Source organism: the organism of the source record quoted next, unplaced genomic scaffold, assembly GCF_019419815.1.
Source record: "Pyrus x bretschneideri cultivar Hongxiangsu unplaced genomic scaffold, Pyrus_bretschneideri_v1 Contig143, whole genome shotgun sequence".
NCBI classification, from domain to species: domain Eukaryota; kingdom Viridiplantae; phylum Streptophyta; class Magnoliopsida; order Rosales; family Rosaceae; genus Pyrus; species Pyrus x bretschneideri.
In genome coordinates, this window is record NW_025999439.1 from 41649 (window position 1) to 113737 (window position 72089).

The 72089-nt window shown below is 37.7% G+C and overlaps 3 protein-coding genes across 5 annotated transcripts; 2 read left to right on the forward strand and 1 right to left on the reverse strand.

Annotated features, from left to right (window-relative positions):
* The first annotated feature begins 14783 nt into the window (after positions 1-14783).
* Positions 14784-18343, forward strand: LOC125475373 (uncharacterized protein At2g39795, mitochondrial-like). Of its 2 annotated transcripts, XM_048580087.1 has the most exons (3): positions 14825-15167; positions 15779-16110; positions 16416-18343. In XM_048580087.1, the coding sequence occupies exons 1-3, from the start codon at positions 15081-15083 to the stop codon at positions 16582-16584; spliced, it is 588 nt and encodes a 195-aa protein (XP_048436044.1). In that variant the 5' UTR covers positions 14825-15080; the 3' UTR covers positions 16585-18343. The 2 variants fall into 2 exon arrangements, 1 of the variants encoding a protein (XP_048436044.1); XR_007256755.1 differs by lacking the exon at positions 16416-18343 and having other exon boundaries at positions 14784-15167; positions 15807-15942.
* A 3833-nt stretch (positions 18344-22176) lies between these two features.
* On the reverse strand, positions 22177-23670 carry LOC125475376 (zinc finger protein 1-like). The gene has a single exon (XM_048580094.1). The coding sequence runs from the start codon at positions 23588-23590 to the stop codon at positions 22670-22672; it is 921 nt and encodes a 306-aa protein (XP_048436051.1). The 5' UTR covers positions 23591-23670; the 3' UTR covers positions 22177-22669.
* A 13007-nt stretch (positions 23671-36677) lies between these two features.
* LOC125475374 (60S ribosomal protein L7-1-like) lies at positions 36678-39630 on the forward strand. Of its 2 annotated transcripts, XM_048580088.1 has the most exons (6): positions 36678-36843; positions 37100-37294; positions 37888-37985; positions 38074-38211; positions 39055-39157; positions 39271-39630. In XM_048580088.1, exons 2-6 carry the CDS (start codon positions 37109-37111, stop codon positions 39484-39486), a joined length of 741 nt encoding a protein of 246 aa, XP_048436045.1. In that variant the 5' UTR covers positions 36678-36843; positions 37100-37108; the 3' UTR covers positions 39487-39630. The 2 variants fall into 2 exon arrangements, with proteins under 2 accessions (XP_048436045.1, XP_048436046.1); XM_048580089.1 differs by lacking the exon at positions 38074-38211.
* The last annotated feature ends 32459 nt before the right edge of the window (positions 39631-72089 follow it).

The window sequence follows — 72089 nt, forward strand, 5'->3', positions numbered from 1 at the left end:
CTTTTTGCCATGTTTAGATACAATTGTAATTTCTCGAAAATCAATGTACAAGCTTTGTTTTATTCACTGTATTGGGTTGCCTCCCAAGTAGCGCTTTCTTTTACGTCTTGCAGCCGGACGAGACCTTCTTAGTCTCAATTGGAACCCACGACATGGAATTTATCTTTGAATGGGGGGTGATACTTGAGATGATCCGGTAATGGTTTAAATTCTAAAGTGGGTGCCTGGATCATTAACAGCATATCAGTATAAAACAAAATTGAAATTTGGGGAGGCAGCTTACCTGTGTGCTCCGACAAGAACTCAATGACAAACACCACTTCCTTGAAAGTTTCAGGGATATTGGACTTGGCCAGATTGCATGTGATGGTTATGACTTGCCCAATGTCGTCAAATTCAACTTCTTTGGGTTTTGTGGTTTCAAATATGTCCTCTTTGACGAATTCTTGATATTCCCCCGTCACATCTTGCTCTTGATTCTTTGGAAAGGATTCGAAGATGCCTTTCTCACCCTCTTCTTCCTTGGATTGCATGATCCTGCAAGGAATAGGGACATTCAGTGGAACGGGGTTAGAAATAATTAACTTTAGAACAACCTTACCTGAATTGGATGGCGTAGGAGCAATAGGTGCCTGCGGCAAAGGTGTTTCCTCTTCCTCAATTAGCAGCTCCTCATCCACTTCTAGGCTATGTTTGGACATTTTTAGGTCAGCTCCAACCTCCATAGCATTTCCCAAAGTGATAGCATTATGGATTTCAAAATCTTCCTTCGAGTTTTCAATAGTTGAGTTGGAAAGTTCACTTTGCTCTTGAATTTGTTTCATGAACCCCATAATCTGCCCAATTTGCTCCTCTAATTTACCCAACTTCTTGTCTTGATTTTGTTCGTCCTTGTTTTGAGTTTGGACTTCCTGCGTCAAAGTGGTAAGTAATTGAAAAATCGTATCATTATCACTTGAATTACTTACATTGCTTTGGGCAGGTTGTGGTGGCTGCATAGGTGCTGTATAGAACTCCTCATATGGTTGCCAATATTCTCCTTGTTGAGCCTCCTCGACTTGGTTTTGTGAGCCCTGCACCGAAGAAATTAATTCATTAAGAGCTTGATTATAATCTATTGACAAACCTTGGTTTGGTTGGGCATATTGTATATGAGGTTGTGGTGGATGCATAGACGTTGAATAAAACTCCTCATAGGGCTGCCAATATCCTTCTTGTTGAATATGTTGAGGTTCCCACCACGTAGAGTTTGAATGATCACTCCAATCCAAATTGTAAGTGTTGGAAAACACGTCGTTCCTTGATTGATTATGATCAAATGTACCAACTCTTTGCATTTGGTACTCTTCCATAAGCTGTGACAAAAGGGAAGCACTATCAAGTGCCATGTCTTGCGTCTAAAATCAACAAAATAAAACTAAAAATATATACACACAAACGAAAATAAAACAAACCAAGAGATTAGCAAAGTTGCTAATCCCCAGCAACGGCGCCAAAATTTGATGCGAGTTTTATACGCACACAAATTAAACCCTCTTTTTGTCAATTGTAGTATAAGTATAAGTAGGGATCGTTCTGGACCGGGGATTAGGAGGGATTGTTAATCACTTGGATTTTTTACTCAAAAAAGTAAAAACAAAATAAAACACTATACTAAACTCGAAGAATGCAAAACTAAAAATAAGAAAGATTAAGACTAAGACTAAACAAAATAAAGGGGGATTGGATTTGGACGAAAGTAAACTAAAATGGAAATTTGGAAATAAAAATAGATTATAAAGATGAACGTGATGGAATTGAATGGATGGGATGGCTAGCTAAGGGGTTCATCTCCACACATGTTATACTTGCATATAAAACGAATCTAATTGCTTTTCAATAAACCATGAATTCTCAACACCCCGGGTTAATTAGGACCGCTTAAATTAACCGTCAAGTTTTCCTTAAGTTAATGAATTGGATGATTGCATACGACAACCCAAAGCATTCCTCACAAGTTCCCTACATGAATTGCATAATAGAGATACAAGCAAGAATCATTAAGCACATGAAAACTATAAGTGTTGACGAGGCATTCGTTACTATGATTGCATGAAACTTATGCCAAGAATTTGTTTAACGCGATTGTTTATAAGCAACCTCCACTACTTGTGAATATAAGTTCATAACTATTACGTGAAACTCACTTATATTCTAGCGTCATATTCATGCATGAAAATTAAGCGTTCATTCTCAATAAACATAGATAAATAGGTTATCAATCAAACAGTTAAACAAATTGAATTCACGACTTATGAAACGTAATTAGAAGTACTCAAATCATATTGCAAGCATAAACATATATTTCGAATCACCCCCTAGCTAAGGGGGGTTTAGTTCCTCATACGTACAAAACAAAGAGAATTGAAATTAAACATTGAAATCAAAGAAATGCCTAAACATTCCAACAACTCAAACTTGAATTGTATGAACGTTTAGGCCCTCTTCTCTTCCTCTTCGTTGTAGCATAAGGTCTAAGGATAGTTTGATGGTGTGGATGGTTTGGGGAGTGGTGGAAATGGAAGAAATGGAGGAGAAGTGGAAGGGAACCCACGGCAACAACAAGGTTGCTGTTTTTGTGTTTATGTTGTGGTATTGTGTATGAAATGAGATGATGTTTGGGGAGTGAATGCAAGGGTATTTATAGGAGTAGTGGAGGGAACATGACAGCTAGGAAGTGGGTGGAAATGTGGCTGCAAGGTGAATGAATGATTATGAGTGAATGCATGTGGATGTGGCTGATTTGGAAAGCTGGAATTGTGTTGATTTGCACGGCAAAGGGTGGAGTTTCTGTGGCTGCATGTTTGGGTTTGTTTAAAGGGTGCATGTGGGTGAATGTTAGGTTGGAAAGCATGTGCAATGGCTGGAAATGAGTGTGTAGATGCTGGAAATAGGAGTGAAAGCCACGGCAAAAGGGATTTTTGGGTGTAAATGCATGTGTTTGTGGAGATGTAAAGCAAAGGATGTGCTGGAAATGCATTTGAAGGCATGTGAAAGCTGGAAATGGGAGGTAGCCCACGGCATGGAGTGTGGGATGAGCTGATTTGTGGTGCAATGATGAAGAATGCATGTGGAATGGATGCAATGATGAAGGAATAATCTGGAAATGCAAGGTGGAAAGCTGGAAGTGTGAGTGAAGTGCACGGCATGGGTGTTTTGGTGCATGTGTTGGCTGTTTTGTATTGTTGGGAAGGCATGTGGATTAGGTGGAATGTAGGTGAGTTAAATGATTAAAGGGGGTGGAAGAATGTGGCTGGGAAGTGAAGGGAAGGCACGCCACCAAAATGGGAAGTGTTGGAAATGCATGTGATGCATGGCAAAGGGTTTTGTAAAGGGGAAGATGGTGTATGTATGCATGTGTTGAATTGGAATGTGGTTGAATTAAAGAATGGGATTGCATGTGATTAAAGGGTGGAAGTGAATGGAATGCAATCTGAAATGGAAAGGCAAAGGAAACCCATGGCAAAAGAAAAGGGAGAATGTGTTTTGTGAATGATGGCAGATTTGTTTATTGGTTAAAGCTTATGAAAGCATGTGAATTAGGTTGGATTTGTGGTGCGTTGATGAAAGAATAATGTCAAGGTGTGGGATTGTTAAAGGGGGAAGTGCATGTGCAAGGATGAAGAAATGATTATGGATGCATGTGTGTTGGAAATGGCTAAGGGGATGCACGGCTAGGAAATGTGAGTGAATGATGTGCATGTGTGTGAATGCATGTGGAATAAAGAAGAGTATGGAAGTGAATAAATCATAATAGGGCTGCAAGTTTTGATAGGAGCATATTCATGCGACTTAAATGGCTTGTTCTCGTGCATTTACGTTATGTTTCTTTAGTTATTTTAGTCCTTTATGCCATTTTCGTGTGTATCTAGGTTCATATGGCTAAGGAAGCAAAAAGGTGCATTTTGGAGCATTTTGGAGCAAAATTGGGCTTGGAATGGATAGCTTACGTTTGGAGCAAAAGGAATGGACGAAATTGAAGAGGATTCCTAATCAAATGAGTTACATCCTTTCCTAAACTAAGTAATAAAGCCTTAGGATATTTTCTGCCCAAAATTCCCACCATAGCTGCACCCACATGCTCTCCCATCATCATCATTCACCCTAGCTTTAATTCACATGCTTTCCCAACAAATAAATCAGCCATTCCACATGCATTTCCACCCACATGCTTCATAATCATTCAACCAACTTTGCACATGCATTCATCATCATAACCTAGCTGTCATTCCACTTTAATCCACATGCATTCCCTTCATAAATCAGCCACATGCAATCATAATCATTCAACCAACTTTGCACATGCATTCATCATCATAACCTAACTGTCATATTCCCTCTTTTTCACCTATAAATAAGCATCCATTGCAGCCACAAAACACACACTCTTCCAATTCAGAAATTCATTCATTCAAACACACCATCCTTCCATTTCCACCACTCCCCAAACCATTCACACCATCAAACTATCCTTAGACCTTGTGCCACAATAAAGAGGAAGAGAAGAGTGCCTAAACGTTCATACAATTCAAGTTTGAGTTGTTGGAATGTTTAGGTGTTTCTTTGATTTCAATGTTTAATTTCAATACCCTTTGTTTTGTACGAATGAGGAATGGAAGAGAAGAGGGCCTAAACGTTCATACAATTCAAGTTTGAGTTGTTGGAATGTTTAGGCGTTTCTTTGATTCTCTTTGTTTTGTATCATGAGGAACTAAAACCCCCCTGGTTAGGGGGGGATTCGAAATATATGTTTATGCTTGCATTTTGATTTGATTACTTCTAATTGCGTTTCATAAGTTGTGAATTCAATTTGTTTAACTATTTGATTGATAACCTATTTATGTATGCTTATTGAGAGTTCACGCTTAATTTCCATGCATGAATTTGACGTTAGAATATAAGTGAGTTTCACGTAATAGTTATGAACTTATATTCACAAGTAGTGGAGGTTGCTTATAAACAATCGCGTTAAACATATTCTTGGCATAAGTTTCATGCAATCATAGTAACGAATGCCTCGTCAACACTTATAGTTTTCATGTTGCTTAATGATTCTTGCTTGTATCTCTATTATGCAATTCATGTAGGGAACTTGTGAGGAATGGTTTGGGTTGTCGTATGCAATCATCCAATTCATTAACTTAAGGAAAACTTGACGGTTAATTTAAGCGGACCTAATTAACCCGGGGCGTTGAGAATTCATGGTTTATTGAAATGCAATTGGAAATCCTTTTATTATGCAAGTGTAACATGTGTGGAGATGAACCCCTTAGCTAGTCATCCCATCCATTCAAATCCATCACATTCATATTTACATTCTGTTTTTAATTAGAATCTGTGCAATTAGTTTAATTTCGTCCAAAACTCAATCCCCCCTTACTTTAATGTCCAAATTAGTTAGAAATCAATTTAGTTTGTGTTTTTAAGAGTCTTGAGTCAAGTTACAACTTAATTTCGTCCAAATTTGGGTTTAGGGTCAGAAATTGCCTAGGTAGTGTTTTTAGGCAGTTTTGAGTCTTTTGAACTTGTTTTGAGTCCTTTGAGTCTTTGTATTGTTCAAATTAGTTAGAAAGTGTTTTGGTTTGTGTTTATAAGTGTTTTGATTCAATTTGTTACCCAAATTCGTCCAAAGTACTCAAAGTGCTCAAAACTGCCCAGAAAGTGTTTTTAAGGCAGTTTTGAGTGTTTTGGTGCTGTTTTGAGTCTTTTGGTTTGTTTTAGTGTTTTAAAGTTTAGTTTTGCATTCTTTGAGTCTAGTAGAGTGTTTTATATTGTGTTTTTACATTTTTGAGTGAAATCCAAGTGATTAACAATCCCTCCTAATCCCCGGTCCAGAACGATCCCTACTTACATACTTACTACAATTTGACAAAAAGAGGGTTTAATTTGTGTGCGTATAATTCTCGCATCAAGTTTAAAGGGATAGGGTTTAAGTACATAGAATGGGCCTAAAATAGGTTGGTTTTTGATGGAATGGATGGTTCTTTGCATGGCTATAAGGGAGAGAATAAGAGAGAATGGGCTAGGCCCTTTGTTGTAAGTCCTAAAGTGCATCAATGGCCTTCAATTTCGTCCATCCTTTTGGCTCCATGGATAAGCTATCCAATCCATGCCCAAAAATGCTCCAAATAGCCTCAAAATGCACTTTCTTGCTCCCTAAGCCCTTAGAACCTGAAAACACACAAAAGAAGCATAAAGGACTAAAATAACTAGAGAAACATAACGTAAATGCACGAGAACAAGCCATTTAAGTCGCATGAATATGCTCCTATCACGACTTAAATGACTTGTTCTCGTGCATTTACGTTATGTTTCTTTAGTTATTTTAGTCCTTTATGCTTCATTTGTGTGTTTTCAGGTTCTAAGGGCAAAGTATGCAAAAGGGTGCATTTTGGTGCATTTTGGAGTAGTTTGGGGCGTTAAATGGATTGCATATACTTGAAGCCAAGTAGATGGACGAAATTGAAGACCAAAGGAGGCCCTTTGTACCAGAAATTCACACCAACACATCCCATTTCAGATTGCATTCCAATCATTCCAGCCAAGCCACATGCACTCCCTTTAATTTATTCAACCCAGCTGTCAAAGCACATGCACATTCACCCTAATCATTCACATACCCAATCTGCCATCATTCACACATTCATTCCACATGCATTCATCAACATATCTAGCTGTCACTCACATGCATTCCCTTCATATAAATCAGCCACATGCACCCATAATCATTCAACCAACTTTGCACATGCACTCCCACCCTTTAATCACATGCATAAATCAGCCACATGCATCTCCTATCACCATTCCAGATTTCCACCAAGTTCCTAGCTGTCATATTCCCTCCTTTTCACCTATAAATAAGCATCCATTGCAGCCACAATTCATTCATTCTCATTCATTCTTCCATTTTCAGAAATTCACCAAAGAGAGCCCTTTGTGCCGTGAGTCTCCCTACCAATCCAAACACCACCAGAAATCATCCCATTGCCGTGGCCTCCCCCTTCCATTTTCACCACTCCCCAAACCATTCACACCATCAAACTAACCTTAGACCTTGTGCTACGACAAAGAGGAAGAGAAGCGGGCCTAAACGTTCATACAATTCAAGTTTGAGTTGTTGGAATGTTTAGGTGTTTCTTTTCCTTTGAATTCAATGTTTAATTTCAATTCTCTTTGTTTTGTACGTATGAGGAACTAAACCCCCCCTTGGCTAGGGGGGATTCGAAATATATGTTTATGCTTGCATTTTGATTTGATTACTTCTAATTGCGTTTCATAAGTTGTGGATTCAATTTGTTTAACTGTTTGATTGATAACTTATTTATGTATGTTTATTGAGAGAGCACGCTTAATTTTCATGCATGAATATGACGCTAGAATATAAGTGAGTTTCACCTAATAGTTACGAACTTATATTCACAAGTAGTGGAGGTTGCTTATAAACAATCGCGTTAAATGAATTCTTGGCATAAGTTTCATGCAATCATAGTAATGAATGCCTCGTCAACAATTATAATTTTCATAGAGCATAATGATCTCTCATTGTATTGCTTCTATGCATTCATGTTGAGAACTATTGGAGAATGATTTGAATTGTCGCATGCATCATCCAATTCAATAACATAAGGAAAATTTGAGAGTTAATTAGTGCATCACGGTTAACTTGGGGTGTTGAGCATCATAGTTATTGAAAAGCAATTGGAAATCGTTTTATATGCAAGTGTAAAATGTGTGGAGATGAACCCCTTAGCTAGCTTCCATTCCATTCATTAAATCCAAATTCGTTTTAAAATCTGTTCGTTTTACAAAGTTTTAAGTTTTGTTTTCAAATTCGTCAAAAACTCAATCCCCCTTTGCTTTAGTGTCCAACTTAGTTAGAAAGTGTCTTAGTTTGTGTTTCTAAGTGTTTTGATTCATTTTATTACCCAATTTCGTCCAAAGTAGTCAAAGTGCTCAAAACCGCCCAGAAAGTGTTTTTAAGGCAGTTTTGAGTGTTTTGGGTGCTGTTTGAGTCTTTTGGTTTGTTTTAGTGTTTGAAGTGTTTAGTTTTGCATTCTTTGAGTCTAGTTTAGTGTTTTAAACTTTATTTTACGTTTTTGAGTCAGTTTCCAAGTGATTTTGCAATCCCTCCTAATCCCCGGTTAAGAACGATCCCTACTTATACTTATACTACAATTGATAAAAAGAGGGTTTAATTTGTGTGCGTATAATTCTCGCATCACGGAGCACCATTGATTTTCGTCAACTTTCGTGGCCTCAAACCGCCTCATACCATGGTTAATGAAGGTGGTTTTTTGGTGGGTTTTGTAGAGGGGAATGAGAGCTTCAAGATGGTGGTGGTGGCATCAAAAAACTCCACCGGAGTTGGCCGGAATCGGCCTCGGAAAATAGACCCACGGTGGGTGCGGGTGGACGGGAACCACCTTTTTTTTTTTTTTTTTTTTTTTTTTCTTTCTTTCCTCCCTCCATTTCTGATTGGGTTTGTGGGGATTTAATTTAAATAAACACTAAACCTTGAATAACCAATTTCGAACGTCCGTAACTATACCGTTATAATCCAGACTCGCAAACGGCTTTCGCCTATACGTTCGTACCAATGAGTACTACGAGGATATGCTAAAAGAATAAGTTCCACATCTCTCAAGTCGATGGTCAACGGAAGTCAAAGTCCTTGCCTCTAGGGCAATTTCGTAAATTCACGCTTTTAAAATAAAATAAAAACGTAAAATTTGGAACGGGTTGTCACAATCTACCCACCTTAAGAAAATTTCGTCCTCGAAATTTAAAATCATCAGTCAAATGTAGAATACTCAAAATTAAAGAGATACATGCATGTAAATACATACACAAGGAAGACATCAAGTTATAGCGACTACATAAAAGAGGATGACATTCCGTCATTATCGGAGTGTTATGACTCTTCTTTCATGCCTCCAAATTCCTACTTTCCTTCTCTTTTACATAAACGTGTTCAAAGCGTAACGCACTTTGAAATTTAGCATGTAGTATTTTTGGGTCAAGCCTAAACAACAATTAACGAATTAAATAAGTAAATACAAATATTAACGTAGAATAATCTACTTGTTTACTTGCTTATCAACCCAACGAATAAGTTATTAATATTACGGTCTGCACCCCGCAAAACTGACAATTCACTATTGTCTTGATAAGCAAGTAACAATTCCCGAGGGTGCAATATTACCATCTTGCCCCTCAATGGGAAATACACATACCAGCCTTGATCGTACTCATTCACTACCTTTTGAGGCAACATCGTCAATAACATAAATTTTCTACATCACAATCTCAATCAAATATTTGTTTGCAGCAATCTGCTGTAAATCACGAACTGCACATACAATATTTGTATTATATTTCGAAGGATACCATACTCCTAAACAGGAATGTAACCGTAGTTACCCATAATTCTAACAAAAGTATGCGTCCATTAAATATGCGCTGTGTGTAAAATCTTCATACATCAACCCCAATGATACCATAGTTAACCCGAAATTGTAACCGTGGTTACAAGTGACTAGAATGGAGGTAAGGATATACTGCAACCATGCTACTGGTGGGACAAACAAGATGCAACTCATCCATAAAGGTCTGAGTAACTCATTTCAAACTAATCATTAATCTAGGGTTAGAAATGCGATACTAAACAACTTCTAATACTCAAAACCTTCATAACGACTTCCAAAGGCTTGGAAGTGAAACATGTAACATGATGAAATATAAATACACCAAGATGATAATCTTGTCAGGTTTCTGTTTGCTGAATTTGTATAGAAGTCTAGGAATAGTTTTCTCAAAAAGTCATCGTCCTCTGGACGCAATTAGAAAATTGTAGTTGCCCAAGGAAGTTTGAACTCTATATCCTCAATATCCCCACAACATTAATCAAAAGCAAGGTCCATCTAGAGTGAGGATTCCTTTAAAACACATCAAAGGAAGCCTCGATTTTTATCTCTTCCCTACTTCCACTTTTGATCACGTCACAAAGAGAACTTCTAAATCACATCACCCGAAGAGGTTGACTACATCCCACTTCTATCTTAGTGGTCTTCACAAGTGTCTTGTTGTTGAAATTTCAACACCCATTTTTAGGAAACAACTATTGTCAATACTTCAATTTTTAGAGCAAGAAGAATATTGTTTTATACTTAAGTAAACAACCACCAATTGGAACATCATATAAGCGTATCATTGGTTTAGCATCACGATTAATGAATTTCACATTCTTTACATATACCACATATCTCGAACTGCGCATATAAAAAGATACTTCCTAACTCCATTCATACAAAATGATTAAAATCATTTGAACCATTTCTTGGTAGATTAAAGGTAACTCTATATCGATACTCATACTTCCCAATTAAATAAAAAAAGGACAGGCTGGAAGTGTGCGAGAGTAGATACACAATAGTGCACTCATAGATGCCAATTTAATTCTACTATTGCCTCTGACAAAACTTAGCTTGTTCCAAAAAGTAAATGTAATAAAAAGTTCGAATATCAATGAAGATTTGGACACATTTTTCTACATAAAAGTCCCAATCAATATTCCAATAAAATTAGAAATTGTTAATTCTAGGTCATAAGTATGATGGTTCATCTTTAGCGGTTCTACCACCGAGAAACATAAGCGTTAACCTACTAAGAAAGTCTGAATCCGAATTGACTTGTCACATCAATCGACAATCACTATGCATCATCAAAATCTCCACCGAGAAGTGTCATCTAGCCTTTGAAATAAGGTGATGACTGTTGACTTTAGGTCAATGAATAAGATGGTTCGTTTCAAACGGTTCTAATCGTGAAAATAAAAGCAATACTCTGTCATGTTGCCATACCAACTTAACAATGTGGTGGTATCCGCGGTAAGATTTTTGAGATATGACGCCAAAAGTATACGTCCTCAAATTTACAGTACTACTAACCAACTCTACGACACGAACTAAAAGGTCTTCACAATTTTCCTCGACACTCATAACAATCTAACAGTGAGATACCATCCTGCATTTCGATTCTAATGTCTACCTATGGAAGTGATCGAGAGGTGGTTAGTCAAAGGATTTTCGTTTACCTAGATAAGTGATAGGGTGAAAACAACAATCATGAGTTTACCGTCCTATTGCAAAGCTTATTCCTAAGCTTCCACGATCCTAATTTATTTGGCTCAAGCGAAGTAGTTCATTGATCCTAGGAGGATTTAATGATTGCTTTTCGGATTTCTACAACTCCCAGGATATGACAACTTACATTCGCAAGCCTATTCTCACCCATTTAATAAGTACAACTACGAAAGCAAAAATTTGGAATAGTGTTGATTGAAAAATCCCAATGCTAGAAAAAGACCTTGCCTAAGATCTACTTTCAAAAAGACTTCATCGACAGTCGATCTTCCTCCTAAAGATCCAACATGAACCCAAGTATGCTTGAAGATATTAGTGCTAATAGGGACCGAACAATAATTATCCCTCAGATGATCTTCCGCGAAATGTTACTAAGAAATCAAGACTAACGGCGGTAGGACAATGATAGAATTATTTGGTAATATCTCTGGCGATACATAATTATCAAAACATTTACTTATGCCATCAACTCGCCTCACTTTTATACCTTTCCTCCACAAGGAAAATCTTCGTTTTAATTCTAAGGACAACCGCCAAAATGATTTTATAAAATGTCGTGAAGACAACATAATTGTCCAAAACTTAAGAAAAGTTAGCATATTTTTCCATATTCGACGAGGTGGCATCATTCGAACGTCAAACACAAAAACCAAGAGTGCTCACATCACGCGTGTGATGAACACAATACTGCCCAACATATGCTCTGATACCAAACTGACACACCCCGACCTAGAAAGTCCACTTGGACCCTGAATCGAGTTGTGCTGGTCGACACCTGGAAGGTGACGAAGCCATAAAATGTGATAGTGTATAAAAAGTGAATGAATTTGATTCCAAAAGTGTCTAAATACCAGAGTGCGCTACGAGTGGGAGCGAACCCATTTCACGCGCGATGTCAGAGCATAAGTAAGGTACAGTAATGTGAGTAAGAATCATACCCTCAAAAATATCCATCAATACTAAGATTCGCCACAGATTCTTGTCGATACAAACTCAGCAGCTAAAACCTAGAGGGTACCAAACAGAAGGTGTGAGTAATCAATAAAACCAAGCTTCCCAAAGTTACTACCTCTCTAAAAGTAATGCCCCTAAATGTAAAACCCGTATCGTTTTCCATAAGACAGTACAACATATATACATATATCCAAACCATACTCGGAAATGACCAAAACCACGGTTTGCCATCAAATCCACCATACATTAATAAGTAGGCCAAATGAAATAAATCAATACAAAGTGATACATCAATCAGAGTCATCTAAAATGACATGTACAACTTAACCGTATCTCGTCAATCATGGTTAGTATATAAGTCGGAGTCACCTATAGTGACCTGTACGACTTATCCATATCTCGTCAATCCTGGTTAGCATGTAAGTCGGAGTCACCTATAGTGACCGGCACGACTTATCCACATCTCGTCAATCATGGCTAGCCAATAGCTCAATAAGTATACCTGCACACGAGTCGGAACCATCTAAAGTGGTCTGTACGACAGGACTGGGTGTAAATAAATACGCTCAAGTGCTACGATCACGTGAAGACTGGGCGAATAATCGCGGGTCACCTATGAGTCGGAACCACCTAAAGTGGTCTGTACGACAGGACTGTGCACCTACCTTGGATCCAAGGTGAGCATAAGGTGCGGGAGGTGAACATCACGTGAAGGACTGTGCCCTGGCCACGGGCGGGAGCACTAACACAGGGGTGCAGGTTTATGAGCTCTCAATGCATCTCAATATAACATATGCAACTCATGGCAACCAGTACGACAATATCGAAGTTGCCTAACACATAACTATAGTCATGCTATAACGCAATCGATTCAACTAATATCATAACTCACCTGAACTTACCTGGGTGTCCTGCGTTCACCTTTGCACTTGAAAGCATTCTCAATAATTATATGCAAGTAATATACATATGGATATACCATGATGCAATCTAATACTGAACCATGTCGTAGCATTTTCAATTATAAACAATATGGTGTGAAGTGTACAATCAGTAACGCCCTACTCCCAAACTACTTATTTTCGGAGATAATTATCCATGACAACTCAATTAACACTAATTTAACAAACTAATTCATAAACTAAAACTTGCCTTTACCAATTTCCTCCGCATTACTCAATTTCCCAAGCAAGGCTTTTGTCTCAAATATTTTATGGCTGCATCTAACGTCTCGTTAGACTGCCTACGTACCCTAGACAGGGATCAAGCCATTCGTAGTTCATATAGGTAATTCAAGCATTCACAATAATTATACGAAGGTAATGTACCTAATCAATTTAAAAGTGTCGATGGAACTCTCAATAATATGCACAATAAAAAGGAAAAGATCCACTCACCTGGAGTCCACGCTATACTTCTCTAGCACGCGCATCGAGGCATCCTGAATGATCGGTCCCTGCCACAAAGTCCAAAAATGGACGGAAGATGGTCAATTTTGCCCACGAAGCCGGCGGGTGCCTAAAACTTCCCGACGTCGATTCGTCGTCCACGGTGGTCCAACGGGGTCAAGGTTGGTTGGGTTTTGCTCCTAGGATGATGGGCTACAAAGCCCAAGTGGTGGCATCGGCCATTGCTTTGCCGATTTGCCGGAAAATCGAAAAGGGTGGCCGGAGCACCATTGATTTTCGTCAACTTTCGTGGCCTCAAACTGCCTCATACCATGGTTAATCAAGGTGGTTCTTGGGTGGGTTTTGTAGAGGGGAATGAGAGCTTCAAGATGGTGGTGGTGGCATCGAAAAACTCCACCGGAGTTGGCCGGAATCGGCCTCGGAAAATAGACCCACGGTGGGTGCGGGTGGACGGGAACCACCTTTTTTTTTTTTTTTTTTTTCTTTCTTTCTTTCCTCCTTCCATTTCTGATTGGGTTTGTGGGGATTTAATTTAAATAAACACTAAACCTTGAATAACCAATTTCGAACGTCCGTAACTATACCGTTATAATCCAAACTCGCAAACGGCTTTCGCCTATACGTTCGTACCAATGAGTACTACGAGGATATGCTAAAAGAATAAGTTCCACATCTCTCAAGTCGATGGTCAACGGAAGTCAAAGTCCTTGCCTCTAGGGCAATTTCATAAATTCACGCTTTTAAAATAAAATAAAAACGTAAAATTTGGAACGGATTGTCACAGTTTCTGTTTGATTTATTCAATTTAACAATTAGAAATAAAAAATAGAAAAGAGCTAGACTTTTTATGATTAAGGTGAAGTTCCCTCAAATACTTCGTAGCCTATCACAGAACTTTTTACTTATGATAAGAACCTTTAATATTATAATCACTCTATAAAAATCATATATGCAAAAAATCAACTAAAACTAAGATTAATCAGTTTTATTAAGTAGATAGACGGTTTATAATGCTTTTACAAATCTCTTCATATTTTTTTATATAATTCGATGATTAAACGATCTAAATTTTAATTGATTTTTTGTAGGAATGATTTTTACTTAATAATTTATAATATGAACAATTTTAATTACAAATACAAAATTCTATACATAAGCTAGGAAATATCTTAAGAAGGAGTTTCTCCTCAATCCTTAAGGAGTCAATTCTTCCTCTAAAATATCACCGCTGTCTAGAACATGACAATAATTGGGCTGGACTTTTACAAAACGGCCGTACCGAAGACAGTAAGCCCTAAAACTGGTTGAAATGAGGACCTACCTTAAACCCTAAAAACCTCTGAAACTGCAAACTATTCCAAACTCTCCTTTCATGGCGCGCCCAATCCGATCCCTGCGAAAATCCTTTCCTTTTTCTTCATCTTCCAAAATTCTAATTCAGTAAACACCCACTTTGCATTTGGCACATGAAAAACAAGTCTCTCTCATAAGCCCTTCGCTCCAACCACCGCAATGCCGACGAACTTACATCTCCGAAATGCGCAAATCGGCCTTCGAAGGCAACATTCTCAGACTCCTCCGCAATGAAATCCAGTACAAGCTCGATCACTCTCCTGCCACTCAGGTACCTACCTGTGAAAGGAATGTCTTTAGGATTTGTTCGGTTGCTGAGAAACCGAGGCAAAAGAAAAAATTTTGGAATTGTGTATGGGTCTTAGGGTTTGTTTCGAGAATTGGGTTGTTGGGAAATTTAGTTTATGTGGTGTGTGATGGGGGAGTTTTATCAACCTGACAAATTCAAAAGCATTCATATGTTTTGGGGCAAAAATGGTTACTTGTTAAGAAAATGGCACAATCCAAAAACACAAATGAAATGTATTCCAAAGTCTGTTAACTTTTCCTTTCGAATAGGTTTCCGGATACTGAAAGTTGCATGGGGGAGTCAATTCAATTGGTGTCTGGTAAAATCTAATAAAATATAATGACAAGTTTTCGTTAATTGTGAATTGCAATCCTCAACGTGAGATCATAGATTGTATTCAAGATGTTGTTATTTCTTCCTGAGATAATAGATAATGGGGTTAAGAGGCCGAATATAAATATCCTTCCCTCCAAGGACCGTACGTAGATTCGACAATCACAAGTTTATGGTCAGTGCTTAGTTTTTGGAATTAGGAATTTAAGTTCTCTTAAATAATCTCTAGAAAAAAATTCCTGATTCCTTCTGCTTTTCAGCAAGTTACAAAATTCAAGTTGTTTACAGTTGACAACCAGCCTGGTGAGCAATGGATAAGCTTGAAGAGAAACTTTGGAGAGAAAGAGGACATTAAGATTGAAGCCACCATGTTTGATGGATCTGTTACTGCTCCAAATTCCAAAGGTGTTGCTGGCCTTGGAAAAGATGTGCAGCTTCACATTACAATTTGTGTTAATATCTTCAAGAAGGAAGGCGGCAATGTGTTGGAGATCATGTGTTCAGCTTGGCCAGATAGTATAGAGATCAACAAGCTTTCCATCCGAAAACCTGAGAAGGTGCCAGCTCAGCCTTATGTGGGTCCTGAGTTCAAGTATGACATTCTATTTAATCTCCTATTTATATATTACTATCTGAGGAACATTAGTAACATAAAAAACTGTTAGAGGTTGAGACAAATTCTTGGATTCATCTAAATTTTGTGGAACTCTTTTGTGTCTTGTCCCTTTTCTCCCATCTTTTGTTTTTGTTTGTGGTTGTCGTTCTTTTTCCTTTTGTATATTTTTTTCTATATTTATAGAGTATAGAGTCTGAAAGCTGACTTATACTTGGGTTTCAAAATATTTTCTTCTGCTTGCTAAATATTACTTTTTATTTGTTTTTGTGGTTCGTTTACAGGGAACTTGATGATGAGTTGCAAGACTCACTTTATGAATTCTTGGAAGCGAGGAGTATGAACAATGATTTTGCTATTTTCTTGCACGAATACATGAAGAACAAAGATAAAACTGAGTTCATTAGATGGATGAGAACCGTGAAATCATTTATTGAAAAGAAAGTAGAGTGATTGATTGTGCAACATTTTGAATGACCTTAATTTATCAATCCTATTTGCGTTGAGTAATGAAATTTCAACCTGGTTGCAATATTGGCTTTGCACATGATATTAGGTCATCCAAAAAAGTAGAAGAGCCTTCTAGTGGTGGTATATGCCAGCTGTTTAGGTTCTAAAATTTGTTAAAACTGTCTTTCCTCAATTAATTCCAAGATCCATGCCTTAACATCTAAAGCTCTACTTGTCAGTCTCTGTTGTGAGGTTCTTCACCATGGTTTCTGAGTCCTACCATGTTTTAGGTAGATCTACTTAGGTTCAGTAAAACATAAAGTCATAAAGTTGGGATCAAGCTATTTTTATAACTTTGGGGAGGTTATTACTTAATAGAGGTGTAGTTAAAAAATATTATTTATTGACTTATTTGTTCTTAATGAATGTTGTGTTTACTAAATAGGATTCTTGAGGATGACTATGGATACCAAAGTTTCGAAGCTGTAAACATGATTGAGAAGTTAGAAACATTTTAGCTTCAACAAGAAGGTTCCATCTTGACGAAATATTACGTACCCGCAAGCTCAAAGACGTGATATCAACTAAAAAAACTTAAAAAGCACTGTCCCAAACAACTTTAGAGAAATATTTTAGTTCTATCTTAAACTTTTATTTGTGATATTACATATAATTTGTACTCATTGACAGTTATTATTATGTGGACGTGTGTTTTCTTAAGTTGGGACCTAGAAAAGTTATAACTTATTACAATGTGGAGTTTATTCCTATACGTAACTAGTCCCAAGCTAGGACTAGAATTTTTTTTATGAGTTTAAGGAGGTTATTTCTTTATAGAATATTACTTTAGGGAGGTTATACTGTAGTAGATTTTCGTTATGTGACCTTCCAGCAATTTTCGAATCCCTTGGAAGATTTGTGATATTTCGATAGTTTCTGTCAGCTAGACAGCTGCTTGCAGCATTGTGACACTACTTGCTGCTGATTATGCATTGAAACTAACAGGATAAAGTATACACATACCATATGGCTAAGAATTATGCTGGTTCTTTGATGATGAGATTTCTGGAGCAAAAGAACCATCTTTATTAGTTAGAATTTAGTAGCAAAAAGTGTATTGTGCTCGTACCATGACAGATTTTGCTATTTCTTTGATTGAAATATAATTTCTTTAAATTAAGCGGAAAGTTTGCATTTACTCTCATGTTACTTTCTGTCTGGTTTTGTCATTATATTCATCCACTCGATCACTTAACACATTACATGACTTTTGCTCTAGCTTCTTTCTTACTAGCTTTTGCCATCTTTTCTTTTCTTAGACACTAATTTCATGTTGCAAATGTGCTTCTGCTACATGTAAAAACAATTATTCAATTTTGTTGTAGCTCCATAAAATTTGAACATTCAGTTTGAGATAAGATACGATCTTGGAAAGTGGAAACGAGCTGTTGCACGTCGCAGTCATATTCAAGAATATTGGTGGCGTGTAGATGGATTATGCTCCTGGATCATGCTGCTTGCTGATGTTGTGGCCAGAATTCCATTCTCACAGAACGTCTGCATCCACTCTTTCCAGTCATCTCAACAAGTATCAATGTAACGTCTGCGTCATTTCCCTTCTCTTTTTAGTCTTAACCATATATTCTTCTTTTCTGCATAATTGATATCGGAACTGAAGTTCATAGAGTAATGTTTGTTTTTAGATTCAAAGTATGAACTGAATTGCAATCAAGTTGAAATTATGGATGTCTTCGTACGTTAATATCTCGAACTTGTGGTCCTGGCTTTATGAAAGATGCTCTATAGTAGTAAGTACTCTTAGTGAACTTCACAGTCCACTACAATATGCTTCACCATTGCTAGACAGACATACCAATGGTGTGCATTGGTCAAACTCTGGATAAGATGAAAGTCCTATCCTCTTTAGTTTTGAGCAACATCAGTTCAAAATCTGATGTCATGTTATTTTGGGTATCTTTTCTGGTCTACATCATACTTTCTCACCTCTAACTCCTGAATTAGCTTGAACTATAATTCGTTCCATTGGATTCGTTCCATCTTCCGAATAGTAGTCTTATGTTCTTAACCAGAATGAAGATGCTACTGATTACGACACTTCAAGGCACGAGCACCGTAGGAAATGAGGATTGTAGTGCCGTGGTCCACTAGAGTGTCGTACTAGTCTCTTAAATTTCGATGTCCCTTGCTAGTTTCGTCTGTCGATTTGTTGATCTTAATTTCAAACATCATTTTGAAGTTTGATTTTCAGAGACTGGTTATTCAACTTTTAGTTGTTTGAAGTGGTTTTTGTGTAGAAACTCTGTCATTTGGAAGATTGTAAACATTGTTGAGAAAAACAATCGATTCAAAAACTAAATTGTGGAGACAAATGGTTCATATGATTATCTCTTTTTAAGTTTACCATGTAGACTTTGAAATCATAGGTAATTACAGGCCTAGGCTTAGCCAAGCTGGTTAGAGGAATGTGCTCATCCTACTGCACTTGAGTTCGAATTTCCCACCCTGTAGTTCAGACTAATTTAATGTAGAATATCGCTTTTATAAAAAATAATTGAAATCAGAGGTAATTATATTTTCAAATTTGCACCAACTTTTGCTTGACCTTGTGATGGTGATTCTACAACAGAGTATTTACTTTTCATGGTTCTGTACAGCCTGCATAGCAGCAGTTTAATCCTAATGGAGAAAGATTTAATTTACAAATTTTATGGTTGAGGATCCTCTCAGGATCCTCTTTGTGGGAATCACCATACATCGTAGGGTCAGCTTTTGCTAGATACTCTGTGTGTTTAATTTTAAATAAAAAAATTTAAAATAATTTCTAGCTGTATGATGTACGATGAACAAATAAAATGTGAGAAACCTTAAGATTTTCACAAAAAGAATTCCGATGAGATGCAAATCCAAATTTGATTTGTTGGAGAATTATTTTGTACACAAATTGTAGTGAGAGCACAATTTTCAATAATTTCAAGAAAGCGATAGAAAGAGAAATATGCGCATATATGATTCTTAAACTGAGATCGATGATGGTTTTGTATTATCCCTCTCTCTTTTCATTGAATAGGACAAACTTGACTTATACCCCTACTAATCAAGTTTTAAACCAATAATATTCAAATCTTATAACGACAAGTAATCTCTTCCTTAATTATGATAAGATCCTAATGGAGAAAGACTTATTTTTTGGTTTAATTTTTTCACCTAACCTCAGCAACATGAAAGCTCCACATTCACATGCATTCTCTTTTTCCAACTTTGTTCTTGTTAAGTGTTTCTTAATTTGGAGGCAAAATGAAAGCTTTTCAATATTTTAATGCCCAAATGATTGAAGAATGAGGCATTTTAACACAACTATATGGACACCCCAACTGATTTGCAGCAAATGGCAGAAACCCAAACTTATGCTTTCATTTGTATCCCATGATGACCAAAACACCCTTTTTCGTTTTGTACACACTTCTGTTTAATCTTATTCGTGAATTCTGTTTGAAATATTTAATCTGATGACAAGAAATAAAAAAGATCGTATCGGAGAAAAAAAAGTATGTGTTGTGATTGATTCGTTTTGTGCATTCTCCTTCCACCTTCTTCCTTCACCGTTCACATCATTTATGTCGTAGGATGATCAAATATGTTGATTATGTAGGTAAAATCTGTCGAGAATCAATTATTGCAGAAGTTCATCCACACTAAATTTGTCTTATTTTACAATTGATTTGGTTGATTTCTCATATAGACATGATCTTTAATGGATTTACCTGAAAGATAGATAGTTTTGAACATTAAACTGCAATATGTGGTGAGAGCATAATGAGAGAAGAGACCTAGCATAGCCAACTTTACATTTCATTTTCGAAAGCTATGTGACATCTTGTCTTCCTATCAAAACCCTTTGTTAATCAGAGATTTCAATGACAGTTAACTGTCACAGTGAACAAATTTCAATTACTATTACATGTTAATTCTAGGATAATCATGGTGTATTATGACTAATATGATATAGTAAACATCAAATAGATCTGGACCCACAAATTAGAAGGGGCCTAATTATGGAAGAGAAATTGTAGCTAAGAAATCAAGGCAATCAACATTTACCGACAATATATATATATATATATATATATATATTTTTTTTTTTTTTTTTCTTTTTTTAACAAATGATAGTATTTACATTAACAAGGTAGGGGAGTAGACTAAACCTTACAATGGTTTGTTATAATAATGTGGTTCAACTTTATCTTTGGTGATAATCGAATCTAAGACATTTCACTATTATACCGTAATACTAAGTAGAAGATTTTTCAAACATTTAATATTGAGGAAAAAAAAATTGATGGGGGTAGGAAGGGTAGCTATTAGATGGGGTGATTAATCATTATTGTGTGTCTTTCACATGGCTTGTTACACTACACCTAACCCTTTGATCCCAATAGCAATGGCAATAGAGATTGTCTATTACTTCAACTGCAGGTGGGTCAAAGTCCATGTCATTTAAACCATCATGTCAAATTAATAGTAGAGGAAATGACAATCATAAGATTGCAAAATGTTGCACGTTTTGTGGACCTTACGGACAATAGTTTAAGATAGACATATGACATAACATCAAAAAATCAAATACTAATACATATGACATAACATCAAAAAAAATCAAATACTAAGTATACTTTTTATAACAAAAGATAGAGCTAGTGTGTTAAATAGTTAGTTGTTAAGAGAGAAAAAACTAACCCGCACCATAATACATAAGCATAGTTACTTTCTTATCATTGCGTTAAAGCGACATCTTCAAGTATTAAATAGATTTGAGAGTAGATAAGTTCATTAGAGTACACTCACGTACTCAAGTTTTGTTGCATTATAGTTTATATTGCATTAGAATATAGCTCTAGTGCTTAGGAGTATTTGTCTAACATACTACTTTTGTGTTCTATTGTTTCTTACTAGATGCCAACAGTAGAGAAGAAAATATAAAAAAAGTACTAGCTACAGTATATTCCTTTACTTAATTCATTATTTAACGATTAAATACAAAAAAAAAAAAAAATGCATGTGCCGCCGCAAAGTTCCAAATGTTCTATAACCACAGAATTTTTGGAGCATTAATTTGCACTCACTCCCTTTTCAATTCCTGCATTTAGCACTTCTCTTTAAACAGATGTAAAATTTATGCAAACGCTTGTTTAATTTTATTTTATTTTTTACGAACGATAGTGTTAGTGGATTAAATAGTGCATAGGCATGATTTTTACTACTGCAATAAAATATTATTTACAAGTATTAAGTAGATTGATTAGAGGAGGACACTTGTGTACTCAAGTTTCGTTATATATATTATAGTTTATATAATATTAGAATGTAGCTCTAATGATTATAAGTATTTGTCTAACATGCTAGTTTTGTGTTCTATTTTTTCTTCACAGGTGCCAATATTAGAGAAGAAAACATCAAAAAAAAAAAAAAAAAAACAAAAAAAAATCATATACCCGTACCGAAGTCCCAAATTTTTTTTTTTTTGTATAACAATAGGAATTTTAGGAGCATTAATTTGCAGTTAATCCTTTTCAAGTCCTGCATTTAGCACTTCTCTTTAAAACTAAAAGAGAAAACTGAACGAGTAAAATTCCTTAACGGATAAAATGAAGTACTGAGAACCCAATTAAAAGAAAAGCAATTTTCTGGCGTTAAATGGGGAAATTAAATTCCCAAATTAAGTAGCAAGGTTAGTCTTTGAGTTATTGGTACACATCACCATTCTAACTCAAATTTCCAGGTTCTCTAGTTGCATTCAGTCTTTATTTTGTGGAAGAAAGTCGTGACGATCTTGAATTAAAGAAAAAAAAAAAAACAAAAACATATGGAATTGGGATATTCAAAGCCAAGAATTTCAGAACTTCTCTGAAAATGTCAACTATACCTAAAAGAAATGTGTACGAAAGTTGCAACATATACATGAAACTCAAAGGGCGAGGAAGCCTGAAACTGATCAGTTAAAAGGGATGGCTTTAAATTTAAAAAAGAAATTTAAAAATAAAGAAGAGAAAATGATAAATTGAGAAAGTGTTTAGAGCTTTAGGGACAAGTCAAGCTTCTGCAACTCATCTTGTTTAGCATTAAAATGGCCAGCAGCACTATTACTCCACCACAACCCTCCAATTCCTTCCGCCGCCGGACAAAACTTCCGACCATTAGTACTATAGGAAAACCTTCCAACGCCACCACTCGATGGTGAGGAGGAGGAACTTACGCCGCCCTGCACATGAAAAACATTGTTGGGTGGAACAAGCCGCCCGATCGCATGTTGATGATCAATAGGCCGTCTAAACCACCCATAGTTACCATTATTATTCCCACCAAAGGTGTTTGATTGGTAACAAGGCTTGTGAATTGTGGAATGCACTTGAATACCAAGTGACCTATTATTGAAGGAGCCATGCAAAGGGAGAGAAGCCATGCTGGAGAATCTGTGTGAAGAGAGTAAACTTGGAAGCCTCATCAAGGCATCTTCTGCTGCTGCAGTACAATTACTCTTGTTCCCTTTTTTGGCAAGTGTTCTTTCTCTCTTATGAGCATTTTGGTGCCCTCCGAGCGCTTGTGAACTGTAAAATTTTCTCTGGCAATAATTGCAGGAGAAAACCCTTGGCTCGAAATCAGTAGTAGCAGTAGTAGTAGTAGCACCTATGGGATTGGAAGTCTCTGATGAAGAGTTTCCTGATGTGTTGTTTGAATCAAAACAGTTGATGAGGTTGAGTTCCGGCTTCGACCCATGATCAGATTCCTTGTTTGAGAGGCTTAGATCCAATGCAAGATTACGGATTTGATCTTGAGGGTGTCCTTGGTGATGATCTTGTACAGATGGTTGCTTTTCTGCACTTGGGGTTTCCATATTTGAGCCTTTGAGTAGGTTTGGTGGTAGTGGTGCCTCTGAGGGTGGGAAAATGGTTGAGTTTTCAGAGAGGGATGGATCAGATGCATGGGGCTTCATGAGGAAAAGATGTGAGAATTTTCTCCTTCGGGGGTGATGGGATTTGAGGAGTCTAATATTATGGAGAAGAAATGTTTTGATATGATAGTAATAAATGCGGTGTCCTACTCCTATGTATAGAAGGATAGACCACTGTTTTACAGTTAAAAGGTCTCAATATAGCAAGACTTAAGGAATAAGAAAGTACTATTGAGAGAGAGAGGGTCGTATAAAGTACTGTGATTGAAACTAATGAGAAACATCCATGTAGCTCTTTTTTCTTGCATGTAACCCCCTCTAATAAATGTTTCCATTAACTTTTTGTTTGTCTAATTTCCACTCTTGTCTCATTAACATTTCTTTTTTTTAGGGGTTTAACCTTTTCTAGGTATACACTATGCACTCATGGATATAACTTATGGTAGACTAGGGATCCAACAAGTAATCTTTTTTAGTTTCCTGAATTATGCAAGAGTAGATTCGATGATTTATTAGTTCTATAAAATTTAATGTACATTAAAAATGAAAATGAACTGATTCACTGTTTATAAGCACAATTTAGTTCCAATTTTTCCCCGCTTATTTTCTTTTATTGTATTTCTGTCACAAACGAAAATGGCCCTTGGAATCACACTCACATGTCACTACGGATCCGCCTCTTCGTTCCTGCTCCATTTCCATTCCAACATAAAAGCTCCTTCTTACCAGTAAAATGCAATTGATATATGTGGTTGCAAAAATCTGCCACCCTCTGCCTTGGCGAATTTGTACTTGCAAAACAAACAAATACCTTTGACCAAAGACCAAACCCACATGCGCCCACAAGGGAGGGGGTTTGGCCAATGGATCTCTGATGCCTAAGTCAGTTTTTTTTAATAGAGAGAGAGCTTAAGGCTTGATTATGTAGCTAAAGCTTACTAGAAATTGGTGGAGTATGTGGTATTTATAGAGCTAGGGCTGCCACATGTGTAGGGTTTGCCTTAGCATGTATCGACGTCCGATTGGCCAAGGTGAGTCATCCATTGGGCGGATGAGAAAGAATTATTGTGAAGACATTATTTTATAAATAATATCTTAGGACTATCTAGTAATATCCTTGATTGGATATGATTGTGATTCCTTTCTTGATGGAGTTGACCTTCATTAGGAAGCATAAAGATAAGATTTATTGATTAATCATATCGTTAATACCTTTGACTTTCCTCCTTGTCATGGGCATGAGCACTTGATGAGGTTGTAGTCAGCTGCTTAGGCCTTCAAGGATGTTGAAATGCGCGTGGATTAAATGTGGGACTCACCAATTTAATAAGGGCATTCTCATCTTTCGCTGGTAATAGTTCATGTGTCGACTCCAGGATTTTTCAGATTATTTTTGCTCCACAAGTGCCCCCACACATGCTATGTTGCCCATAGGAAAGGGCAGGAGGTGTAAAACTCCCAATTTGAGTGGTTAAGCCATAAAGTTGTTTCTTGATTTGCCTTAGATTTTGAGCTTTGACTTGAAGTTAAAGTCAGGAAAGGGAAACCAATTGCTTGTAGAACTTATTTAACTCTACCTTAAGTGGAGAACTAAATAAATTTAAAGAACAATTATACTCCCAACAAGACAGAGAGAAAACTAGAGGAAATTGTTCCCTATCCCTTAGTCTTCTTCTTTGTTTGCCCTCGAATAGTTGATCATCATTGTTTTCTCCTTCGTGCCGCACCAAGGGTAAGAAAAAATAAACAAAATTTCTCTTTCTTCTTCTTCTTTTTTTTATTTTTTTATTTCTTGCGGCTGAACTAGAGCTGCGGTGCTGCTAACGTGGCTCGGTACGAAGCCAAGGAGGTGGATGGTGTGGCTGGAGCTACGGTATCTAAAGGAGGTTGACTCAGCTAGAGCCAAGGTGCTGATGGTGCGAGCTAGGGCTCAGCGAATGGCTAGTGTTGCCCAAATGTTGGAGGGAGAGCGTTGTGTTGGGCCTCGATGTGCTGAGCTTGCCCAACATAACTTTTTTTTTTTTGAACAAACGATATTATCTACTCTAAGGGGAAGAGGTGGGCTAAGCTTCACAATGGGCTACCAACAAGGTTTTAAAAAATGCTAGGCGCTAGTCGAGCGGTGGGTTGGGGCTTAGCGGTTAGGTCAACGGTTAGGTGGACTAGGTGGATAAGTAAATCTATTGTATTTCGTATAAATAAGTGTCTGCTTATACTTGAAATATATATAATTTCATCATAAACTGCAAAATAGAATGACATATATATTATGAAGTATTGAACCATAATGAAAGCATGGGGAGCAAGAATATACTGTGTGTTTATTAGTATGCAACAAGTGTAGTATCCCACATCGCCCGTGAGGGCGTGGTCTTTGGGCCTTATATATCCATTGCCAGCATGTACCTTTCAGTGAGGCCTTTTGGAGCTGCGGCTTGCAAAGACAAAACCGTGAGGTAGCCCTCTGCTGCGACCTAGTCCAGAGGGGGAATTCCAAAGAGGACAATATCACTGCGAGGGAGGGCTGGGATGTGACAATTTGGTATCAGAGCCAGACTCACGGTTGTGGTGTGCCGACGAGGACGTCGGGCTCCCTAAGGGGGGTGGATTGTAGTATCCCACATCGCCCGTGAGGGCGTGGTCTTTGGGCCTTATATATCTATTGCCAGCATGTACCTTTCAGTGAGGCCTTTTGGAGTTGCGGCTTGCAAAGACAAAACCGTGAGGTAGCTGTTGGAAATGTGCCCTAAAACCAATCATATGATGATACTTTACGGACATTTCAAACTAATGTAGTTTAAATGTAAAGGGCAAAGATTATTGTTTGAGCCATCTCATATAAATGTTATATGCTTAAACGATAAGTCCAAGGAATATGTGATTGGAAGAATGCGATCTAAAGAAGTTAGATTCATGAGACCATTCTTTCGTTGACACATCCTAAACGTTCCTGATCATAGGATTGTCAATTGGGCATTGACAGTCCGTTAAGATCAGTACGTGCTATGTTGTCTCTCAGGGAGAGTGACTAGTCTCGAGTCATTGGTGTGTGTGACATCAAGAAAAGTACGTAGGTGCTCAATAGAGAATAAGTTCACTGAACACGATCAACGAAGAGTTCTCATATTCATGTCACATGAGAACTCATGGTTGGGATAATGCAAATTAGTCTTTTGACCTGAGGCATCACAGTTGTCTTGTGGTTAGGTCCTTAATCTTTGATTATGTCAAAGTCACTCTATCAGGGTGTCCACGGCATCGTCGGGGTTAAGCCACTTAGCCATGGAGGCAAGTGAATGCGCAACAAGGGATCTCTAACCTTCAAACTGTTTGAGGGAGAATACTCTATGATATGATTTAGAATCTCTGGCCAGAGTATGAATGAGATGTTGGAATGCGTTCCAGATCACATTCAAGGTAATCATATAAGTACAAGATTCACATTGGGTAGTAGACATGAATAAACTATCAAACCAAACAATGTGGTCAAGAGTATTGTATTAGAGAAAGACCGTATTGCATTTGTAATCCTAAAACTGAATAGGTTCTCCACCTCTTCTGATTAGCTTGGGTAACCATGACATGTTGCTAGGCGTCAACCATGGTTTGTGGAAGCCCTAAAAGTGTATTATCACTAACGGGAGAATTGAAAGTAAGTTTCAATTCACAATCGATTTGAAAGAGTTTGAATCGCCCACTGCCTCGCTAAAAGGAACCTAATGGATCGTACACCGTGTAAGGTAGAGATTGAAGATTCAACGGAGATGAGTAAGAATAATTAATGGTTTAATTATTTATGGCAAGGATTAATTAATATGATTATTAATCAAACGAATAAGTTCGTTAAAAGACCTCGGGATAGTTTTGGACCTTAAGGCCCAATGGGCTTCGAACGTCAAGTCCATTGACTTAAGTTGTATGACAACTTAATGAATAATGATTCACAAAGGCCCAAATAGCCCAATAAATCCCTAAGGCCGGCCAAGTTAGAGAAAGAGTGGGTTTTGACTTATTTACAAGTTTGCCACTCAAATGAATTAAGGTATAAGTGTGACTTAATAGCCAAAATTCATTAGGGGTTGTTTTTGGGGAAATTGGAGAAACACAAACTCTCCTTTCTCTCTAGAAATGGCCGGCCACCTTGAGGATAACATCTAGCAATCTTACTTCCTCAAGGTCACTCATTTCTTCTTCAATCTTACCTTGGTGTGGAGACTTAGAGGTTCTCAATTTTGGGAACTTGGAGAAACCTTTTCATCCATCCAAATCCATGGATCTAAGATGCAAGGAATGAAGGCCCTCTCTTTGGGTGATTAGCCTTTGCTTATGCAAAGAGGAATCTACAAAGGTATTGATTTCTCAACTCACTTTGTTTTGAGTTGAGTCTTGGTTCACCTATCTACTAGGCTTTGAATTTCATGGGTAAATGTTTTGTTTTAAGTGCATACAAGCATGATTCCGCCTTTAATTGTTAATTGCATGCTATTGATGTTGCTTAAATGAATATGTTTTTCACAAATCTTCCTTCAAGTGGTATCAAGAGCCTAAGTCTAGTAGTTGGTGAATCCTTTTGGGTTTTGTAGTTCATAGTTTGTGATTTGAATGTTGTAATTGTTACAAGCTTTATTCTTGCTTCTTTGAATGTAAATTTTTTTAGAAAATTTGCCATCTCAAATGTTGTAGATGTAGTTCATATGAGCATGAAATTGGAGCTAAAATTTGGTGCCATGTTTTTGGGGAAATTCGGCCAAATCCAAAGGGTGGAATTTTGGGTTCTTGTTTGACTTGTTAAAAGTGTTTTAAAGTGACTTTTGGAACCCCTATGTACCCTAGTATGGTTGTATGTTATTTCCCTTAAGTTTGAGTGGTTTTGGTATGTTTTTGGGTGAAGAATGTTCATGGAGCTCTTATGGGTTTTCATGAATGTTCTTCATTGTTCTTGATATGTTCTTGCCAAGAACAAAAGGTTTGGTGTTTTGATTCAAAGTTTTGATTTATTTCATAAAGTTTTTGTTTTGAAATATTTCTTATGTTTAAATATATTAGATATTTATTTTGAAAAATTAAAGAAATTTTAGTGGGTTTGGTGTGTAATGATTTATTCCATTACACACACCCCACTTACAAAACTTTGAAATTTTTTTTTAAAACTTTGCTTCAATGGCCGGCCACCCTACTCAATTAGGGTCCTTGTGGGGCTTTCATGTAATTATATAAAGTTTTGATACTTTTGTGTATTTGCATTTTGACCCAAAAGTTTACGTTTTTACGTAAAGGTCCAAAATCACTAAAAGGACAAATTGTTTTGCTCCTTTAATGAAGTTTTTTTTTTGTGGAAATTTTGGGTTCTAGTTGTAATTACATGAAGTAGTGGACTTTTGTGTTTTTACAAAGTGACCCCAAAAGTTTAAGTTTTTGCAAAATAGCCCAAAAGTTGAGGTTAATTGCACTATGGCCCAAACAAGTTGAGGTCATAGCATTTTGGCCCAAATTAGGTAGAGAACAAAATTGTTTTGTCTCTTTAAATGAGAATTGGATTTTCATTTCATTTAGCTCCATTTAAATCAATTCTATGGATATAAAAACCAAATGAAAATGTTGCATTCAAGTTTAATTAGTTAAAGCGTTAATTAATTAAAGAAAGGGTGATTATGAACCTTAGCCTACGATAATTGAGTTATATGAAAGGCCGTTTCAAATTTGTTTGAACCATGGGAATGTGTAGATTAAATTTTGGTTGTAATTTGATATGATCAATTGTTGTAAAAGAGCATAAGCTCTTCTTTACTTTAAAGTAATTTGATTTGATCAATTGTTGTAAAAGAGCATAAGCTCTTATTTACTTTGAAGTACTCCTTTCTTGTTTTATTCGATATGCATGAAATTGGAGTAGTTGGGTCCAACGCCCTAAGACAACACGCCTTAATGTGATTAAACGCGTAACTAAAATCAATCTCCATCCCTAGACCGAGATTCAACACTAGGCTCGTGTTGAATCGAATCAAAGGTTCATAGTCATCCTAAGGCCCTAAGGCAACTATATAGTCCATCAATGAATGCAAACCTTATGTTAGTAGTATCATATACTCTTGCTTTAAAAACCGTTTTAAAAGCTTAGTGGGAGTATTATAAACAACTAAATCAATCAAATGGACCAATAGTTGTAATAGGACCAAAATGTTTTAATTGGATTAAAATGTATGTTTATATGTGATGAGACCTAAAACCCTCAACAAATCAATATTAAGTTGATAAGCGAGAGATGCTTTGAATATCTCTTCGTGGCCTTCCACCGTGGTAGGCTCCAATCGTTTGTGACTTGTACACCGGCTTCACCCTATAATGGGGTAGTACAAAGTGCATGCTTACATTCAGGAGGAGTCTATACGCATATGATGAGGTGAGTGTAGACAACGAGTATGACCAACATGATATAATTCTGAGGTTGTGCTTGAACCTCTACATAAACTAAGCATGGTGGGAATAACTTAACTAAGTGCAATGGTGCCAACATGATATAATTCTGAGGCATTCATTCTCTAGAGGCCAAACTAGATGGGTAATTACAAGAGTTGTAAATGAGTAAAGCGTTATTCTCTCATCATTATTTTTGCTAACCAACATCGTATAATCATGAGGTGGGCTTGGTAATGGTGAGCCTTCCATACCCTACTAAGAGTTTCCTCCAAAACTCTCGAATTCCGATGAGGGATATGGAATTTGCCAAAAATAGTGGGTGGTGCTATTTGATTTAAAAACCCGAATCAAATGGCTTAAAATCAATCAATTTATATTCGTTATGTATTTGTTTACCAATATATTTGCAAACGCTATCCAAAACTTGACAAAGAAAAATCGAACGCTTTAATTTCCGGACTTAGTTCTACAATCCCATAGATTGTCTTTAATGGCTTGTAGATGTAACTAAGTAGTCCCATCCTCACAATCTTCCTATTGATAATGTATCATTGGAAGAATATGTTAGATAAGTCTAACATGAGAAGGACAACACTTTTAATGTCATAATTCTTCAAATACAAATTGTTGTATGAAGAAATAAGAGTTGCTTTGAACAACCCTTAATCAACACAAACTTTAGTGCTTGTCTCTTTGTTACACGAACAAGGAACTTGAGAAGTAAGCGCAAGGGCATGGACACTTTATGTGCCATGATTCTTCACTTACAAATTGTTGTATGAAGAAATGAGAGTTGCCTTGAACAACTCTTGAGAGTTTGTTGTTATGTTTAGAACATAATGGTTGGTTGACAAAAATAGTCCATTTATATGGACTTACGATGATTTTGAATCGTTGAGTGTTGAAGTGTTAAACCACTTAACGAGACGGAAACTAGGCAAGGACTTCACCTTTGTGTCCCTATCCTAATGGTTCACTAAGTTTATTGTAAACTATATAGTGAACAATAACCGCACGCTCTCCAAATCGTTTGATGTGTATAACACATTTGAAATGAGTTTCAAGAGAGATAGTGGGAGATTAGGGACCATGACTATTGTAATCAAAAGGGAAGTCAAATGAAGAAGGAAAAATAACTCTAAGGGAACAAACTTTCTTTATGAAAAGATGGACATTGGAAGGGGTATTTGCAAGAAATGTCTTGCAAGTGTCAAGAACACACCTTTTGAAGGTGTTGTAAAACGTTCTTGAAAAGTTCATAACAGTTGGTTCTTCTACTTGAATGCATGATTCTGTATTAGTAACTATGTTTTACAATTGTTGTAAAAGTGTGCTAATAAGAAGTAGAAGATATATGAGAGAAGAGAAAGTACTTCACATTCCAAAAGTGAATCGAATATAGATCTCTGTGAAAGCGGATTGTACTTACTTCCTCATATGAACTACCAAAGAAATTGGAAAAACCAAAGATTGTCTTTATGTCCCAATTTTAAAGGAACATAATTCCGTCACAGTTGTAGAGATGGATGAATGTTTTGTTTGACAAAACATAGTTCTTTATTAATGAATGATTAGATTATGGTAATCTAATTAATTGTCTCTGTAGTAGAGATGATATGGTAATGTTAACTGTTTAAGAATATAACGATGCTTAAAACCCAAAAGGTTGAAAGGTAGTGACTAATCCCAACTGAGTTGTGATACCTCTAAAACATAAGTTACGAGTTGGTCATAGATGGATGCTTTGGATCGTTAGATCCGGATCCAATACCTTCTTGTTAAAATTGCATAGAGGCGAAATGTTCGAATCTTTATTCTTTTTGGAAAGAAGAAAGAATCACAAAGTTGTTGAGGTTGATTCACTTAGATATTAGTGGCACTTGTCCACAACATAATACTACTCATGTTGTATGACATTCACCGAAGATCACTCTCGGTTGGACTATAGTTTATTTTGAATAAACACAAGTCCGAATACTTTGCAAAAGGTTTCAAAGAATTCAAGAAATGTAAGTAGATGAGTAAGACGTCTAAAGTATTTACCTCCTTAGATTTGATCCAAGGAAAAAGTAACACTTTAGATTAATTTCCTTGAAAAATATCAAGGAAAGTAGCATCATAAGATAATGAATTTCTCCATTAGGAGAAGAATGAACATAAATAAGATTTAGTTCGTTGGACATTATCAATTACCCATATATATATATGTGATATATACTTCTGAGACATGTTAGTTGTAGAGATCCATCCATCATGGATCTTAGCAAGCTAGTGGGAGCTATAAGCGTCTTATGAGAAAAGATCAATTGTTTGATTTCTCATAAAGATGTAAATGAATCTTTTGTTTACTAGGTTTACAAAAGATTAGTGGGAGTTGATCATATTCCTAAATTAGAATATATATATACATGATATATATTAATTTTGAAAATGAAAGGAATTCTTCATCGTTAAAGTTATGACTTTAAACATTCTATAATGATAGAATGTATATGGGAGACATAGTCTACATACATGGGATGGAATCTATAATGATAGATTTCAAGATATAATTGGATTATATCAATCCCTAAAATAGACAAGAGATGCTAGGAAGTTTCTCATATGATGATAAACTTCAATTAGAATGACAATTCTAGTGAGACTAGGAAGTTGTTCTTCTCAAAGGGAATGTACCCTTTGACTCCCAAAGAAATAATGTGTAAATAGAATCCTTTATGCATACGCAGAAAGGTGATTTATGTATTTCATATTGTATGAAAACATTGATATAAGTCGTACCTAGAACGGTACAAGATGATATCAGTGCAAGCCCACGATCAGAACCATGGCAAATGTCAAGTGAATCCTTAGGTATTTAAGAAATACTAAGGATGGATTCCTCAAGAATGAGGAAGAATTAGAGTAACGTAATGGAAGCGTAAATGTATTAGATTATGAATCTAATCCATCATAGAATATCTCTTCATTATGAATGAAGTGATAATGAGATATCTCTTTATTATGACTAAAGAGATATTTGGGTGGAAACGTTAAAAGTAAATGACTTTAATGTGTTCCATCATGTATGCAAAATATATTGCCATATAGAAGCTTACAACATTGTTGTTTGGATGGGAAAGTTCATTCATGAACTCTTCATTCGGTTCCAACCAGAAAGTGTATGACACTAATGGGGCGATAGCTCAAGCCAGGGAATCAAGGTCTCATCAATGTCCGAACTCAAATGAGAGACTGAACCACATGATTGAGAATCATGTATAATGGTGACGTCGTTTTTCTCAAGGTTGCTTCTATGGATAACATATAGATATCCATTGTTTAGGCCTACTACTCAGCCATTTATGAAATGAATTACAGAAGAGGTATCATCAATGATGACTAAGCTGATTGGCTCTAGTGCAAGTGGGAGATTGTTCGAAATGTGCCCTAAAACCAATCATATGATGATACTTTACGGACATTTCAAACTAATGTAGTTTAAATGTAAAGGGCAAAGATTATTGTTTGATCCGTCTCATATAAATGTTATATGCTTAAACGATAAGTCCAAGGAATATGTGATTGGAAGAATGCGATCTAAAGAAGTTAGATTCATGAGACCATTCTTTCGTTGACACATCCTAAACGTTCCTGATCATAGGATTGTCAATTGGGCATTGACAGTCCGTTAAGATCAGTACGTGCTATGTCTTCTCTCAGGGAGAGTGACTACTCTCGAGTCATTGGTCTGTGTGACATCAAGACAAGTACGTAGGTGCTCAATAGAGAATGAGTTCACTGAACACGATCAACGAAGAGTTCTCATATTCATGTCACATGAGAACTCATGGTTGGGATAATGCAAATTAGTCTTTTGACCTGAGGCATCACAGTTGTCTTGTGGTTAGGTCCTTAATCTTTGATTATGTCAAAGTCACTCTATCAGGGTGTCCACGGCATCGTCGGGGTTAAGCCACTTAGCCATGGAGGCAAGTGAATGCGCAACAAGGGATCTCTAACCTTCAAACTGTTTGAGGGAGAATACTCTATGATATGATTTAGAATCTCTGGCCAGAGTATGAATGAGATGTTGGAATGCGTTCCAGATCACATTCAAGGTAATCATATAAGTACAAGATTCACATTGGATAGTAGACATGAATAAACTATCAAACCAAACAATGTGGTCAAGAGTATTGTATTAGAGAAAGACCGTATTGCATTTGTAATCCTAAAACTGAATAGGTTCTCCACCTCTTCTGATTAGCTTGGGTAACCATGACATGCTGCTAAGCGTCAACCATGGTTTGTGGAAGCCCTAAAAGTGTATTATCACTAACGGGAGAATTGAAAGTAAGTTTCAATTCACAATCGATTTGAAAGAGTTTGAATCGCCCACTGCCTCGCTAAAAGGAACCTAATGGATCGTACACCGTGTAAGGTAGAGATTGAAGATTCAACGGAGATGAGTAAGAATAATTAAATGGTTTAATTATTTATGGCAAGGATTAATTAATATGATTATTAATCAAACGAATAAGTTCGTTAAAAGACCTCGGGATAGTTTTGGACCTTAAGGCCCAATGGGCTTCGAACGTCAAGTCCATTGACTTAAGTTGTATGACAACTTAATGAATAATGATTCACAAAAGCCCAAATAGCCCAATAAATCCCTAAGGCCGGCCATGTTAGAGAAAGAGTGGGTTTTGACTTATTTACAAGTTTGCCACTCAAATGAATTAAGGTATAAGTGTGACTTAATAGCCAAAATTCATTAGGGGTTGTTTTTGGGGAAATTGGAGAAACACAAACTCTCCTTTCTCTCTAGAAATGGCCGGCCACCTTGAGGATAACATCTAGCAATCTTACTTCCTCAAGGTCACTCATTTCTTCTTCAATCTTACCTTGGTGTGGAGACTTAGAGGTTCTCAATTTTGGGAACTTGGAGAAACCTTTTCATCCATCCAAATCCATGGATCTAAGATGCAAGGAATGAAGGCCCTCTCTTTGGGTGATTAGCCTTTGCTTATGCAAAGAGGAATCTACAAAGGTATTGATTTCTCAACTCACTTTGTTTTGAGTTGAGTCTTGGTTCACCTATCTACTAGGCTTTGAATTTCATGGGTAAATGTTTTGTTTTAAGTGCATACAAGCATGATTCCGCCTTTAATTGTTAATTGCATGCTATTGATGTTGCTTAAATGAACATGTTTTTCACAAATCTTCCTTCAGTAGCCCTCTGCTGCGACCTAGTCCAGAGGGGGAATGCCAAAGCGGACAATATCACTGCGAGGGAGGCTGGGATGTGACAATTGTAGTATCCCACATCGCCCGTGAGGGCGTGGTCTTTGGGCCTTATATATCCATTGCCAGCATGTACCTTTCAGTGAGGCCTTTTGGAGCTGCGGCTTGCACAGACAAAACCGTGAGGTAGCCCTCTGCTGCGACCTAGTCCAGAGGGGGAATGCCAAAGCGGACAATATCACTACGAGGGAGGGCTGGGATGTGACAATTTGGTATCAGAGCCAGACTCACGGTCGTGGTGTGCCGACGAGGACGTCGGGCTCCCTAAGGGGGGTGGATTGTAGTATCCCACATCGCCCGTGAGGGCGTGGTCTTTGGGCCTTATATATCCATTGCCAGCATGTACCTTTCAGTGAGGCCTTTTGGAGCTGCGGCTTGCAAAGACAAAACCGTGAGGTAGCCCTCTGCTGCGACCTAGTCCAGAGGGGGAATGTCAAAGCGGACAATATCACTGCGAGGGAGGGCTGGGATGTGACACTGAGGAAAATCTAGCCCAGATATTTATTTTCTTCCCGAGGCTTATTTTAGCCCATGGTTGAAGATGGTTTGGGGGGCTTTTAAAGCTTATAATTTAAGCTTTATCCCATGAATTGGAGACAGTCTTAGTGTAAAATATATCGTTGTACTCAAAATATGATGTATAGTTGACAACTTATTGGGTATAACATAATATATCGTTGTACTATCTCCCGGTACTGTTCACTTTTTATTTTTGGTAATTTTTTCTGAAAATTCAAGTTATGTAAATTATCCTAATTTATTTTTATGAATATTTTAATCTAAAAATATTTAAATTCAGATAAGTAATTAAAAATCATACAAATACATAGGTATTTATAAAGTTTTAAGTTAAATTTGATTTAAATAATTTTCTTAAATTATTTTAGACGTTAGATTTAATTTTGGGTCGTTAATTTTTTATTTTTTACTAGTAAATTTGATCTCATTTGATCATAGCCGTTAATTATAAGTGAAAAAACGTTTAAAATATGACATTTTGGTGAGTTTAGAATAATTTAAGCTAGACTTAAATCCTGAGGAGAATCTAGCCCATATATTTATTTTCTCCCCGAGGCTTATTTTAGCCATGGTTGGAGATGGTTTGGGGGCTTTTAAAGCTTATAATTTAAGCTTTATTCCATGAATTGGAGATAGTCTTAGTGTAAAATATATCGTTGTACTAGAAATATGACGTATAGTTGACAACTTATTGGGTATAACATAATATATCGTTGTATTATCTCCCGGTACTGTTCACTTTAACGAAAAACCATAATTTTCTTCTAAAATGTCAATTATGATACTATTCACTTTATCTTATATTTTATCATTTTGGTAAAATTCAAAATTTTCAAATCATTTTAATTAGTTTTTTTTTTTTTTTTTTTTTTTATTTTTTTATCTTGCTGGGTATACAATACTATTGTGGATTTTTGCCCTAAACCCCTTCCAAAGCCCATTCGCGCCGCTTAGTCCTCCTCTTTCACTCTCCTTCCGCCATTTTTTCTCTGCTGCTTCCGCTCTTCCGCTCTTCCGCCCTTCAACTCTTATTGCTATACCCAGCCGCCAAATCCCAGACGCCTTCAAACGAGGTAACTCGCTCTCCCTCTCCCTGTCCAAATTTTTCATGATTTTTATGATAATTTTCCTTTTTTTGTCAAATAATCAAGAAAAACATAGTGATTTGACCTTTTTTTCCCCCCAATTTCTTGTTTACGTTTCCTGTTTGTTTTTAAATTCTGGGTTTCTGTTTGTCTCCCGATAAAGTTTAGGAAACCAAGATAAAGTTAATATTTTGATTGAGTTTCTGAGTTTTTTTTTTTTTTTTTTTGGTTTGTGTGGTTGAAGGATCGACTGATGACGGAAGAGACGGCGCAGCAGTTGACGTATATACCGGAGGTTATATTGAAGAGAAGGAAAACCAATGAGGAGTTGGCTTTGAGGAGGAAAGAGCAATTGGAGCAGAGGAAGTTTAAGTCTCAGCAAAATAAGCAAGAATATATTAAGAAACCTGAGGCTTTCATCAAAGAATATCGCTACAGGGTAAACCTTTTGCTCTTTTTGTAATTTATTTGTCAGCGATGTTTTGTACTGCTGAGTTTCATGCTTTTTCTTGTTGTATTGTGTAATGAAACTCAATTATCAAGTTTCAATTGGGCGATGATTTATGTTGTTATGTATGAAAAAGTGGGCATTAGCTATGTTAATTGGAATTTGCCGAATGTTGTAAAGTGCCGCCTTTATGCTCAAGTGTTATAAAACCCTTAGCTGTGATATAAAGAAATTGTGAACGATGTATGTTTCCTAATTGTTTTGCTGTTGAAATTTGAGATACTTGAACAGAACGTTCTCTTGAGACGTGGGATTTGAGAATAACATGTTAAAAACTTACATGATAAAGACAGTTTTTTTATTTTAATTTGTAGTAGAAGTTGGAATGTATTATGCAAAAACTCAGAACTTAAGGTAGATGGCTCTTATGAGGTTGTTGAGCAGGATTTTCTTGCCAAGTATCAAGTATCCTTTAGCCTGGTGATGTTTCCACAGGCTTGTTTCTGCAACTTCATTTGTATATTCACCAGCCTGTCTACATTCTAATGCACTCAGTGATTGAAATTATCTGTTTCTTTAATTAGGAGATGGACCTTGTCCACATGAAACACCGGTTAAAGAGAAAAAGGCCAGCATTGGAGACAGCTAACTCACAGCTTCTTTTGGTCGTCCGCATACAAGGGTAGGTTTTCAGTTTAACCTGATAAGTTTTATTTTACTTATTATCTCTATCTTGAACTGTCTATTTCTAATTTCTCAATACTTTCCAGGAAAAATGACATGCACCCTGTTGTTAGGAAGGCCTTATATAGCCTAAAATTGAGGAAAATTTTCAATGCTGTCTTTGTGAAAGCAACTGACGCTATATTAGAAAAGTTGCAGAGGGTGCAGCCGTATGTTACCTATGGGTAGGGGTTGCGCATCCTTCTACTCTACTTTCCTGTCAAAATTAAAATATTTTAAGTGGATAAATGCATCACAACGCACGGGCGTTCTGTATAATTTCATATTTTGCATTTGTTAGTGAGCAATAGTTGATTTTCTATAATAAAATGAGTGGAAAAAATGCGATGTACAGTAGCAAAGTTGGAGCCTGTCATCAAAGCACAAAATAACTGTAAGTTTTTTACTTGGGTATCAGCGGAGGAGCTGTATTGGGGTTTCTTACTTCATAGAATGTTTTCATATTGTCTCTTTTATGGAACTGCTTAATCTTTTTAACCTTGATATTTCAATTGGTTGCGAGGTTTCTTCTCTGATAACCGGTCTAGGGACTTTTCATTGCATAGGGAAATTGGCGTACAATGTTTGTTTTCTATAATCACGATCAGTGGGATTTTGTGGCTATTAAAATTTAACAGACAATTATCAAGTTGAAATGTTTTTACTTTTTCATATTCATATGCACCAAATGCTTGAAATCATTTTGTACATAATTGTTAGGTTTTCATCTTTAATGTCTTGACAGTCTTGTGTCTCGGGATTTAAATTTTTCTTGTTTCAGTATGTGAACTACATTGTTGTGTTGTTAGACTGAACACATGTTCATGCAACAATATTTTGTACACATTATATTTGTTTTTGGTGCTTTGAGTCCGCGGCTATCTCAAGTTTAACTAAATCAATCTCTTGAATAATATGGATATCCATTTTATAGGATCTAGCAACCGATACGTTCTCCCTTGTATTGTTGCTTGTATATTACTGACCAATGGTTCATGTTCATGATGATATTTTTCTGGTTTCCGAAGGTATCCTAACCTTAAGAATGTGAGGGAGCTGATTTACAAGAAGGGCTTTGCAAAGATAGACAAGAAGAAAGTTCCTCTGACAGACAACAACCTTATTGAACAGGTAATCGGTAATGTCTTACTGAATTTTGAGCATAGTTAGTTTACTAGTCATCAGTTTCTTATTTCAATTTGTACATTTACAGTGTAAATCTTCACCCTTCTTTTATCTGACAGGCAATGGGGCAGTATGATGTTATATGCATAGAAGATGTAGTGCACGAAATTGCCACGATTGGCCCACATTTTAAGGAGGTTACCGGTTTTTTGTGGCCCATTGTGCTCAACAAGCCTGAAGCAGGATTAAAAGGTTCGAAAACAGTATACAAGGATGGCGGAGATGCTGGCGATCGCGGGGATAAGATCAATGAACTAATTAGCAAGATGAATTAACTTGTGACGAGGTCTTGCGATAAATGAATTTGGTTTAATGAGGATTGTGGTGGTCTTTATCTTTTCAAATATACTAAAACAGTGTTGTCTGGTGTCTTTGACGCTTAAGAGTGACTCAAAATCAAATTTTGGTTTGAACTAGAAGTTAACATGTCTCTACAGTTCTATACTTGAATGCTAAAACTAGAGCGGATTCAAGCTTAAATATGGCAGCTGTATTAAAAACAAAGTTGATAGTTGAAAAAACACATCAATTATATTCTTATATTATCAAATATAGCCAAATATTAATCTCTACTTTCAAAAATATTAGTTTTTATAAAAGCTTTCAAATATATTCAAAATATCACTTAAATAGAAGCAAATACCCTTAAGCTTTAAATTTAATAAATTAAAAACCAAAACATAATATATGCTGGACTTTTTTTTTTTTTTTTCATTTTTTCGTGTTTACATTTTCTCTTTGGTTTTGTAGTTTCTTCCTTCGATTGAGTATTTACGGAAGAATGAATATCAATCTTTGAAACGTTATTTATCTCAATTTTCCTTTGACTTATATGTGTTTTGTATTTAATTTTTCATACCTTTGCATTATTAAGGGTGTTGTCCGTTCAAATTGGCTAGAGTAATGTACTCTCTGATCCAAGGTCAAGTTTAGGTTTCGTTTCTGTAGTTTACTATAAGGCATTCTCCAATATGACCTCAAGTTTAGGTTTCGTTTTTGTAATTTAGAATAGAATATCATTTGTATAAAAATTTGTAGCATTCTAATGACATTTAACATTATACCAAACTCTAGTGCCCAAAAAAAAAAAAAAAAAAAAAAAAAAAGTCTACTGCCACCTAGCAATCTTAATTTCTAAATCTCTTGCATCTAAGTAGCATTCTAATGACAAGCTATTAATATAATTATGTTAAGGGCGTGTCCACTTACAAAGCATGGAAATTGGAATCATTTTGCTTCTAGAGTTCCTTACGTTTATTGTGGTAGTAAATTTTTGCAGTCTTCAGTCTTAACAAAATTGTTTTTGCAAAACAAAATAACACCCTTGATCAAGGCCAAAGCCATACGCGCACCCACAAGGTGAGTTGACACATCCCGACTCGGATTGTCCACTAGGACTCCGAATTAAGATGTGATGGCCGACATCTGGAAGGTGACGAAGTCATAAAGTGTGGTGATGTGGAATATGTGAATAAATTTAAACCTAAAAGTGCCTAAACACGAGACTGCGCTGTGAGTGGGAATGACCCCATTTCACACGTGACGTTAGAGCATAAATAAAGTATAGTAGAATGGATTGAAAATCATATCGTCGAAGGTAATCTTCAATACCAAGACTTGCCACGAATCCTCGTCGATACGAAAACTCTGCTACTAGAACCTGGAGGGATAAACAATAGAGTGAGTGGGCCTGAATATAAAGCTTTAATAAAGACCTTTTAAACGATATAACCCCTCGTTGTACTACTTGTATAGGTTCCAGGAAATCATACTACATATAAGTATGAAATCAAATGTAAATCAATAGTAAATCCAAGAATATTCCAAATCACTACATATCGGCAACAACAATATAAATCAAGTGCTCATCAATCTATGGTAAACCACGAGTCGGAGTTGCCTAACGCAACCTGTATGACTCATAAATAAATCCATGATAACACTTGAATCGGAGTTTCCTAATGCAACCTATACGACTCAAGGCAACCTGTACGACAGTGTCAGAGTTGCCTATCATTGCAGCTTGTACCACAATGTCGGAGTTGCACAAAACACTAATATAGTCATGCCCTAACTCAATCATTTCAAATAATACTATAAACTCACCTGAACTTACCTGTACGTCCCACGTTCACCTTAGCACTTCAAGGCATTCACAACAATTATATGTAGGTAATATGCATATGGTTATACCATAATGTAATCTAAAACTCAACCATATCATAGTATTTTAAAATATACAAATATATATATATGACATGGCATAAAATGTATAAATCACTTTCAAAACGTTTTGTGGAACTATCAATGTTGTACATACAATAAAAGGAAAAGACCCACTCACCTGAGGTCCGCGCTACGACTCCCTAACACGAATATTGAGACGTCACGAACGATCCTCACCTAGAACAATCATTAAGTCACATCTCAGAACTCTTATCAATAGAACACATAACTTACATAAAACACATCCCAATGACCATCTAGAATGATTTGAGACTCATTGACCAAAAGTCAACCGTCGGTCAAAGATCAACGGTAGGGTCCACAATCCTACGTAACTCAATCCGAAAGATCTGAATCTCAGATTTCCGATTTGTAACTTCAAAAGATCCACAGTTTGCTTCTAAAACATCATACGAAAGTTTCATTACGATCCAATGGTTGGATCTCCGTCAATTGCCAATTCAAGTGGCAGTCAATGTTTTATTTTACACACTTACAAATCCAATTTAGGAACATCCGTACGTCAGATTTCCAATCTATAAGTTTCTAATATCCTAAAATATTATATACTATAATGTATTAAAGTTTGGTGACGATCCAACGGTCGAATCGTCAATTCACATAATGTTCAAGTAGTGGTCTTTATCAAAACTATGCTCAAACGATGAGATTTCATCAATTGGACTTCACCTATGGAATTGGAGTGTCAAACTTAGCTTAGAAATGTCAAAGGGTGACTCGGCTCACGTGTCGCCGCACACGGCGGTCGACCGTCTAGATTCCTCAGAAAATTCAACTGTCTCCAAAAATTCTCAAATTTTATAGAAATGAAGATTTTAAAGAGTAGAGCAAATTTTGTACCTGTGGCCAAGTCTAATTTAATCGGGAAAAGCCTCAAATCGACATGAACTCGCCGGAACCCTAGGATTTGGGCATTCTTGATTTGATCAATCCGCAACACCACCACCCCTAAAACCATTTGGGTTTTGTTCCTGACCTCTAGAGAAGTGTTTTGGTGGTGGTGATTGAAGGTAAGTGTTTCAGAAATGGGTGGATCGCCGCCTAGTCACCCACGAAGCCGTGCGTTGGCCTTCACGAAATTGAAATTAAGACTCTGTTTTTCGGCTAAGCTAGTAGATGTGAGGTCACATGAGTGTTTTTCAGGTGATGGGTAGTGGTGATCAATGAGAAAAATGGTGGAAATTTGCTGGATTTGGAATCGGGTCGAAACTGGGTTATGCACGAGTTGAAAGGGAAGGGTTCATGATCCCGTGCCTCTGACTCCTCTCTCCTTTCTTCCCTTCTCTTCCTCCCATTGGTCCACACACTTCCTCCTTCTGTGGTTCGTCTGCCTCCCATCAGATGGGAGCTTCCTCCCCCGTGGCACCTTCCCTCACTTTTGCTTGGTTACCCTTTCCCCATGGTGGGAAGTTTTTAAATAATTTAGATCTAAACTTTAAATTACTAGTTTCAAATGTCCATAACTATACCGATATAATCCGGACTCACAAACGGCTTTCGCCTATGCGCTCATACTAACGAGTACTACTCAAATACGCTAAAAGAATAAGTCATACATTTCTCTAGACCATGGTCAACAGAAGTTAAAGTCCTTACCTCTAGAGGCATTTTCGTCAATTCCCTCGATTAAAATAAATAAAAAAAACGTAATTTCAGAGACGGGTTGTCACAATCTACCCACCTAAAAAAAAATTTCGTCCTTGAAATTTGAAATCATTTTCTAACCATAATGTATTCTAGAAGATAAGTGTATATTAACTTTGGGTCAAACCCAAATCATAAATAACTAATTAAATAAGTAAATACAAATACTAATGTAGAATGACCTTCTTGATTACTTGCTTAACAACCCAATGAATAAGTTATTGGTATTACGGTCTGCAGCCTGCAATATCTACAACTCACTGATGTATCGATAAGCAAGTTACAATTCTCGAGGGTGCAATATTACCATCATGCCTCCCATTGAGAAATACACATACATCGTTTGGTTAGCACCTCAACCGCGCTCACGTACTACCCTTTCGGGCAACATTGTCAATATCATAAAATTTTCTATATCACAATCTCAATCATTCAAATACCTGTTCACAATACTCTTATGTAAATCACATACTGTGCATAAAATATTTACACCATATCTTAAATGATACCATGCTCAAAACTAGAAATGTAATTGCAGTCATACATAACTCTAACAAAGATAAGCGTCTGTCAATCATGTATTGTACGTAAATCTCTATATGTTGGCTCCAATGGTACCATAACTAAACCAATATTGTAACCATAGTTACAAGCAAGTAAAATAAAGATAATGATCTATTGCAACAATGCTAATTGTAGGACCAACAAAATGCAACACATCCACAAAGGTTTGAGTAGATCGTTTAAGACAAATCGTTAGTCTGAGGGTGAAATGTGATGCTGAAGAAAATCTAGTACTCATAACCTTCAAAAAAAACTTCCCAAAGCTTGGAAGTGAACCGCGTAACACGGTGAAATATAAATACGTCAAGATGATAATCTATTCGGGTTTCTGTTTGCCTGAACTTGTATAGAAGTTTAGAAGTAGCTCTCTCATAATACCATCATCCTCCTAAAGCAACCAAGTAAAAACTGTGGTTGTCCAGAAAGCTGGGACTGTATATCCTCAAATGTACTCTTAACTCTAACCAGGGGCGAGGTGAGCCTAGAATGAGGATTCTCTTCAACACATCAAATGGAGCCTCGATTTTGAATTCCTATCTTATCTCCACATTTGATCATATCACAGAAGAGGACATTTAGATTATGGTGTGCGGAGAAGTTAACAACAACCTATTTTTCTATCTTAGTTGGTTTCCATTTGAATAAAGCTACCACCAATTGAAACACCACATGAGTGTAACATTGGTCCAGCATCATAATTATTGATTTTTCACATTCTCTACTTGTATAAAATACCTCATACCGAGAGTATATAATGACATTTCCCAACTCCATTTATATACATGAAGTGATTATAACTACTCAATCGATTTCTTGATATCTTGCAAGTAACGTCAAAACAATACCTGGGAACTCCAACTGAGATAGGATAGGACAGGCCGAAAATGTTCAAGTATACATAATTCTTTTGCTGCATTAAATAGTAATACATTTGCACAATTGGGATAATACACGATAGGGCAATCGTAGAAGTTGATTTAGTTCTTCCATCATCACTATCAGAAATCTTAGCTTATCTTAACTAAAAATGTATTTGAGATATCTAAGGTTGGTAAAGGTTCTAGACACGTTCTCACTGAGAAGTGTCATCCGATGTTTGAAATGAAAATAATAACACTTGATTCTAGTCAAGAATAGGATGGTTCATTTCGAACGGATTTAACCGTTGGAAAGTATAAGCGATTCTTCTCAACACAGTCAAAACATCTAGAGAACACGTCATCATGGATTTTCAAATAATCAATGTCATCGAAAAATGTAAAGAAAAGGTAAGGTGAGACAACAGTTCATTGTCAGAAACTTTATTCATAATTGACATCCCAAACCAAATTAATTTTCATCGGTCGACAAGTGAAGAAAAACACTATAGTCGAAAAATCAATAACCATTTGTCAATAAGGTCGACAAGACCAAAATTTGTCTCGAATTTCACAACACTTTGTGAGAATTCCAACTTTATTCCACTACTACCCTTTTTGGAGAAAAGAAAAGAATATCATTTACGTTAATCACATCTCCCAGGTAAAGTACCAATTTACACAAAGGTAATATTTGAGGAATTTGATGTGAAGCTGACTTTTGATGATTGGAGAATTTAATCTCGATACTAGAGTAGATGAGATAGTCATCTAGAAGACTATTATGAATTTGTTAAACTACACAAGGGAACTCGATTTACAAAGGTTGGTTGATTAGACCATCAACTCAAAGTAGGAGATAACGGTTTCTAATCGTCATCCAAGAGAGTTGCTAAAATCTAGGCATGACCCTGAAGCTCAGTCTTTCACCTTCGCAAATAAGTTTAAGATTTCCAAGATAAAGTGTTTAATAACTAAGTTCTTTCAATGAAGTAGGACTTGTTTGAAAAGTCATAAGGAAAATTGATATAGGAGTTGTTCGAAAAGAAATGGGGAGAATAAATGTGATGTTAATATGGTGGATCAATGGTGTATTCTACTTCTCGCATTTGGTGGATTCCCAAGTAAAAATTTGAAAATAAATGTGATGTTAATAAGGTGGATCAACAGTGTCTTCTACTTCTTGCATTTGGTAGATTCCAAAGTAAAATTTGAGAATGGATTCCAAAGGTAAACATCCTCAAAACGTACTATACTACTAACCAACTTTACGACACGAACTAAAAAGTCTTCATAGTTTTCTCGACACTCAAATCACTCCAACAGAGATTTCATCTCGTCTTTCGATTCAACTGTCTACCTATGGAAGTGATCAAGGGTGGCCAATCGAAGAAGTTTTGATTACCTAAATAGGTAATATGGTTAACAAACCGTGAGTTTACTATCTAAATACAGAGTTTGCCCCTAACTTTCCTAAATTTAGTTTCTTAGGCTCCAGCAGTAACTATTAGTCAGTCTATTGGTAAAGAACTGGTTCCACAATTCTAAGGAAAATACATACTACTTCGAAGATTTCTACTGACCATAGATATAATAATTCTTACTCCCGTGCCAATGCTCATCAAAATGACAAGTATAGCACCAAAAGTAACGTGGAAAATTAGTATTGGTTGGAGTGTTCTAAAGCCAAAAAAAATAGAATTTTCTAGTAATCTACTTTAGAACGGACCTAAACGGAAGTCAATCTTCCCCTTAAAGATTTGGAATGATCACTAACATGTTTGGAAAAATTTGTGCTATCAGGGACCAAAAGTGATTATCCCAAGCTACTCTTTCGTCAGGTGCTACCCTTATAATACTATATTGTCACTCAGACTTTTCTGAAAATTTTGACAAAAACTAAAACTTCTTAAAGATTCTAGTAAGTGAAACATTAACGGGTATTGCCAAGGAATCAAGACTATCAACGGTTTCCTAACTCGAAAAGATTGGAAAAGTGACTAGATAGTAGTGGATTTGATAGGAAATTCTCACCCCAAGATACACAACTATCAATATAGTAGCCCAGCTTCAGGCCATCAACTTATCCCAAATCTACCTCTTTCCTTGGCAGGAAAATTCTTCCCTTATAATTTAGAGGCATTCACCAAAATGATCTTCTAAAACGTCGACAAGTCGACAAAACTGCCTAAACTTAGGAAAACTAACATAGTTTTCGTATTCGACGAAGTGGCAAGATTCGAAAATCAAGTTCAAGAATCAAGAATGCTAACATCAAGTGTGTGATGAACGCAATACTGCCTAACTTATGCTCTAATACCAAACTAACACATCCCGACTCGGATTGTCCACTAGGACTCCGAATTGAGATGTGTTGGTCAACACCTGGAATGTGACGAACCCATAAAGTGGGGTGATGTGGAACATGTGAATAAATTTAAACCTAATTCCAAAAGATGAGAGTGCGCTGTGAGCGGGAATGACCCCATTTCACACGTTACGTCAAAGCATAAGTAAAGTACAGTCGAGTGGATTGAAAACCATACCGTCGAAGGTAATCTTCAATACCAAGGCTTGCCACGAATCCTCGTCGATACGAAAACTCTGCTACTAGAACCTGAAGGGATAAAAATAAGAGTGAGTGGGCTTGAATATAAAGCTCTAATAAAGACCTTTTAAACAATATAACTCCTCGCTGTAATACCTATATAGGTTCTAGGAAATCATACTACATATAAGTATGAAATCAAATGTAAATCAATAGTAAATCCAAGAATATTCCAAATCACTACATATCAACAACAATCTATGGTAACCCACGAGTCGGAGTTGCCTAACGCAAATTTTATGACTCATATATAAATCCGTGATAACAACTGAGTTGGAGTTTCCTAATGCAACTTGTACAACTCATAGGCAACCTGTACGACAGTGTCGGAGTTGCCTATTATTGCAATCTGTACCACAATATCGGAGTTGCACAAAACACTAATATAGTCATGCCCTAACTCAATCATTTCAAATAATACTATAAAATCACCTGAACTTACCTGTACGTCCCGCGTTCACCTTAGCACTTCAAAGCATTCACAACAATTATATGTAGGTAATATGCATATGGTTATACCATAATGTAATCTAAAACTCAACCATATCATAGTATTTTAGAATATACAAATACATACATATGACATGGCATAAAATGCATAAATCAATTTAAAAATGTTTTGTGGAACTATCAATGATGTACATACGATAAAAGGAAAAGACCCACTCACCTAAGGTCTGTGCTACGACTCCCTAACACAAATATCGAGACGTCACAAACGATCCTCACCTCGAACAATTATTCAGTCACGTCTCAGAACTCTTATCAATTGAACACATAACTTACATAAAACACATCCTAATGGCGTTCTAGAATGATTTGAGACTCATTGACCAAAAGTCAACCGTCGGTCAAAGATTAACGGTAGGGTCCACAATCCTACGTAAGTCAATCCGAAAGATCTACATCTCGGATTTTCGATCCGTAACTTCCAAAGATCCACATTTTGCTTCTAAAACATCATACTAAAGTTTCATTATGATCTAACAGTTGGATCTCTGCCGATTGCCAATTCAAGTGCACGGTCAACGTTTTATTTTATGCACTTGCAAATCCAATTCAGGAACATCCGTACATCAAATTCCCAGTCTGTAAGTTTCTAATATCCTCAAATATTACATATTATAATTTATTGAAGTTTGGTGACGATCCAACGGTCGAATCGTCAATTCACATAATGTTCAAGTAGCAGTCTTTATCAAAACTGTGCTCAAATGATGAGATCATCAATCGGACTTTACCTATGGAATTGGGGTGTCAAACCTAGCTTAGAAAGGTCAGGGGTTGACTCAGCTCACGCGCCGCAGCACACGGCGGTCGGCCACTTTGATTCGCTGGAAAATTTAACTATCTCCAAAAATTCTCAAATTTTATAGAAATGAAAATCTCAAAGAGTAAAGCAAATTTTATAACTGTGTCCAAGTCCAATTTGGCTGGGAAAGGCCTCAAATCGCCATAAACTCGCTCAAACCTTAGAATTTGGGTGTTCTTGATTCGATCAATCCACAACACCACTGCCCCTAAAACTGTTTGGGATTTGTTCCTGATCTCTAAAGAAGTGTTTTGGTGGTGGTGATTGAAGGTAAGTGTTTTAGAAATGGGTGGATCACCGTCTAGTCACCCACAAAGCTGTGCGTCGGCCTTCACGAAATTGAAATTAAGACTGTTTTTGGGCTAAGATGGTGGATGGGAGGTCACATGAGTGATTTCCAGGTGATGGGTGGTGGTGATAAATGAGAAAAATGGCGGAAATTCGCTGGATTTAGAATTGGGTCGAAACTGGGTTGTGCACAGGTTGAAAGGGAAGGGTTCATGATCCCGTGCCTCTCACTCCTCTCTCCTTTCTTCCCTTCTCTTCCTCCCATTGGTCCACTCACCTCCTTCTTCTATGGTTCGTCCGCTTCCTCCCCCATGACACCTTCCCTCACTTCTGCTTAGTTACCCTTTCCCCATGGTGGGAAGTTTTAAATAATTTATATCTAAACTTTAAATTACTAATTTCAAATGTCCGTAACTATACCAATATAATCCAGACTCATAAACGGCTTTCGCCTATGCGCTCATACTAACGAGTACTACTCAAATACGCTAAAAGAATAAGTCATACGTTTCTCTAGACGATGGTCAACGGGAGTTAAAGTCCATACCTGTAGAGGCATTTTCATCAATTCCCTTGATTAAAATAAATAAATAAAATGTAATTTCAGCGACGGGTTGTCACATGAGTCGTCTGTAAGATGGATGAGGAAGAATAATCCCAAAACTATTGAATATTAAATAATATCTTGTAATTATCTTGGAAGTATGCTTGATTAGATATGATTATGATTGCTTCCTTGATCGAGTTGTTCTTCAATTAAGAAACTATTAAACATAGGATTTAGAAATTAATCTTATCTTTAATGCTATCGACTTTTCTCCTTATCATGTGTTGGAGAACTTGATGACATTGTAGTCGTCTACTCAGATCTTCAAGGATGTTGAACTGTGCATAGGAATCTTCGTGGGCCTTGCCAATAGGGCATTCTTGTCTTATTTGGGTATAAATCCACGTGTTAGCTCCAGGACTTTTCGGAATATTTTTGGCTCCACAATTGCACCTACACCTGCGGTGCTGCATACAGAAAAAGGCAGGAGCTGTAAGAATCCTAAATTGAGTGGATAAGCCAAAAGTTGTTTGCTAATTCGCCTTAGATTTTGAGCTTTAACTTGAATTTAAAGTCTTCTAGGAAATGGTAATTAATTGCCTCTAGAATTTATTTAAGTCTACCTTAAGTAGGGGGTTAAATAAATTTAGAGAGTCATTTTTATCTCAACAAAAAAGAGAGAAAACCAGCGAAAATTGATAAGACCATATTTATGCTACTAAGTATTTCCTTGCATTTACTCAGTTAGTTTCTATTTATTATAATGTTTTAAGCTATTTTTGTGTGTTTGTAGGTCCAAATGACAAAGTTGGCAAGAAAGTTCAATTTGGAGCATTTTAGAGCAATTTTGGGCTTGGAATGGATAGCACATGCATGCAGTAAAGTGGATGGATGAAGTTGAAGTTCAAGGGAGGCTAGGAATGTGATTAACATCTGGAAGAATTAAATCAAAGACTTGGAAGATAAGGAATCAGCTAAGAAGAAGGAAACATTATCCAAATTACCTTATCTTATCCAAACCTTATCCAACGTTATCTTATCTTATCCTATCGTAATCTTTTACCACCTTAACTCCAGTTATAAGAAGGACATCTAAATGACATATGGATACCTAAATATCAGGTTTCTAGAAGCCCTATCCCTATCCCCAAAAGTATGCCGCATGTAACCCTTGTAGAAGCTGTAGAATATGCCGCAGGTTGCATCCTTGTTGGAGTGGGTTGTGTAATCCTTTTTCTACATGAATTTGTATCATATCAATCCCTCTCCAATCATGACAATGTGCCGCATCCCTACCCTATAAATACCCCATCATTCTGCCGTAAAAAGAAGAACACGTAGAAGAGAGCAATTGAGAGATTTTTAGAGAGTTTCAAAGGTGTGCCTATAAATATATATGTGATATGAATTGATTGTTGGAAATGTGCCCTAAAACCAATCATATGATGATACTTTATGGACATTTCACATGTTAAACTAATCTAGTTTAATATTAAGGGCAAACATTATTGTTTGAGCCATCTCATATAAATGTTATATGCTTAAACGATAAGTCCAAGGAATATGTGATTGGGAGAATGCGATCTAAAGAAGTTAGATTCATGAGACCATTCTTTCGTAGACACATCCTAAACGTTCCTGATCATAGGATTGCCAATTGGGCATTGACAGTCCGTTAAGATCAGTACGTGCTGTGTCTTCTCTTAGGGAGAGTGACTAGTCTCGAGTCATTGGTGTGAGTGACACCAAGACAAGCATGTAGGTGCTCAATAGAGAATGAGTTCACTGAACACGATCAACGAGGAGTTCTCATATTCATGTCACATGAGAACTCATGGTTGGGATAATGCAAAGTAGTCCTTTGACCTGAGGCATCACAGCTGTCTTGTGGTTAGGTACTTGATCTTTGATTATGTCAAAGTCATTCTATCAGGGTGTCCACGGCATCGTCGGGGTTAAGCCACTTAGCCATGGAGGCAAGTGAATGCGCAACAAGGGATCTCTAACCTTCAAACTGTTTGAGGGAGAATACTCTATGATATGATTTAGAATCTCTGGCCAGAGTATGAATGAGATGTTGGAATGCGTTCCAGATCACATTCAAGGTAATCATATAAGTACAAGATTCACATTGGATAATAGACATGAATAAACTATCAAACCAAACAATGTGGTCAAGAGTATTGTATTAGAGAAAGACCGTATTGCATTTGTAATCCTAAAACTGAATAGGTTCTCCACCTCTTCTGATTAGCTTGGGTAACCATGACATGCTGCTAGGCGTCAACCATGGTTTGTGGAAGCCCTAAACGTGTATAATCACTAACGGGAGAATTGAAAGTAAGTTTCAATTCACAATCGATTTGAAAGAGTTTGAATTGCCCACTGCCTCGCTAAAAGGAACCTAATGGATCATACACCGTGTAAGGTAGAGATTGAAGATTCAACGGAGATGAGTAAGAATAATGAAATGGTTTAATTATTTATGGCAAGGATTAATTAATATGTTAATTAATCAAACGAATAAGTTCGTTAAAGACCTCGGGATAGTTTTGGACTTTAAGGCCCAATGGGCTTCGAACGTCAAGTCCATTGACTTCAGTTGTATGACAACTTAATGAATAATGATTCACAAAGGCCCAAATAGCCCAATAAATCCCCTTAGGCCGGCCATTTAGAGGAGGGTAGTGAACTTGGCTTAATTGCAAGTTTGCCACTCCATTGTGAGGTGGTATAAAGACATCTTTATAGCCATTTCATCCTAAGGGTTTTCTAAGGAGTAAGGATGAAAACACAAACTCTCCTTTCTCTCTAGAAATGGCCGGCCACCTTGAGGAAAACATCTAGCAATCTTACTTGCTCAAGGTCACTCATTTCTTCTACAATATGCCTTGGTGTGGAGACTTAGAGGTTCTCAATTTTGGGAACTTGGAGAAACCTTTTCATCCATCCAAATCCATGGATCTAAGATGCAAGGAATGAAGGCCCTCTCTTTGGGTGATTAGCCTTTGCTTATACAAAGAGGAATCTACAAAGGTATTGATTTCTCAACTCACTTTGTTTTGAGTTGAGTCTTGGTTCACCTATCTACTAGGCTTTGAAGTTCATGGGTTAAGTTTTGTTTTTGAGTGCATATAAACATGATTCCGCCTTTTAATTGTTAATTTCATGTTGTTGATGTTGCTCAAATGAACTTGTTTTTCACAAATCTTCCTTCATTGATTTCATCCAATTATTGTTTCGTAAAACATGAATGCGATTTACTTATCTGTTTGATTGATAACTTATTCTTGTATGTTGATTAAGGAGGCCTACTTAGTTTGCACGCATGAATATGATGCTAAAATATAAGGGAATTTCACCTAATTGTTATCAACTTATATTTATAAATAGTGGAGGTTGCTAGTCACAATCATGTTAAGTAAATCCATGGCAGGAGTATCATGCAGTTCATAGTTATGAATGCCTTGTCAATGCTTATGATTTTCATAGAACTTAATGATCTTTGATATGTATCTCTATCATGCAGTTCATATAGGGAATTTGATAAGAATAATTTGATTACGTCGCTGAGTCCAATTCAATGAATTTAGGAGAATCTGATGGTTAATTTGTGCAGTTCACGGTTAACTTGGGGCATTGTCATTCATGGTTTATTGGAATAATAATTTGAAATCGATTCATATGCATATATGTCATGTGTGGAGAAAGACCTTCTAGCTAGCCTTTCATCCTTAAAACACCCAATTTCGTGTCTAACCTGTTTAGTTTATGCAATCTGTTTAGTTTAATTAATTTCATCCAAATCAATCCCCCCTTTAATTAAGTGTATTAGATTAGTTAGAAATGTGTTCAAATTTGTCCAATTTAGTGTTCAGTCTGTTTGCTAGTATTGTGTTGTTTAGAGTCTGTTTAGTGTGTTTTGGGTTTTTAGTGTCTAGTTGAGTGTTTCTAAGTCTAGTTTTGTGTTTTTGAGTCATATTTGTGTAGATTAGCATGCCTAGTTAATCCCTGGCCTAGTTAGCATGCCTACTTTCATATACTACAGCTATCTTAATAGGGTTTAATTTGTGTGTTAGTTTCTATCACATCAAAAAATTTTGGCGCCGTTGCCGGGGATTAGCAAAATTGCTAATCTCCCCTTTGCTTCTGTTTTGCTTTTCTTTGTTTTCTGATTTTTTTTTGTTTTCCTTGTTTTAGGTACTAGTGTATGACTCGACGTTCTCAACCTATTTGTGCACATATATTGGAGTTTGACGACGATTTTGAACGAACTTTGAGAAGAATGAGGAAGCAACCAAAACCAAATCCACCTAGTTCTAGCTCTGAATCCGAATTTGAAGAAGAGGAAGAGGGAAAACAAGACATGGTTGTGGACAATCGAACAATCAAGGAACTTTTAGCCTCGAGGTTGGACAATGTCATGCCTATTTGCATTCAATACCCTACGGCAGCTCCGGAAAAGACCGATGAGTTTGAATTGAAGTCTAGCTTGCTGCGTCACATTCCTAAATACCATGGGCTGTCCATGGAAGATCTGAACAAGCATTTGAAGGAATTTGAAGTAGTATGCTCGAGTATGACACCTATTAATGTGGATGGGAATATTTTGAAGATGAAAGCCTTTCCATTCTCTCTTTTGGAAAAGGCTAAGGATTGGCTTTATGAACTAGCACATGGAACCATCACTTCTTGGGAAAGCAGAAGAGAGCATTCTTAGAGAAAATTTTCCTAACTTTAAGAGTCATTCTTTTGAGGAAGAGGATTAGTGGAATTCAACAGAGCCAAGGAGAATCATTTCCAGCATATTATGAGCGTTTCAAGACTTTAGTTGCATCATGCCCACAACATCAAATGAAGGAAGAGCTTCTAATTCAATATTTCTACGAGGGACTCCTTCCAATTGAAAGACAAATGGTAGATGCTTCAGCAAGTGGTGCTTTGGTTGACAAAACCCTAATTGCTGCCAAGATCTTCATAGCCAATCAAGCCTTGAATGCACAACAATACAAGGGAGTTGGACAAAGGGACCCCTCACGGCAACACCAAGTTAATGAGGTAAGTGCAATTTTCGAAATTCAATCTCAATTGGCTAATCTCACTATTCTTATGTCAAAGGATGCTGATGGATCCAAAGTGCAAGGAGCAAGTGTTTGTGGCATGTACATTATGCAAGGACATTCCAATGATTAATGTCCTCAATTGATAGAGAATGGAGCATGGGAAAGTGCTAATTCCATAGAATATCAAGGCCAAAATCAACCAAGGCATGACTTATTCTCTAACACCTACAATCCGGGCTAGAGAGATCATCCAAATATGAAGTGGAGGGAACCTCAATAAACTCATCAACAAGGTGGATAAAGATAGCCACCTTTAGGACTCTATCAAAGGCCATTCGTACCACCACAACTTCCATCACAATCTGCCCAAACAAATTCAGGTTTGTCATTGGATAATGATTAAATTCTTCAAGTACTAACTTCTTTAATGCAAGGCTTACAAAACCAAGCCAAGGAGATTGGAAAATTAAAGAATCAAATGGGGTAGATTGCGGAGTTCATGGGACAATTTTGGGAACAATGCAAACTACCTAGTTCAACCGTTGTGAATCCAAAGGGAAGTTTTGAAACCGCTAACGCTATCATTTTGAGAAATGGCAAGGAGGTTGGAACAAGTTCAAAAATGTCCAAACTAAGCCAAAAGAAGGACGAAAAGTTATTGCAACAAGAAGAAAGAGTCACGGCAAGGGAAGCACACCCATTACAGCAACCCCCTAAGCACCCTATGTCGTCCAACTCAACTAATGTATGTTCAAATTCATTTCCTTCTAACGTTATTCCACCAAATGTGCCTTTCCCTGGCAGGTTTATGCAATCTAGGAACGAAGAGGATGAAAAAGACATTTTGGAGACGGATTCGGGAGAAAGAGGTGGTACATGTAAGTGAGAATATCTCTGCAATGTTGCAAAGAAAGCTGCCACCTAAATGCAAAGATGTAGGCAGTTTCACTATCCTTTATGTAATTGGTAATACAAGGTTTGAACATACTATGCTAGATTTAGGTGCATCAATTAATGTCATGCCATAATCTGTTCATGCATCTATGAATCTGGGAGAGCTTAAAAATGATGGTGTTATTATTCAATTAGCCAATCAATCTAATGCATACCTGAAAGGAGTGTTTTGGTGCAGGTAGACCTCTTGATTTTCCTGCAGATTTCTATGTGCTTGACATGGAAGACTTAGCCCACTCTCCACCATCGCCAATCTCACTTGGACGACCTTTCATGAAAACAGTCCACACCAAGATTGACATGGCCAAGGGAGCCTTAACTATGAAGTTTGGTGGCAACAGAATTAACTTTAAAATTGAGAATCCGAATGATGTTCCTTCTTGTTTTTCCATTGATGTTGTTTATACCATACTTGACCAATCCCGAAACTAGTAAGCACCGGTCAACAACATACTGTCAAGGACCCACAAGACTTTTCCTCCAACTAGGAGGCCAATCACAACACGACACGTGTCGGTATTAGAGGCCAATCACAACGCAACACATGTCGATATCAGAGGCCAATCACAACACGACACGTGTCAATGTCACAACAAAACTAGAAACTCTCTTCTATAAAAAGGGATCGTTCTCCCACAATAATCCCTAATGTCATTTGTACTAAACTATTCACTAGAACTCACTAAAAGAGAGCTTGAACCTATGTATTTGTGTAAACCTTTCATAACTAATGAGAACTCCTCTCCTCCGTGGACGTAGCCAATCTGGGTGAACCACGTACATCTTGTGTTGTTTGTTTCCCTGTCTCTATTCATTTACATACTTATCCATACTAATGACCAGAGCAACCTAGCGAGGGTCACAAACTTGACACTTTCTGTTGTACCAAAGTCCTCTCCGATTTTGTGCATCAACATTTGCGCCGTTTGTGGGAAGCGCACTTATTCCTACTCTCTCCAGCTTTGTTAAGCTGGTTTCCACCATTCGCACACTTTTTTTCGATCAGGCACCCCTCTCCAACATGGGGAGTGAAGGGAGCCACAGTACGCAGAACGACACCCCCTCGCACTTAGTGCAAAGCAACAAAAGAAGGAACAAAAGAGGTTTGCTCTTTAGGCTAAAGTCGATGAGCTACAGGCTCAAAACAACAAGATAGCGATAAAGAATGAGATCTTCTAGGAGTAATATGAGAAGCTCTTCGGAATGCTCTATGAAGCTAGGCATACTCAAACACACGAACTCATTGCCCCCGGGGAAGTCAACCACCACCTGGGTGCCCCCCAACACGGGGGATCACCTGCCTTCAACATGGATTTCCCTAATAGGGAGCGAGTTACTCATCAAGGTGTTGATCAACATGAGACCTCTCTCGACCCAGCTACTTCGACTCGAAGCAGGAGAACTGGAGGAAGGCACCTTCTTACAGAAGGAGTGGACTGATCAAAAGCTATTTATCGCAACTGTAGGGACTTCCTGAGGCAACGTCTAGAGAATCCCATCCATATAAGCTCGAAAGTCAATGATCCAAGGGTTTCTGAAAGGTTCGGTCCTCTCCCATGCTCCAAGCCAATTGCCAATCTAGGGAATGAGCGATATATCCTAGAGGAATATGAAAGTACGGAGGACTTGGGGGCCTTTCGACAAGCTTGCCCTGGAAGTCAGTACGGTGAGTCCAAAGAAAAATCTCATGCCCTTGACCAAGCTTTCCTACTTCCAAGAGGAGATGGAGACTCACGGAAGAAGGATCCAGCAGTACGTGACTCCACTCAGGACCCCCTTGTCCTACAACTCTTTGAGGAAGTAAACAAGTTAAGGCCGAAAGTCAGGCCGAAATACTTGACTGGAACTAACCTAGGCCTGACCCTCTTACAAGGAGGATCCTCGACACCCCCCTCCAAGCAAAGACAAAGTAGAAGCTTGGCTTACAACTTTACATTGGAAGGGAGGACCCGATTGAACACCTTAACCTCTTTGAGTCCACCATGGCATACCGGATGCATACTGACGAAGAACGATGTCTTCTCTTCCTTTTTACCCTCTCTAGCGGAGCTCTGAATTGGTATTGTCGTCTTCCACCTGAGACAGTAGACTCATTTGAGGAACTGAGGAAACTATTTGTCTCTCAACACATCTTCCAGACAGATCGCTTGCATTCCGCAAATGACTTGTACACTATTCGCTAGAAGCCAAATGAGTCACTACGAAAGTATGTCGGTCGCTTCAGCCATGAGTATTCTCGCTACGCTGAGGTAGATGACAAGATTGCTCTTAAAGTCTTCACGGCAGGCCTACGCGACTATTTCTTCAAGTACATGATCAATGCTAACACTTGGAAGACTTACTCTAAGGTAATGGCACAAGCTTATAACCATGCCTTCGCCGAAGTAAGGACATATCAAGGAAAACCCCTTACAGCCATCCCTTATCAGCAAATGGGGAGTGGAAGCCAAATCCAACCGAATAAGAAGACCTCAACCTTCCAAACAGCAGTGACGCTTCCCTTTGCCCTACCTAATACCTCGCCAAGTCAACAGGCGTATCATTCTCAAGACAAGAGGAAAGACTTCCATCCTCACCAGTCTCATTTTAATAAAAAAAGTAAGGGGCACTATCGCGATAACCAAAGGTATCGCCACGATGATACCCGCCCCCAGGCGGTCAATGCAGTGGGCCAAACACGTGTCGAGAAGTGTCCTACCCCGAGGTATAAGACATATACACCTTTGAACGCCACATGCACGACCATTTACCTCAGTATAGCTCACTTGATACCAAAGCCAAGGTTGAGAGAGCCAGATTTCAAGTCCACGAAGAACACAGGCATGTTTTGTGGTTACCATAAGTATAATGGCCATGACGGCGAGAAATGTATCACCCTCCGTGATCATATTGAAGCTTTGGCACGTGAAGGAAAAATTGACTAGTTCCTTCTTCACCTTCCAAGGGATAATCGCAACCAACGCCAAGTGAATGTGATATATTCCATAAGCGGTGGCACACCCATATCTGAATCTTCCAACAGGGCCATGAAAAACAATGAACGAACGTTGAAGCCTGGTCACCAAGTGTTTCACGTGGAAGACATCAGGGGAGGCAAGTATCAAAAGCCTAACTGGGATCCAATATGTTTCTACCCTGAGGAAGAAAGAGGTATCATCTATCCTCATAACGACCCCCTGATTGTGGAGGCTCACATACCCAACTTTGATGTACTACGAATCCTGGTAGACACGGGGGCGTCGGTCAATATCATGTTTGCTGAAGCTTTCAAAACACTTAATGTAGCTGAACACTTGCTCGATCACTCGGTTTCTCCTCTGATAAGTTTCTCTGGTGATGTCGTGCAACCTTTAGGGAGCGTACATTTACCCTTAACCATCGGTACATGCCTTTACACAGCCACCATCACCACTAACTTCTTGGTGGTTGACTGCCCAACGACATACAATGTCATCTTTGGGCGTACAGGCATTAATGATCTTAAGGCCATGGTATCCACACTTATGTTGTTGATGAAATTTCCAACCCCCTATGGCAATGGTTACATCAGAGGAGATCAACTTAGTGCACGGTCATGTTACAACATTTCAGTCAAGCAACAACACTTGCATGTAACCAAAGATATACTTTCTATACATGACCAAGTTATCAAGACCAGCTCAGACAAAGCCAACTTGAATATTCACGGTGGTAACAATCAACCTGATGATCCTCGAGATGACTCTTTCACCCAACAAGCACAACCTGTTGAAGAGTTGGAGAAGGTCTCTATCTCAAAAGATTATCCAGATCGCATAGTGAAGATTGGCACCACTTTGTCACCACCCATTTGGTTGGCATTGATCTCTTTTTTGCAAGAGAACACTGAAGTCTTCGCCTGGTCATATGAGGACATGCCAGGCATCTATCATCGCTTGAGTATTGATCCCAAGACCAAGCCAGTGAGACAGAAGCGAAAATCTTATGATGCTGAATGATATGAAGCAATGAAGGCAGAAGTTGAAAAACTCAAAAGCATAGGCTTCATCTGTGAAGTCAATTATCCAATGTGGGTAGCAAATGTGGTCCTTGTTAAGAAAAATCCAACCAAGGAAAGTCTCTTGCTTCAAAAGATCTTATGGAGGATGTGTGTCGACAATACCGACTTAAATAAAGGATGCCTGAAGGATAGCTTTCCCCTTCCTCTCATTGATAGACTTGTAGACTCTACAGCAGGGTGTGAACTCTTGAGCTTCATGGATGCTTACTCAGGGTACAATCAAATCCTCATGAACCCTTCGGACCAAGAACACACAGCCTTCACCACTGATAGAAGACTATATTGCTATAAAGTCATGCCATTCGACCTAAAGAATGCAGGGGCGACTTATCAAAGATTAGTTAATTCAATGTTCACTGAACAGATTGGGAAAAGCATGGAAGTTTATGTTGATAATATGTTAGTCAAAAGAAAACATACTGACCAACAAATTGCCAACTTGTCTGAAACCTTCTCCATCCTGAAGAAGTATCGAATGAGGTTGAACCCCAACAAATACGCTTTCGGTGTGGGCTCTGGAAAATTCTTGGGTTTCATGATCAGTTAATGAGGCATTGAAGCTAACCTCGAGAAGATCAAAGCAATCATGGATATGAAAAAATCAGTAACCTCAAAAGACATCTAGAGCCTTACTGGCAAGGTGGCAGCCTTGACCACGTTTATCTCTAAGGCCACAGACAAATGCGCTCATTTTTTCAAAGCACTTAAGGGAAGTAAGAAGTATATTACGTGGACCGATGAATGTGCTGAAGCATTTAAAAACCTCAAAGAGTACATGAGTAAAGCCCTTCTGCTTTCCAAACCTGAAGTTGGTGACACCCTAATTGTCTATCTATCTTTCTCAGCTTCAGCAGTCAATTCCGTCCTCATTCGTAGGGATGGTAGTATCGAACGACCTGTCTACTACGCTAGCAAGGCTCTACAAGATGCGAAGACACGATACTCTAACATTGAGAAATTAGTCTAGCATTAGTCATGTCTGCTCGGAAACTTCACCCCTCCTTCCAAGCACACTCCATCATCGTGCTTACCAATCACCCGCTCCGACAAATACTTCAAAGTCCTGACACTTCGGAGTGAATGATCAAATGGGCCATAGCACTGGGAGAGTTTGACATCTCCTACCATCCAAAGCTAGCTGAAAAGGGCCAAGCAGTTGTAGATTTCATTGTAGAATTCACTTATCCCGTTGACATTTCTCCTACAACTGAGGCAGCGGCTTCATTACCCCTAGAAACCCGGAAGGTAGAACCAACACTCCCAGTATGGACTCTATATGTTGATGGCTCATCCAACCAACAGGGTTGTGGAGCAGGGCTAGTCTTGACTACCCCCGATAAAGTGGCAATGGAGTATGTTCTCCGCTTCAAATTTAAGGCATCAAACAATCAAGCCGAGTATGAGGCCCTTTTAGCATGCTTACGTTTGGCCAAACACCTTGGAGTTAAACAAATTAATATCTTCAATAACTCCTAATTGGTGATTAACCAGGTCAAGAACAACTTTGATGCTAAGGATAACTCTATGGCAACGTATCTTGCGCAAACGCAGCTTTTGCTCAAGCACTTCCACTACCAGATCACCCAAGTCCCTTGAGCGACAAACAGTTATGCAGACGCTTTGGCTCGCCTCGCCTCAGCAGTGGAAGACAAGATTGGGAGAAAAATTCATGTCGAATTGTTGGCAACACCAAGCACCGTGGTCACAGAAGTGTGCAACTTGCAATAGGGGGATAGCTGGATCACCCCAATTTATAAATTCCTTGTCCATGGCACTCTCCCAAATGATAAAGTCCAAGCTAAACAGATTCGATATAAGTCTACCCGCTACCTAATCGTTAATGACCAACTCTACAAGCGAGGTTTCAACCTACCATACTTACGGTGCCTCACACTTGCGAAAGCGAAAATTGTCCTTCAAGAAATACATGAAGGAGTCTGCGGAGATCATGTTGGATCTCGATCCCTAGCACACAAGGCTTTTCACCAAGGATATTACTGGCCAACACTCTACTAAGATGCCATCAGAATATCCCGCTCATGTGATAAGTGTCAATGCTACGCAACTATTCATCACTCCCCTCCCGAGCCTCTTACTCCTATCATCAGCCCTTGGCCCTTTGCCCAATGGGAACTTGATTTGATCGGTCCAATGACTGCAGGAAAGGGCAAGGTTCGCTATGAAATCGTTGCAGTTAACTACTTCACAAAGTGGGCCGAAGTAGAACCCTTGGCAACCATTACTGAGGCAAAAATAAAAGACTTCGTATGGAAGAACATCCTTTGCAGATTTGTGATAGGAGCATATTTAGGCGACTTACTTAGCTTGTTTTCGTGCATTTATATTGTTAATTCCTAGTTGTTTTAGTAGTTTAAGCCATTTTCGTGTGTTTTTAGGTTCATATGGCTAAGGAAGCAAAAAGATGCATTTTGGAGCAAAATTGGGCTTGGAATGGATAGCATATGCTTGGAGCCAAAGTGTTGGACGAATTTGAAAGGCCTTTTATGCACTTTGGACATAAAACAAAAGGCCTAGCCCATTCTCTCTTAAACCAACCCCAAGGCCATGCATTTCCTTCCAATTCCAAAATCCACAATCACTTCAAAGCCATGCAAAACCTTTCAACACCCTAAACTACAACCTTGCAGCCACACATTCTCATTCATTCACATGTTTTCATTTAGCCACATGCACTCATTATAGGAGGAATGGAGGTGTATATGGCTGTTTGTTTAAGCATGCATGTGGCTGGAATATGGTGGAAAAACAGCTAGGATAGTTGGTGGAAAGCTGGAAAGCATGTGGCAAGGTGTGTAGGTGCTGGAATTGACAAGGTTATGCACGGCAAAGGCTTGTTTGGGTGCATGTGATGATTTCTGTGGTGGGTTATGCATGGCAAGGCTGGAATGTGGTGTAATGATGAAGGAATAATGTCTTGGTGGCTGGAATGATGAAGTGGAATGCTAGAATTGCACAAGGGAAAAGCTGGAAAGGAAAGAGATAGCCACGGCAATGGGTGTTTGGGGTTGGAAATGCATGTGTTTGCATGTGAATGCTGTTTGTGTGAAGTGTGTGTGAATGCATGTGGATTAAAGAGTGAATGGTGGCTGCAATGATGAATACATGTGGCTGAAATGAAAGGGAAATGCAAAAGGAAAAGCTGGAAATGGGAGTGAAGAGGCACGGCAAGGTTTGCTGTTTTTGTGTTGTTGTTGTGTATGTGAGTGATTAGGGTGAATGAAAGGTGAATGAATAATGAAATGGGGAAGCATGTGAGTGACAACTAGGTTGAATGATGATGAGTGCATGTGGCTAAATGAAAACATGTGAATGAATGAGAATGTGTGGCTGCAAGGTTGTAGTTTAGGGTGTTGAAAGGTTTTGCATGGCTTTGAAGTGATTGTGGATGTTGGAATTGGAAGGGAATGCATGGCCTTGGGGTTGGTTTAAGAGAGAATGGGCTAGGCCCTTTGTTGTATGTCCTAAAGTGCATACAAGGCCTTCAATTTTGTCCAACATTTTGGCTCCAAGCATAAGCCATCCATTCCAAGCCCAATTTTGCTCCAAAATGCTCCAAAATGCATCTTTTTGCTTCCTTAGCCATATGAACCTAAAAACACACGAAAATGGCTTAAACTACTAAAACAACTAGGAATTAACAATATAAATGCACGAAAACAAGCTAAGTAAGTCGCCTAAATATGCTCCTATCAATTTGGCATTCCTAATGCGATAATCACGGACAATGGGCGACAGTTTGACAACAAGAAGTTCAGGATGTTCTATTCTAAGTTCAACATCAACTTATGTTTTGCCTCCCCAGCTCATCCTCAGTCTAACGGACAAGTTGAAGCGATCAACAAAATAATCAAGCGCACTTTGAAAACCAGCTTGGACAAGGCTAAAGGTTGTTGGCCAGAATTTGTACCCCAAGTTCTTTGGTCATACCGCACTTTATATCGGACTTCAACAGGAGAAACTCCATTCTCACTTGCCTTTGGTACAGAGGCTGTTGTCCCAGTTGAGCTTGAGCAAGCAACGTTCCGAGTCCAGAACTACATGCAAAGTGAAAATGACAAATAACTTACCCTCAACTTGGATCTAGTCGAGGAACATAGAAACTAGGCTCACTTGAGGAATGTCGCCTACAAGCGCCGCATCTCCAACTACTATAACTCAAGAGTCAAACCTCGCTCTTTCAAAGTGGAGGACTGGGTATTGAAGAAAAGACTACTCTGCGATAGAGTCCCGAGTGAAGGCACGCTTAGCCCAAATTGGGATGGACCGTTTGAAGTTATTAGCATCAGTCGCCCTGGTTCTTACAAGCTCAGGAGCTCCGATGACAAGACCCTTGGCTATCTATGGAACGCTGATCACTTAAAGTACTATTACAAGTAAACTCACACTGTACAGGTGTTGAGCTACGGCCATTTGGCATCTTATGTAATGAAGGCCATTTGGCATCAATTCAATAAAGAGGTGATTTAGACAACTTGGTCCTAACTCCTTTACATCCCTATCACTGAAATGCTCAGGTTCAAAGTTTCAACATGAATGCTTACAACATGAAATAAAGTTTAAGTATATGTCAACATAACTTATATCCAAACAAGAGATCCCTTCATGCATAGCAAAACATTCATAAGCATCACTCATGTCAATCAACATAAACATCATACATTCCAACACCTTCATACATAAACATCATACATTCCAACACATCCATACATAAGCCAACTATGCTTTGAAAGGGTTCAACACACTTTGTGTCATTCGACACTTGCTACAATGTGCCTCGACACCTTGCCCTTATTCTCACCAACCAAGTGATGAAATGTGAAGAAAGAACTCATCTTCATGCCACCAACGAGGTGATGAAATGTACAACCTGTACTCTCCTTCATGCCACCAACCAGGTGATAAAATGTACACCATGTACTCTAATATCATTTGGCAACTTGCCACTCATGCCACCAACAAAGTGAAGAAGGAACTCATCTTCGTGCCACCAACTAGGTGATGAAATGTGATGAAAGGTGATAAATGAACTCACATTCGTACCACTAACCAAGTGATGAAACAACTCACCATTCATTACACCAACCAGAATACGAGTGGTACAACTTGTACATGTGAACTCCTCGTATTCACAAATAATCAAAAACCCTCAAGCGTTACAACTCAACTAGGGGAGCACTTATGCCTAACAAGAGTTATAGTCACCAACAAAGTCTTATTGCAAGCTAACAACGGCTTCAATGCATGGTATACGAAGATCAAGCTCTTCAGCCCTCTTACATCTGCTTCAGACATTTCTCCTTTGTAACAATGCAAACACTACAACTCGTAGAAAGCTTCACACACTCTTGATCAAGATTGTTCGAAGCAAATTCAATTTATATGGTTCATCTAAACCTTCGACTACTACAAGGTGTGGCTTGCATCACAATCTCAACAGTGTGGAAGCAAAATTGGTATATGTTGTCTCTCCCACATTTTCAAATTTCTAATTTCCCCCCCCCCCAAAAAAAAAAAAAAAAAAAAAAAAAAAGAAATTGGGAAATTCAACAACTTCAACAAATGTCAAAAGCCTCACACACTCTTGATCAAGATAGTATGAATCAAAATCAATTTATGGTTCCCACAAAAGCTTCAACAAGTGAAGGGCAACTACAATTCTCAAAAGCTTCACACACTCTTGATCAAGATAGTGTGAAGCAAAATCAATTTATGGTGCCCAACAAAGCTTCACCTACAAAGTTTCAACATCAAAGAAAGCTTCATCAATGGAGAGCAACTACAATTCTCAAAAGCTCCACACACTCTTGATCAAGATAGTGTGAAGCAAAAGCTTCAATACCAAAGTTTCACCTACAAAGGTTCAACTCTCAACTACAAAGCTTCAACATAAAAGCTTCAACACCAAAGTTTCACTACAAAGGTTCAACTCTCAACTACAAAGCTTCAACACAAAAGCTTCAACACAAAAGCTTCACCTACAAAGCTTCAACACAAAAGCTTCAACACAAAAGCTTCACCTACAAAGCTTCAACACCAAAGCTTCAACACAAAAGCTTCAACACCAAAACTTCACCTACAAAGCTTCAACACAAAAGCTTCACCTACAAAGCTTCAACACAAAAGCTTCAACCCCAAAACTTCACCTACAAAACTTCAACATCAAAGCTTCACCCATTAAAAAATAAATAAAATTTCGAAAATTCAAAAAATAAAAAATTTTCGAAAATTCAAAAAATAAAAAATTTTCGAAAATTCAAAAAATAAAAAATTCAAAAAATAAAAATAAAAATTGAGCCTAGGCCTCCCCTTCTTTGGGCCTAACAACTTTCATACCAAATATATATGAATGAGGAGTTTCAGGCAACCACTTAGAAAGGAAAATGGTGAAGTTTTAAGCACTAGAGAAGAATTTGGACGAAAATAGTTATACTTGACTCAAGATACTCTAAAAACACAAACTAAATTGATTTCTAACTAATTTGACACTCCAAGTAAGGGGGATTTTGATTTTGACGAATTTGGAAACAAAACTTAATAATTTGTAAAACGAACAGATTTTAAAAAACTAATTTGATGGAATTGAATGGATGGGAAGCTAGCTAAGGGGTTCATCTCCACACATGTTATACTTGCACACAAAATGATTTCTAATTGCTTTTCAATAAACCATGAATTCTCAACACCCCAAATTAACCGTGAATTGCACTAATTAACCCTCAGATTTTCCTAACATTATTGAATTGGATGATTGCATACGACAACCCAAAACATTCCCCACAAGTCCCCTACATGATTGCATAATAGAGATACAAGCAAGAATCATTAAGTTCTTTGAAAACCATAAGCATTGACGAAGCACTTGTTACTATGATTGCATGAAACTTATGCTAAGAATTTACTTAACGCGATTGAGATCATCAACCTTTACCACTTGTGAATATAATTCCATAACGATTAGGTGAAATTTCCTTATATCCTAGCATTAGATTTATGCATGATGATTAATCGTGCACTCTCAACCAACACACACAAATCAATGTAATTCACATAGATAAGTAAATTGAATTCACAACTTATGAAACGCAATTAGAAGTAATCAAATCATATCGCAAGCATAAACATGTATTTCGAATCCCCCCCTAGCTAAGGGGGGTTTAGTTCCTCATACGTACAAAACAAAGATAAGTAAATTTAACCATTGAAATCAAGGAAAAGAAACACCTAAAAATTCCAACAACTCAAACTTGAATTGTATGAACGTTTAGGCACTCTTCTCCTCCTCTTTGTTGTGGCACAAGGTCTAAGGAAAGGTTTTGGGGTGGTGTTTGTATGTGGAATGGAGTGGGGAGTGGTTGAAATGGAAGGGGATGCATGGCAAGGGGAGAATGGTGCTGGAATTGGAAGGGGAAATGCTGGAAATGAATGTGTTTTGCACGGTAAAGGGAAGTGTGATGGTGTGTGTATGGGAATGCTCCTTTGTGGCTACAATTGATGCTTATTTATAGGTGGATGAATGATTAAAAGAGGGAATATGACAGCTAGGAGGGAATGATTAAAGAGGGAATGCATGTGGAAGTGTGGCTGGCTGTTTTATAAAGGGGGAAAGCTGGAGGGTTATGCACGGCAAAGGGATGTTTGGTGCTGGAAATGAATGTGAAAGCATGTGAATTAAAGCTAGGGTGAATGATGATGAATGCATGTGGATTAAAGAGGGAATATGGAAGAGAATGTGCTGCAATGATGAAGTGGGAAGGCTGGAAAGTGGAAGGGGGAGCCACGGCAATGAAGGGAAGTTGCTGGAAATCCAATGTTATGCACGGCTAGGGGTTTGTGTGTAAGAGGGATGTTATTTATTTCTGAAATTATGCAAGAACTTTGGAATATAAAAGGGTATGTGAGTTATGGCTGAGCTTGATATGAAAAAGGAAGGTGTTTAAGTGGTTTAAAACAGGAAACAAGGCCCTGGGAAACACCAAGGGACACACGGCAAAGGTTTTAATGTTGCAAGTGAAATTGTTTTGTGACCTAGAATAGGTAGGAGTCCTTGATATTGCTCAAACATAAGATCTTTAGGTCTTCAATTTCGTCCATTCCTTTTGCTCTAAACATATGCTATCCATTCCAAGCCCAATTTTGCTCCAAAATGCTCCAAAATGCACCTTTTTGCTTCCTTAGCCATATGAACCTAGAAACACACGAAAATGGCATAAAGGACTAAAATAACTAAAGAAACGCAACGTAAATGCATGAGAACAAGCCAATTAAGTCGCATAAATATGCTCTTATCACAAAGCTTCGCCATACCACATCTATTACTTTATCAAACAGCAGAAGTATCCCATATCATCAGGATCGAACATACTCCAGGTCTGACGGACTTGTTTTGACCCTCAAATTCTGGACTCAGCTTGCTCATTTGGAGGAAACCAGAAAACCCTCCAGCCCAATTCAAGAATACATCTGTGGAAAGTCAAGTACAATAAAGCACGTGCTGATTCGTCCATTTTCTCCAAAAACAAGAGTACCTCATATCATCTATTCTCTCTGTTTCTTCACTTTATCCTTATTGTTGAATGAGAGACAGGGAGAATGATTACAATCAGCCGAAACCCAAAAGCAACCTACCGATCTAAGACTGATTGCTTGGAACCTTGATTGCTTACCTTGTCTATCACCTCCTTCAGCAAATCTCCTCGCTTAGAGACTTGGGGGACTCCTACTATATGGTTTGTATCGCACTTGACCAAACCCGAAACTATAAGTAAACTTCAAATGAAAATGATACATTACCTTGTGTGTCAACGCCAACCAAAGATACCACTCGTGGATGAAGGAAAAGTACTTCTAAGAGAAGATGCCACATCTACTTACAGGACAGAGAAGGCAAGTGAAGGCGACACCACACTTCGGTACTTGGAAGTTTCGTGATTACTCAATGGCTTGGATCTTGCAAGTCCCCAACCAAGGAGCTTCCCTCACTCGGGAACTTAGGGGAGCACTGTTTGTACCATACTTGACGAATCCCGAAACTACTAAGCACCGGTCAACAGCATACCGTCAAGGACCCACAGGACTTTTCCTCCAACTAAGAGGCCAATCACAGCGTGACACTTGTCGGTATCAGAGGCCAATCACAGCGCAACACGTGACGATATTTGATGTGAAATATAATAGCACTCAAATTAAACCCTCTTTTTGATAATTGTAGTATAGATATAAGTAGGGATCGTTCTAGGCCGGGGATTAGGAGGGATTGCTAATCTAGTGAAAATTGACTCAAAGATGTGAAAATATGCTTTAAAACACTTTAAATAAACTCACAAGACTCTTACTAACTTGTATGACTCAAAACAACTCAAAACAACCAAAAAGACTCATTTAGACTCTACGACTTAGGTTGGACGAAAATACACTTAGTTTTGACTCTAAAGACTCAAAAAGACTCTTTTGGACAGATTTGGAAGAAGTAAGAAAAGGGGTTTTGATTTTGGACGAATTTAAAAGAAAACAAGTAACTTAAAACTTTAAAACAGATTTTGGATGAATTTGAGAAAAACTAATGGATGATAGGATAGCCAAGGGATACTTCTCCACACATGATACATTCAAACATAAATTGATTTCCAGTTGCTTTTTCGATAAACCATGAACCTCAACACCCCAGATTAACCGTGACATCACTAATTAACCTTCATATTTCCCTTAAGTTAGTGGATTGGATGACATCATACGACAACCCAAAGCATTCTTCAAAAGTCCCCTACATGACATCATAATAGAGATACGGTCAAAGATCATTACGTTCAATGGAAACCATAAGTGTTGACAAAGCACTTGTAACTATGACATCATGATACTCATGCTAGGAATTTACTTAACATGATTGTGAAAACAACCTTAACTACTTGTGAACATAAGTTTGTAACGATTATGTGAAACACCCTTATATTCTAGCCCCAAATTCAAGCATGCAAATTAAGTAGGCCTCCCTAATAAACATACAAGAATAAGTTATCCATCAAACGGTTAAGTGAATTGCGTTCACAATTTATGAAATCACAACTGGACTTAATCAACTCATATTATAAATGCAATCATGGTTTCAAAGCATCCCTAGGCTAAAACGAGTTTAGCCTCTCATGTTCATGACAAAACAAAGCAATATAGAATTAAACATTGAAAATAAAAGATAGATTACACCTAGAAACGTCCAACACTCAAACTCGAATGCACAAACGCCCAAGGCTTGGTCTTCCTTCTCCTCTTCCTTGCTAAGTCACGGCACAAGGTCTAGGGTGGTTGTATGGATAATTTTCTGGGTTTTGGATGGATTTAGGAGGGTGGGGTGGTGCGGCAAGGGTTTGATGGTGGTGTATGGAGGTTTGGATGGAGGTGTGGAAGTAGGGGAATGGTGTAAAGTTGGGTGCAAGGGTGCGGTAAGGGTTGAATGTGTTTATGAATGAATGTTGTGAGAAAGGGGGTGGTGGTCTAAATGGCACGGCAAGGGGTGTTTATATAGGCTAATTTGGCACACTTAGTGAAGGAAAAGGATTATACAATCCTATTGAAAAAGGGTTAATTCAAGGCAGAAATCAAGTGGGGATTGGAATAGGTAGTGCAGCTAGGATTTAGGGAGTTCTAGAAAGTTAGGTGCGGCACACATGTAGGGATAGGATTAGGTGTTCTAGAAGAAGTGTTTAAGGCAAATTCCTAATCCTAAAGGGCCTAAGACATGTGATATAAAAGTAGGAGAAGGATTGTAATTCCTAAAGCTACAAGGAATGGTGTCCTGCAACATTCACTTTGGATAAGGTTTCTATAACTGAAATAGGTGTTTAGATGTGTAATTAATTCCCTCTAATTAGCTAGGTTTAAGTCCCAACCTGATTTGGATAGGATAGAATAGGATAATGTTAGAGATAGGATAAGATAAGGTTTCTAGGATAGGATAAGATAAGGTTGGATAAGGTTCCTTGTTTCTTGCTTCTTCCTTATCCTCATTGCATTAGAACTTCTTCCACCAGATTTGTAGCCTTTCCTAGCTCTTCTAGTCTTCAATTTCGTCCATCCTCTTTGCTCCATGATTAAGCTATCCAATCCATGCCCAAAAATGCTCCACATAGCCTCAAAATGCACTTTCTTGCTCCTTTTGCCATTAGGACCTAAAAACATACGAAAATACTTTAAAAGACTGAAATACATAGTAATTAACTCACTAAGTGCAAGGAAACATCATAACTAAGTAGCATAAATATGCTCCTATCAATATTAGAGGCCAATCACAACACGACACGTGTCAATGTCACAACAAAACTAGAAACTCTCTTCTATAAAAGGGGATCATTCTCCCACAATAATCCCTAATGTCATTTGTACTAAAATATTCACTAGAACTCACTAAAAGAGAGCTTCAACCTATGTATTTGTGTGAACCCTTCACAACTAATGAGAACTCCTCTACTCCGTGGACGTAGCCAATCTGGGTGAACGACGTACATCTTGTGTTGTTTGCTTCCCTGTCTCTATTCATTTACATACTTATCCACACTAATGACCAGAGCAACCTAGCGAAGGTCACAAATTTGACACTTTCTGTTGTACCAAATTCCTTGCCGATTTTGTGCATCAACAGATGTAATTAAAAATATAGGGCAGGAACGTTCAACACCAATTAAGAAGGATGCATTTTGAACCACCAACGAAAAAGGAATTAGAATAAACCACAAGGGACATGCCCCTGCCATCAAGAAACCCAATCTGACTGAGAGCACCCATAGTGAATTTGTTCGTAGTGTTGCTACATTTGAATCAACATCACAGTATATTGGTAAGCCACCTATTCCAATTCCAATTCCCATTTCAATTAATAGGTTGTTACCTTCTTTGGTGCAGGTACTTAATCGAATTCCAGGTGGTGGGAGAGTTCATGTTGACTTTAGGAAGCTCAACACCACAATCAAGGATGATCACTATCCTTTTCCATTCATTGAGCCTTACTATGAGTATTTGGTGGAGCATGTCGTGGAAGAAATACCCCTCCATGCCATGTGCACTAATGGAGCTTAAAAGGAGGTATCGTCCAGCTGGAAGACGTTAAAGCAAGCACTTTTTGGGAGGCAACTCATGCATTCAAATAAAGAGACCTAGGAATCTCCAACAATCCCCAACCAGATTTGCGTTCCTATACCCTGAACCTTACTCTTTATTGCTTTTACTTTGCCATGATAGTTGTGTTTGATTGTTTGAGTGTGAATCTTTGTTTGATACATTGAGGACAATGTTTGGTTTAAGTGTTGGGGGGGGGGGGTAAACAAAGAGTTTTATCACCTATCACTTCTATCTAAAGTTGTTACTCACTGTTTTTAAGTGTTTTTATTATGTTTTGAAGTGTTTTAATGTGCCCTATAACAGAAAATCCGAAAATTTTGAAAAAAAAAATTCGAAAAAGCTTGACAAAATACCAAAAAAAGAGTCATTTTTGTTTGTTTGTTTGTGTCTTAGGGTACCTTCCAACACAATGATGAGGATTTGATTTTTAATTGCATGACTGTTCAAGAAAGTTACAAACATGGATGGAAGTTTGATACGCTCTTTGGTTTATGCTTAGTTGTAGTTGTCATTTACCAATTCGACTTAATAACAAAAAGTAAAAAAATCAATTTTTGTAACATGCTTGAAGGAAGGAACTCAAATTAACGCTACAACCCTGTGAGACTTGAGCCTAAACTTTGTTT

What these genes read in the sequence shown, in the direction of transcription:
- LOC125475373 (XM_048580087.1), top strand. Translation starts at nt 15,081, where the DNA reads ATGCGCAAATCGGCCTTCGAAGGCAACATTCTCAGACTCCTCCGCAAT. An exon ending in ATCACTCTCCTGCCACTCAG is followed by an intron (nt 15,168 to 15,778) that starts GTACCTACCTGT and finishes TCTGCTTTTCAG; the next exon opens with CAAGTTACAAAATTCAAGTT. An exon ending in TATGTGGGTCCTGAGTTCAA is followed by an intron (nt 16,111 to 16,415) that starts GTATGACATTCT and finishes GTTCGTTTACAG; the next exon opens with GGAACTTGATGATGAGTTGC.
- LOC125475376 (XM_048580094.1), bottom strand. Translation starts at nt 23,590, where the DNA reads ATGAAGCCCCATGCATCTGATCCATCCCTCTCTGAAAACTCAACCATT.
- LOC125475374 (XM_048580088.1), top strand. Translation starts at nt 37,109, where the DNA reads ATGACGGAAGAGACGGCGCAGCAGTTGACGTATATACCGGAGGTTATA. An exon ending in TCAAAGAATATCGCTACAGG is followed by an intron (nt 37,295 to 37,887) that starts GTAAACCTTTTG and finishes TTCTTTAATTAG; the next exon opens with GAGATGGACCTTGTCCACAT. An exon ending in ACAACAACCTTATTGAACAG is followed by an intron (nt 39,158 to 39,270) that starts GTAATCGGTAAT and finishes TTTATCTGACAG; the next exon opens with GCAATGGGGCAGTATGATGT.